At 38.0% G+C, this 63,513-nt stretch overlaps 4 protein-coding genes and 1 long non-coding RNA gene across 7 annotated transcripts; 2 read left to right on the top strand and 3 right to left on the bottom strand.

Moving 5' to 3' along the window:
• Nucleotides 1-7,781: 7,781 nt before the first annotated feature.
• Nucleotides 7,782-8,645, bottom strand: LOC106090362 (small nuclear ribonucleoprotein-associated protein B). Its single transcript, XM_013256525.2, has 2 exons — nt 8,547-8,645; nt 7,782-8,485 (listed from the first exon to the last, which is right to left on the bottom strand). The coding sequence occupies exons 1-2, from the start codon at nt 8,547-8,549 to the stop codon at nt 7,883-7,885; spliced, it is 606 nt and encodes a 201-aa protein (XP_013111979.1). The 5' UTR covers nt 8,550-8,645; the 3' UTR covers nt 7,782-7,882.
• A 1,880-nt stretch (nt 8,646-10,525) lies between these two features.
• On the top strand, nt 10,526-22,352 carry LOC106082320 (NF-kappa-B essential modulator). 2 transcript variants are annotated; one of them, XM_059370076.1, is made up of 8 exons: nt 10,526-10,913; nt 11,341-12,074; nt 12,145-12,244; nt 12,319-12,449; nt 16,384-16,560; nt 16,634-16,789; nt 21,584-22,057; nt 22,124-22,352. In XM_059370076.1, the coding sequence occupies exons 2-8, from the start codon at nt 11,421-11,423 to the stop codon at nt 22,247-22,249; spliced, it is 1,818 nt and encodes a 605-aa protein (XP_059226059.1). In that variant the 5' UTR covers nt 10,526-10,913; nt 11,341-11,420; the 3' UTR covers nt 22,250-22,352. The 2 variants fall into 2 exon arrangements, with proteins under 2 accessions (XP_059226059.1, XP_059226060.1); XM_059370077.1 differs by lacking the exon at nt 10,526-10,913 and adding an exon at nt 10,988-11,205.
• Nucleotides 22,353-26,364: 4,012 nt separating this feature from the next.
• LOC106082329 (peroxisomal leader peptide-processing protease) lies at nt 26,365-45,471 on the bottom strand. Of its 2 annotated transcripts, none has more exons than XM_013244774.2 (6): nt 45,203-45,471; nt 44,361-45,151; nt 31,047-31,210; nt 30,846-30,955; nt 26,671-27,130; nt 26,365-26,608 (listed from the first exon to the last, which is right to left on the bottom strand). In XM_013244774.2, the coding sequence occupies exons 2-6, from the start codon at nt 45,116-45,118 to the stop codon at nt 26,520-26,522; spliced, it is 1,581 nt and encodes a 526-aa protein (XP_013100228.2). In that variant the 5' UTR covers nt 45,119-45,151; nt 45,203-45,471; the 3' UTR covers nt 26,365-26,519. The 2 variants fall into 2 exon arrangements, with proteins under 2 accessions (XP_013100228.2, XP_059225346.1); XM_059369363.1 differs by having other exon boundaries at nt 44,361-45,142.
• LOC106082332 (TM2 domain-containing protein CG10795) lies at nt 30,897-48,668 on the top strand. Its single transcript, XM_013244777.2, has 4 exons — nt 30,897-30,981; nt 45,601-45,781; nt 45,848-45,929; nt 48,155-48,668. Exons 2-4 carry the CDS (start codon nt 45,607-45,609, stop codon nt 48,429-48,431), a joined length of 534 nt encoding a protein of 177 aa, XP_013100231.1. The 5' UTR covers nt 30,897-30,981; nt 45,601-45,606; the 3' UTR covers nt 48,432-48,668.
• On the bottom strand, nt 34,178-38,248 carry LOC106082330 (uncharacterized). Its single transcript, XR_009398411.1, has 3 exons — nt 38,161-38,248; nt 34,927-35,077; nt 34,178-34,859 (listed from the first exon to the last, which is right to left on the bottom strand). It is a non-coding gene; the product is annotated as an uncharacterized LOC106082330 (long non-coding RNA).
• Nucleotides 48,669-63,513: the final 14,845 nt, after the last annotated feature.

The raw sequence follows: 63,513 nt of genomic DNA, 5'->3' as shown, positions 1-63,513 counted from the left end.
ATTATAAATTATACTACACACCTAACCCTACTTATATTTGCTCTTATTTAAAAAAAAAATTATATATTTTTAATTTCAAAATATCATAAAAAAAAAACAAAATTTTCAAAGTCTTCCCCCTATGTTCATGTTGGTCTTGACTTTATCCTTTCTTTATCGCTCAAAATGGAATTTTTTTAAAACATACCATCGGATTTTTAAAACATGAAAACACTTAACCAAAATTTATATAATTTGTTTTTAATTTGTTTAATGTATTTTACTAGATATATGTTTATATACATAAATACATGTAGATACCTATATGAAAAACCATGTTTATAACAGTACCAAATATGATTTATGAAAAAAAAAACAAAGTTTAAAAATACAATAAAAACAACAAATTATAAAAGAAAATTGAAAATTTGTCTTGGGAGTTCTTTTAGCACATTAATGATGGTATACGATACCGCTTTCTCGGAATAGTCGCCGAAATTTTTTTATTGTTCCGCGAGCGAAATTTTACAGCAGCATATAAACCGATCTTGGGTCTTGACTTCTTAAGCCTCTTGAGGGCGCAATTCTTATCCGATTGGAATGAAATTTTGCACGACGTGTTTTGCTATGACTCCCAACAACTGTTCTGAATTAGGTTCAAATCGGTCAATAACCTGATATAGCTGCCATATACACCGATCTTGGGTCTTGACTTCTTGAGCCTCTAGAGGGCGCAATTCTTATCCGATTGGAATGAAATTTTGCAAGACGTGTTTTGCTATGACTTCCAACAACTGTTCTCAATTAGGTTCAAATCGGTCAATAACCTGATAAAGCTGCCATTTAAACCGATCTTGGGTCTTGACTTCTTAAGCCTCTAGAGGGCGCAATTCTTATCCGATTGGAATGAAATTTTGCACGACGTGTTTTGCTATGACTCCCAACAACTGTTCTGAATTAGGTTCAAATCGGTCAATAACCTGATATAGCTGCCATATACACCGATCTTGGGTCTTGACTTCTTGAGCCTCTAGAGGGCGCAATTCTTATCCGATTGGAATGAAATTTTGCAAGACGTGTTTTGCTATGACTTCCAACAACTGTTCTCAATTAGGTTCAAATCGGTCAATAACCTGATAAAGCTGCCATTTAAACCGATCTTGGGTCTTGACTTCTTAAGCCTCTAGAGGGCGCAATTCTTATCCGATTGGAATGAAATTTTGCAAGACGTGTTTTGCTATGACTTCCAACAAATGTTCTCAATTAGATTCAAATCGGTCAATAACCTGATATAGCTGCCATATAAACCGATCTTGGGTCTTGACTTCTTCACCTCTAGAGGACGCAATTCTTATCCGATTGGAATGAAATTTTGCATGACGTGTTTTGCTATGACTTCCAACAACTGTGCCAAATTAGGTTCAAATCGGTCCATAACCTGATATAGCTGTCATATAAACCGATCTTGGGTCTTGAATTCTTGAGCCTCTAGAGGGCGCAATTCTTATCCGATTGGAATGAAATTTTGCAAGACGAGTTTTGTTATGATGTCAAATAACTGTCCCAAGTCTGGTTCAAATCGGTCCATAATCTGATATAGCTGCCATACAAACCGATCTTGGGTCTTGACTTCTTAAGCCTCTAGAGGGCGCAATTCTTGGAATGAAATTTTGCACAACGTGTTTTTTAAGATATCTAACAACTGTGCCAAGTATGGTTCCAATTGGTCAATAACCTGATATAGCTGTCATATAAACCGATCTGGGATCTTGACTTCTTGAGCTTCTAGAGTTCGCAATTCTTATCCGATTGGAACGAAATTTTGCACGACGTGTTTTGCTATGATATCCAATAACTGTGCTAAGTGTGGTTCAAATCGGTCCATAATCTGATATAGCTGCCATATAAACCGATCTTGGGTCTTGACTTCTTGAGCCTCTAGGGGGCGCAATTCTTATCCGATTGGAATGAAATTTTGCAAGACGTGTTTTGCTATGACTTCCAACAATTGTTCTCAATTAGGTTCAAATCGGTCAATAACCTGATATAGCTGCCATATAAACCGATCTTGGGTCTTGACTTCTTGAGCCTCTAGGGGGCGCAATTCTTATCCGATTGGAATGAAATTTTGCACAACGTGTTTGGTTATGATGTCCAATAACTGTGCTAAGTATGGTTTAAATCTGTCCATAACCTGATATAGCTGTCATATAAACCGATTTGGGGACTTGACTTCCTGAGCCTCTAGAGGACGCAATTCTTATCCGATTGGAATGAAATTTTGCATGACGTGTTTTGCTATGACTTCCAACAACTGTGCCAAATTAGGTTCAAATCGGTCCATAACCTGATATAGCTGTCATATAAACCGATCTTGGGTCTTGACTTCTTGAGCCTCTAGAGGGCGCAATTCTTATCCGATTGGAATGAAATTTTGCAAGACGTGTTTTGTTATGATGTCAAATAACTGTCCCAAGTCTGGTTCAAATCGGTCCATAATCTGATATAGCTGCCATACAAACCGATCTTGGGTCTTGACTTCTTAAGCCTCTAGAGGGCGCAATTCTTGGAATGAAATTTTGCACAACGTGTTTTTTAAGATATCTAACAACTGTGCCAAGTATGGTTCCAATTGGTCAATAACCTGATATAGCTGTCATATAAACCGATCTGGGATCTTGACTTCTTGAGCTTCTAGAGGTCGCAATTCTTATCCGATTGGAATGAAATTTTGCACGACGTGTTTTGCTATGACTTCCAATAACTGTTCTCAATAAGGTTCAAATCGGTCAATAACCTTATATATCTGCCATATAAACCGATCTTGGGTCTTGACTTCTTGAGCCTCTAGAGGGCGCAATTCTTATCCGATTGGAATGAAATTTTGCAAGACGTGTTTTGCTATGACTTCCAATAACTGTTCTCAATTAGGTTCAAATCGGTCAATAACCTGATATAGCTGCCATATAAACCGATCTGGGGACTTGACTTCTTGAGCCTATAGGGGCGCAATTCTTATTCGATTGGAATGAAATTTTGTACAAAGTGTTTTGCTATGACTTCCAACAACTGTGCCTAATCGGTCCTTAATCTGATATAGCTGCCATATAAACCGATCTTGAGTCTTGACTTCTTGAGCCTCTAGAGGGCGCAATCCTTATCCGATTGGAATGAAATTCTGCACGACGTGTTTTGCTATGACTTCCAACAACTGTTCTCAATTAGGTTCAAATCGGTCAATAACCTGATATAGCTGCCATATAAACCGATCTTGGGTCTTGACTTCTTGAGCCTCTATAGGGCGCAATTATTATCCGATTGGAATGAAATTTTGTACGACGGATCCTCTCATGACCATCAACATACGTGTTTATTACAGTCTGAATCGGTCTATAGCCCGATACAGTTCCCATATAAATCGATCTCTCTATTTTACTTCTTGAGCCCCCAAAGGGCGCAATTTTTATTCGAATTGGCTGAAATTTTACACAGGTCCCCAACATATAATTTAATTGTGGTCTCAACCGGACTATATCTTGATATCGCTCTAATAGCAAAACAAATCTTTTCTTGTATCCTCTTTTTGCCTAAGAAGAGATGCCGGGAAAATAACTCGACAAATGCGATCCATGTTGGAGGGTATATAAGATTCGGCCCGGCCGAATTTAGCACTTTTACTTGTTACAACTTAAACCATGACATTAGTTACCATGTAGGGTACCGTTAACAGCTGAGTACAATTTTTTCTCGCAAAGTGCACTATCTGTTTTGGTTGTGTGTGTGTGTATTGTAGTTAAGAATCATACACACAAACAACGAAAAATGGCGCGACTTAGTAACATACACAAAATCAGAGTTGCACTAGTCACCGCTTTTGACAGATAGTGCACTCAATGTAACTAATTGATCTCGAACTGGGTCACAAACAACTCTGTTTCAATGTAGTTTTTGTTGTGTGCCGTTGTTTATCTCTCGTTTGTCTGTGCCGTCCAATAGATGGCGGCATATTTCGCCATCAATTAATAGACTATTTTCGTGCAAATAAATTCAGTACTAGGCTTAAACTGCTGTCAAAATCGTAACCTGTGACAAATTCTAAGAAGTTTTGCTCAAGAAACCATGGGTCTGAAATCAAATTCAGCCCCACATACCCCACCGTATAAAGTTGATTAACATTTTATTTATATTTTAAAAAGTTTAAAAATTCACGAATTGCCCTTGCTTTACATTTAAATTAAATTGCACACACACACACACACATGCAGCGATATCTCATTAACCTCCTCTGCGTAAATATGATGAGCGAATACTAAATACGGGCCGGAATACATGCACCTCAGCCAATTCCATGTCATAATCCTTGTCTACCGGTTCATTGGCCTCCGCATCAATTTCCACAGTCAAATCACGTCTAATCCTCATTGGCATAACATTGGAGCTGCTTAAATCATTGAATTTTATCAAAACAAAGTCATTTTCCTTCGTTGATTCCAATGGAGCTGCCAACACCAGAGGCAACATCATTGAGAAACACAAAATGCAGATGACAAGGCCTTGGGGAGACATTCTCTGGAATGGCAAGTAAATAGGTTGTAAGAAAGTTCCATAGTTCTCTATGTGCGTTCAAGATCATCTGTTTTTGGTTGGAATTTACCCCAGGGCATGATAGTTATCCCTGTGGAAAATTTTAAATTTCAAAAAAGTAGTTTTGGCTCATACTCTCACCTTGCGCGTTACATTTGGACCTTTTTGTTCTATAACGCTTTGCTGCTACTACTCAATTGATTGGAAAAGCTCAATTTCGCTTTTATATAAAGTAGTGATGACTTGTCGGTGGTGAGTAACACCTTTTTGTTCAATTTCTCACAACCTCTTTACAAATTCAAACGCAGATTGGGATTGACTTCCCACGACTGCTCTAAATGTTCTAATTAATGGTGCAACGAAATAAACAAAACTAAACGGACGAGAAAATAAAAAACAAATAAAAGCGTGCTAAGTTCGGCCGGGCCGAATCCTATATGCTCCTCCACCATGGATCGCATTTGTCGAGTTATTTTCCCGGCATCTCTTCTTAGGCAAAAAAAGGATAAAAGAAAAGATTTGCACTGCGATTAGAGCGATATCAAGATATGGTCCGGTTCGGACCACAATTGAATTATATGTGGGAGACCTGTGTAAAATTTCAGCCAATTCGAATAAAAATTGCGCCCTTTGGGGGCTCAAGAAGTAAAATAGATCGAGATCGATTTATATGGGAGCTATATCAGACTATAGACCGATTCAGACCATAATAAACACGTATGTTAATGGTCAAGAGAGGATCCGTCGTACGTATTTCAGGCAAATGGGATAATAATTGCGACCTCTAGAGGCTCAAGAAGTCTAGATCCCAGATCGGTTTATATGGCAGCTATATCAGGTTCACCGATTTGAACCTTATTTGGCACAGTTGTTGAAAGTCATGATAAAATATGTCATGCAAAATTTCAGCCAAATCGGAAAGGAATTGCGCCCTCTAGAGACTCAAGAAGTCAAGACCCAAGATCGGTTTATATGGCAGCTATATCAGGTTATTGACCGATTTGAACCTTATTTGGCACAGTTGTTGAAAGTCATAATAAAATATGTCATGCAAAATTTCATTCCAATCGAATAAGATTTGCGCACGCTAGAGGCTCAAGAAGTCAAGACCCAAGATCGGTTTATATGACAGCCATATCAGATTATGAACCGATTTGAACCATACTTTGCACAGTTGGTGGATATCGTAACAAAACACGTCATGCAAAATTTCATTACAATCAGAGAAGTATTGCGCACTCTAGAGGCTCAAGAAGTCAAGACCCAAGATCGGTTTATATGGCAGCTATATCAAAACATGGACCGATATGGCCTATTTACAATGCCAACCGAATATACACTAATAAAAAGTATTTGTGCAAAATTTCAAGCAGCTAGCTTTACTCCTTCGGAAGTTAGCGTGCTTTCGACAGACAGACGGACGGACACGGCTAGATCGACATAAAATGTCGCGACAATCAAGAATATATATACTTTATGGGGTCTCAGACGAATATTTCGAGTAGTTACAAACAGAATGACGAAATTAGTTTACCCCCCATCCTATGGTGGAGGGTATAAAAAAACCTTTTATGGGCTTCAGACCCCTTATCGACAGATCAGTCTCTATGACAGTTATATCTTGATATAGTCCGATTTGAAATCTAATAAGGTCGGATATAGGGAGACTCAAAACAACTCACTGTTCCAAATTACAGCAAAATCGGGTAATAAATAAAGATTGTATGGACTTCGGACCCTTTATCGGCAGATTGGTCTATATGGCAGCTATATCTTAATATATTCCAATCTGAATCATATTTAGGTCCGGTGTCGGGAGGCCTAAAAGAACTCACTGTTTTAAATTTCAGCGAAATCGAATAAAAAATAAAGCATTTATGGGCATTAGACCCTTTATCGGGAGATCGGTCTATATGACAGCTATATCTAAATATAGTCCGATCTGAACCATATTTAAGTCAGATGTCAGGAGGCTTGAAATAACCCTCTGTTTCAAATTTTAGCAAAATTGGGTAATAAATAAAGCTTTTATGGACATCAGACCCTTTATCGGGAGATCGGTCTATATGGCAGCCATATCTAAATATAGTCCGATCTGAACCATATTTGGGTCACATGTCGGGAGGGTTAAAATAACCCACTATTTCAAATTTTACCGAAATCCGAGAGAAAAATAAAGCTTTTATGGACATCAGAACGTTTATCGGCAGATTGGTCTATATGAGAGTTATATCCAAATATAGTCCGATCTGAACCATATTTGGGTCACATGAATGCATCCTTTAAAATACATTGAATGAATGCATCCTTTAAGATATACATTGAATGAATGCACCCTTTAAGATACATTGCGCCTATAGAGGGCGCATATTTTTTTTTTTTTTTAATTCATCCGATTAGCCTCACATTTTGTACAATGATTTCTCTCATGACTTCCAACTGACTTTTTAAATCTTGGTTTTATTTGGTCTGTGCATTGATAATGTTTCTATCAATGAATCAATCAATCTCCTGATTTTTACTTCTCAATGTTGTTTGAAATATAGGTGATGGGAAATTAATGATAGTATCGATACTATCGACATTTATTATTAAAACTATCGAAAATATCGAATGTTGCGATTATCAATAGTTTGTCAGCTCTACCAATAACCCGCCTTGTCATATCCAGCATCATAGGCACTCAGTATTTGTATAAAAGCTGATGCCACCCGGCCTCTCACTTGGACTCTCCGCTCGATACCGCTGATTGTCCATGACTGTCGTTGCAGCTACTCGGTATGGAGCATTGCACTATCCGCAGCCTGTGGACGCACCCGGTAGCTCGCAGCTAAGCTCCTCGTGACAGCAATGAACACCACACAGATCAGACCTCAATGTTCCAGCCTGTGTGGTGCTCACAGCTATGCCATGCCGGGGCTAATTATAATATTAGGCCATGGTTAACAGTTTTAGCAACAATACTCATTTGACAGATAAACCTTTTGGTACAAAAAATTTTAGTTGTAAAATGTTTTACTTCAGTGTGCTTATAAACTTTTCTGTGCCACTGTACGTGCCTTATGAGATCGCAACTCATTATTTAGAGTTGCTACATGTTACCGTCCTTAGATTTAATAAAAAAAAAAATTTTAATTTTGTCTGCATGCATTTTTGTCGTCTGCAGCTCAGCCTTCTTATCCAAAAAATTCTATGGGAAAAATCTCACACATTCTACATCAGTTTACAAAGGTTTATTCATTTATTACATATATGCAGTGTTACAACTTATAAAGAGACTCCATAGCCCAGAACCTAGGCTCTTAAAAAAAAATTTCGTTCACATTTGATAACCCCCACGGCCTGGTGGTGGAGCTCCCCTCAGTACACCAGGTGGGGGACCTCTCATTGGTGGTGGTGCTCCTCGGGGCATTGAACCAGCCATGGATGGCATACCTCCGGGAATAATGCTTGGTGGTGGCCCACCTATGATAGGCGCACGAGGTACACCGCGTCCGATCGGTGTCATGTGTTGTTGACCAGGACCGCCAATGCCACGTACCGGACCCTGCAGACCTGCAGGCACTGAAGACATATTCACGGGAACACCTCGGCCAGTAGCACGACCCATGCCGGGCCCAGAAAGAGCGCCGGGAATTGGCACACGCGGCAAACCCTCTTCTGGTGGTGGAGGTCCTTCAACAGTCAATGAGACAATATTTTCGCCGCGCAGCAATACAAATCCTAGTATTCTCTTTTCTTCGCGCTCTGGAACTTTGGTATTTTTGGAGCGTATTTTGCGGAATTCTTCACAATCTCCCAGAATCAAATTCATATGTTTATCAAAGGCCTTAAACGTGCCTATAAATGTGCGTGAATCTTGCAATACGACTCGCACCCTATAGTTAAGGTGCTGAATCATTTTGTTGTTCTTACCAATTGTCTGAATGAAGAAAATAGTTTTATTTCATTACTCATTTTGTTTATATATTCATTAAACTTACCATTTTGGAGTAGTTTTATGCAAAATTGTCTAAATAAATATCAGTACCGCAAAACACCACAGAAACGTAAACGTAAAGGCATATGATGCCGCTAGGAGTACAAAGTCGTTCACAAAATAAGCCGATTGGACGGCGTCCAGATGGAAAACAACTTAAGGGGTCTTTACATCAAACAAAAACTATTTGAACAACTAGGATGCACTTATGAGGCACTGCCAGGATTCACTGAATAAGGTTAAGCCAAGCGATCAGCCGATATACTTTTTTTTTAATATTTGGCAGTACTTGGCATTGAGGATGTCAACTTGTTCTCTTTTTACATTCATTCTTTGTTTACGTTTTCTCCTATATGATGACATTTTCAATCGTCAGATTTGACATCCTTAATGATGTTTATGGGGCCTATCCACTTTGTGTTTTGCATGTGACCTAACCTTCTATTAGTGAATCCTGAGGCACTGCCAACAGCTGAGTAAAATTTTTTTTATTTTTGTTTTCATTTTGCAATAAAGCCTAGTACAGACTTCATTTACAGCGAAAATGCCTATTAAATTATAGCGAAATCCTAAAGACTCTTTTCTTTGTCGGAACACAAACAATAATACACAAGCAAGACAAAAGTATTGAAGCAGAGTTGCTTCGGCCCATTTCGTGAGCATTTAATTACATTTTCAATTAAAATTGTGCGAACATGCAACGACATGTCGCTCTTATTTTGCCCGCGTTCGTATTATGTTCGTCACCACCTTTTTTATAGTGTGTTGTGACAGTTGGTCGTGTGAAAAGTCGAAGTCAAGACTAGGCTTTAATTTCAAATACTTGTTAGAGCCTAGTCAGGATTCACTAATAGAAGGTTAGGTCACATGCAAAACACAAAGTGGATAGGCCCCATAAACATCATTAAGGATGTCAAATCTGACGATTGAAAATGTCATCATATAGGAGAAAACGTAAACAAAGAATGAATGTAAAAAGAGAACAAGTTGACATCCTCAATGCCAAGTACTGCCAAATATTAAAAAAAAAGTATATCGGCTGATCGCTTGGCTTAACCTTATTCAGTGAATCCTGGAGCCTAGTACTGACTTTGAATTTGCACACGAACAACTTTCAAAGTGCACTATAAAAAAATGGTGCCAAAGGAAATGCGAACACTTTCCGCAGCAGTGGTACTGACTTTGAGCAAAATACCAGCAAAATGTCGCCGCGCCAATACACATTTCGCTTCAATTAATTGCCAATGTGATTAAATGCTGCTTCACATTGGGATTTCGTTGGTAACGGACCGGTGTGAAGTCCTCATTGTTATTGCATTAGATAAGAAATGCAACATTTTTACAGTTACCATAACTATATTTTAATTTTACTGGCCGTGAGGCGTTATTTTTCGTTGATTGTGTGTTATAGTTCCTAACTACAATATAATACACACACAACAAAAATTCGTTGACAGATAGTGCACTTAGCGAGAAAAAATTTTACTCAGCTGTTTACGTTACCCCACCTGGTAATTATGTCGTGGTTTGACGGTATTAGGATGTCAGTTTTGTTTTCATTACCCTTGTTGTTATTTTCCATCGAAAAACAATTAAAGGTGGTCTCATTTGTACAACAACCTCAAATCATATGGTGCATTCCGCCATTTTGCCATCTAGCTGATAGACAGTTTGCCAACACACACAAAGAAATTCGTGTGCATGCGCGCATTCGCGTGCGTATATGAGCAGAGAGTATGCGAGAAATAAGATGACAACAAAGAGAATGCAAACAAAAATCTGATAATACTGTCAAACCTGACCTACTGTTAACTGCCGTTCACGTGAGACCACCTTGTTAAATCCGCCTTGAGTTATACCGTGTCAAATAAAACCACGTTTTTAGATCATAGAAAAACATTACATCTGTGTTAAGCCTAGTACTGAATTTATTCGCAACCGGAACTAGCGGCCAATGTATATGTACTTTTAGTTCACTTATGAAAACATAAAGTGGAAAGGCCCCATGAACATTATTAAGGATGTCAAATTTGCCGATTGAAAATTTCTTTAAATAGAAGAAAACGTAAACAAAGAGAAAAAATTTATATTCTTGTTGTTGTTGTAGCATTGTGTTGTACACTTAGAAGGCAGCCCTTGCCGATGAAAGACTCCATCGGGCCAATTCAGTATCTGGATTAATATGTCTTGGTAATGACTTTACCTTATATACATTTGCCTTGCATACTGCCTATAAAACGAACACCAATTCAACTGATGACAGAACAGTTTGCAAATAGTTGGGTAACTCTAATCGCTGAGCAAAGCAAAAATATTTTGGTTGTATCAAATTGCCATTCGGAATATAGTTGCAGTATATCTTAACGGCGGAGTATGTATCTTAGACATATATTATATATAACAATTTAATAAATTAGTGATAATTTACTTGTTTGACTATATCAAAAAGAGATAAGTATAGCAAAGATAAGTTTTGGGCACTTGCACTCGTCTAAAGGGAAAGGGTTCAGATTGGATTGCGTTAGGAGTGTGTCATGTAACTTACCATTTACCGAATACTTGAGAGAAATGTTAACGTAGAAATTGTCATATTCTGCTAGTTTTGATGAGTTTTTGAAACATCGACATTAAATCGATTTGTCAAACTTATTTCGATAGATAAGGTAAGCAAATTGTGTGAGTCACAAAACATGACAAATGCGTGCGAATAGAGGGCAGAGAATTATAACACAGGGGAGTCCCCTGCTTATGTTGGGGCAAGAACAATTTAATGAATTTTTTTCTCCTTATACTTTCAGTTCCTTAGCAAAGAGCGGACATTACCCAACTTCTGACGTTCTACATCGCACCGTATTTTTTAACTTTCCTGCTTGAGATAATGTCGGACGAAGAATCTTTTGTAATTTTGGGTACTTCACCGCTCTCCTCCTTGGAACATGATGGTGATCGAGTTGATTCTGCATTGGATGCCAGCTTGCATTCAGACACACCAGGAAGTTGTTTCTCCTCATTGAAGAACAGTCAAATAAAGGAATTGAAAAATGCCAGTAATAATGGCGATAAAACACCAACAACTTCGTTGACAGCCTTAAAAGAGACGGCCTCATCGGACACAACATCATCATCTATGACAGCTTCCAAAGAATCGAGTAAAAGCATTGTCAATACAAAGGTCACATCATCTATGTCCACTGCTGCTGCAATGCAACGATCAGCTGATAGCATTTTGTGGTCGAAACCTCAAGTTGAAGTTCAGGATGATTTGCTACCACTTAATTTGGAGGATTGTGCCATACCCTCTCCTGTGGAGCAAAGTCCCAAGACATCTATGCACTCTAGACCACCACCATCCCCTCTAAATATGTCTCTAAGTTACAGTTCTAACAAAGAGAATCGTCAACCTCTGCTAAGCAATAGCAACAATGCCAATAGTGGCAAAGCTGGTCAGGCAACGCTATCAGCTTCTTCATCGAACAATAATAGTTTAGCCAGCAGTTTCATAATGGGAGAAGTCAATGCTGACATTTTAAAGGTTTGTTTGCCAACTGAACATCATTTATATTCCCATATCCTCTCATTGAGTTTTTTTTTTTTATTTTTAGTCTAGTGTCTATTCACAATTTCCCAGTATTTCCATGCAGGCCAGTGCCGAAGACGTTGTCAAACTGCAGACCATGTTCACCGAGTATGTGCAATTGAAAAGTAAGTGATTCCCCTTTCATGATTTTAGGATTACTCAACAAATATTTCATTAAATTTCTTTGTCTTTTACTCAGCTACCTTGGAGAAAGTTAATAATACCATGAAATTATTCTATACCAATTCTTTGGAATGGAAGGAAAAAATGAATACTATGGAATCGCATTATAAACAACAATTAAACGTTTGCCAAAATCAAATTGAAGCAGTAAGTTGATCTTATAAAGGAATTTTATTTTTTATTTAATGGAAATTTAAGTTGGCAAGCTAATTTTTCGGAAATTTTTTTACAAGCAATCATTTATGGCTCAATTTTTTGTTTGTTTCTCTTTCGAGACGTGCTGAATGATCGGAGATGCAAATGGAAAAGGAAAGCCAAAGATAGAAACACTCACCGTTTCGTTTTTGGTTAGAATCTTTTCACCCATATTAGGTGTGATGGCTTCAAGGGCCGTGCGTTAGTATGTTGTATTTGCATCGTATTAATAGCGAAAACGCATCTATGATACAGTTACCACATTAACCATGCTCGACAACCCTGTCTATTAGCTGTACTTTTCCCAATTCATGTGTTTTTGTGTAATGACAGACTTTTTTCTGTGACAATTACACTACTTCCGTAGTACACATGATTCTATGCATCTGTTGGAAGTTGTTTTGCTCGAACGCTAGACGACGGTAACGGCTGTCGCTGTTGCTCCGTGTGCCCAGGTTCGCATCCCGGCCGGGCTCTGCCGGAGCAACATTTTTATTTTTTTGTTTTGTTCTTTTTAGTTTTTTTTTTATCCTTTTACATTTTTTTATACTTTTATGCTTTTATTGTTTTTTATCCTTTTATGCTTATATTGTTTTTTTTTATTTTTTTATCCTTTTATGCTTATATTGTTTTTTTTATTTTTTTATCCTTTTATGCTTATATTGTTTTTTTTTTATTTTTTTATCCTTTTATGCTTTTATCGATTTTTTTATTTATTTATCCTTTTATGCTTATATTGTTTTTTTATTTTTTTATCCTTTTATGCTTGTATTGCTTTATTTTATTTTTTATCCCTTTATTGTTTTTATTTTTTTTTGTATTTTATTTTTTATCCTTTTATTGTTTTTATTTTTTTTGTATTTTATTTTTTATCCTTTTATTGTTTTTATTTTTTTTGTATTTTATTTTTTATCCTTTTATTGTTTTTATTTTTTTTGTATTTTATTTTATTTTTTTTTTTTTTTGTTTTTTATTTTTTTTTTTGTTTTTTATTTTTATTTTTTTTTTTTGTTTTTTATTTTTTTTTTGTTTTTTATTTTTTTTTTGTTTTTTTTTTGTTATTGTATTTTTTTATTTTATTTTTTTTTAATTTATTTTTATTTTTATTTTAATTTTTTTTATTCTTTTATATATTTTTTATTTATATTTTTTTAAACATTTATAAATATATATTTATAAATTTATAAATTTTATTATTTATATATTTATAAATTTTTAATTTGTATATTTTGTTTTTGTTTTCAATTTGTACAATAATTTTTTTATTTTTTTATATATTTTTTTATTTTTTCAATTTGTACAAAAATTTTTTTATTTTTTTATATATTTTTTATTTTTTCAATTTTTACAATTATTTTTTTTATATATTTTTTTATTTTTTTTATATATTTTTTTATTTTTTCAATTTTTATAATTTTTTTTTTTTATATTTTTATGTTTTTATTTTAATTTGTTTTTTATTTTTTAATTTTTTTTTTTATTCTTATTATTTTTAATTTTTTTTTATTTTTTTTACACTTTAATTTTTTTTATATTTTAATTTATTTTATTTTATATTTTAACTTTTGTTAAATTTTTTTACATTTAAATTTCTTTATTTTTATTTTATTTTATATATATATATTTTTATTTTTTATATATATTTTTTAATTTTTTATATAATTTTTTATTGTTATATTTTGTTTTATTTTTAGGATGGGGTTATACTAATTTCGTCATTCTGTTTGTAACTCCTCGAAATATTCGTCTAAGACCCCATAAAGTATATATATTATTGAACGCCATGACATTTTAAGTCGATCTAGCCATGTCTGAAATTTTGCATGAGATGTTTTGTTATAGTTTGTAACACCTGTGCTAAGTATGGTTCAAATCGGTCCATAAACTAACATAGCAGTCATATTAACCGATCTGTTGTCTTGACTTCTTAAGCCTCTAGAGGGCGCAATTCCTTTCCGATTTGGCTGAAATTTTGCGTGCAGTGTTTTGTTATGACTTTTAGCAACTGTGCCAAGTACAGTGTAAATCGGTCCATAGCCTGATATAGCTACCATATAAACTGATCTGGGATCTTGACATCTTGAGCCTCAAGGGGGCCTAATTTTTATCCGATTTGGCTGAAATTGTGTACAACGGCTTCTCCCATAACCCTTACTATACGTGTCAAATATGGTCTGAATCGGTCTTCAGCTACTGTGGTCTCCAACACTCAATTCAATTAGCATAGCAATTCTTTTCTTTTATCCTTTGTTTGTCTAGAAAGATATAACGGGAAAGAACTCGACAAATACGATCAATGGTGGAGGGTATATAAATAAGATTCGGCCCGGCCGAACTTAGCACACTTTTTTTGGTTTCATATATTTTATTTTCAAATTTTTTTTTTGTTTTTTATTTTTTATATATATTTTATTATTTTTATATTGTTTTTATTTTATTTTCTTATTTTGTTTTTATTTTGTTTTTATAATTTTTTTATTTATTCAAATTTTTTTTATAATTTTTGTATTTATTCAAATTTTTTTTATAATTTTTTTATTTATTCAAATTTTTTTATAATTTTTTTTATTTATTCAAATTTTTATAATTTTTTTTTATTTGTTCATATTTTTTTATATATATTTTTATTTTTTTTATAATTTTTTAATTTATTTATATTTTTTTATATATTTTTTTTACTTTTGTTATATTTTTAGATATCATTTTCTTTTTATATATTTTTTTTAATTTTGTTATACTTTTAGTTATCATTTTATTTTTTTATTTGTCTATATTGTGTTCATTTTTATTTCGTAAATTTTTTTTGTTATTTTTATTTTTTTAATATTTTTTTTTGTTATTTTTATTCTTTTTAATATTTTTTTTGTTATTTTTATTTTTTTAATATTTTTTTTGTTATTTTTATTTTTTTAATATTTTTTTTGTTATTTTTATTTTTTTAATATTTTTTTTGTTATTTTTATTTTTTTTTTAATATTTTTTTTGTATTTTTTTATATTTTTTTTTATATTTTTTTTTTATATTTTTTTTTTATATTTTTTTTTTATATTTTTTTTTTATATTTTTTTATATTTTTTTTATATTTTTTTATATTTTTTTTATATATTTTTTTTATATTTTTTTATATTTTTTTATATTTTTTTATATTTTTTTTTTATTTTTTTATATTTTTTTTATTTTTTTTTTATTTTTTTTTATATTTTTTTTTTTATATATTTTTTATATATTTTTATATTTTTTTATATTCTTTTTTATATTTTTTTTATATTTTTTGTTATATTTTTTTTTATATTTTTTTTTATATTTTTTTTTATTTTTTTTTATATTTTTTTATATATTTTTTTATATTTTTTTATATTTTTTTTTATTTTTTTTTTATATTTTTCTTAATATTTTTTTTTATATATTTTTTGATATTTTTTTTATATCTTTTTTATATATTTTTTAATTTTTTTATATTTTTTATGTTTTTTGATATATTTATTTTATTTTATTTGTATTTATTTTATTTTTTTTATTTGTATTTATTTAATTTTTTTTATTTTATTTTTTTTTATTTGTATTTATTTTATTTTTTTTTTATTTGTTTTATTTTTTTCAGTATGTACATGTATTATTATTATTATTTTATTAATATTTTTTATATTTAATTTTTTTTTGTTTTATTTTGTTTTTTTTTTTTTATTATATTTATTATATTACAAAAAATTATTTTACTTTTTTTTAATTTAAAATCATTTAGTTATTTTTTTTCGAAAAACAATTACCAATGTTGTTTTTTTCCCATTTGTTAGGCTACCTTATGCCTTAAAAAAATACATTCTGTCACTCTTTCTACTTTACTAGTCCTCAAAATAAATTTAATTCATTTTTATTCTATTTATAGCTACGCACCGAAAATCTTCAGCTTAGGAAAAGCATTGAAGAGCAAGTGGAACAAACCAAAGCTGTTGATTTGGCAAGACAAAAGGATCGCGATGATATGATAAGAACCATATCAGAGAAGACATCTTTAATTGAGAACATGAGGGCCCAAATTGTTAAATTGGAAAAGCAAACTACGGTAAGACCCATTAGCACATCTTCTGAAGGATTGATTATTTCTAATACATTTATCTCGTCTTCACAACACTTAGACTACATTTGAATTTTTGCCAAAGCAAAAAACCGATGAAACCGAGAACAATTTTGACGAAATCTACATTTCACGAGGTGAACACGATATAGTTGTGAAAGACCTAAACCGACAACTTTCAGAACTATTAGCTACCAATTTGGATGTAAAGGATATGGTAAGTTTATGGGAACTTTTCACAGTTATAGTTGCAAATGCAAATTTGCCAACGATCAACACATCAATGAGTGCTTACCGATTCAAGATTAAGCTTAAGATAAGGGGCCTCCTTTTAAAGCCGAGTCCGAACGACGTACCTCAGTGCGACACCTCTTTGTAGAGAAGTTTTTACATGGCTGCCATACCAAATGTTGCCAGCATTAGGAGGGGATAACCACCGCTGAAAATGTCAACTTTCTCGCCAGGTGTTCAACGTCGTAGGCGGAAATGCTAACCTCTTCGCTATGGTGGTGGCCTTCGATAGTTATATCGAATAATAGCAGACATTAGTTTCATATTCAGACATTAGCTTCATCGGTCTATATGGGGGCTATATCAAGATATAGCCTGCTTATGGACAAAAAAATAATTTGTGCAAAGTTTCAGCTCAATATCTCTATTTTTCAAGACTGTAGCGCGATTTTAACAGACGGACGGACATGACTAGATCGTCTTCGATGTTTACGCTGATCAAGAATATATACTTTATAGAGTCGAAAATGGATATTTCGATGTGTTGCAAATGGAATGACAAAATGAATATACCCCCAACCTTCGGTGGTGGGTATAAAAAACTTTCTAAAAAAATAAAATTTGAAAAAACTTCCATTAAAGTGGCCTTTGCTTTCATTTTATTCCTTTTTCAACGTGGCAAGCTCCACCTGCCGACATCAACAAAACCACCACACATGTGGTGTATTTTGTTTTGGAGACGAGCTCTTTGTCATCCATTTAGAAGCAATAACATTGAAAGCTGTTTTTCTCCGTTCCCCGTACTCAGGGTGTACTATCATCTTTCCCATCTGTTTTAAGAGCCGGTCATGCCAATCAATTTCTGTTTCATTGTTTCACTTGGGTATGTCCGTCTGTCTGTTGTAATCACTCTAGAGCCTTCAAAAATTGAGATATTGAGCTGAAATTCGGCACAGATACGTCTTTTTGATGCACGCTGGTTAAGTTCTTGAACGGACCAAATCAGACCATATTTGGATATAGCTGCTATATAGACCGATTTTCCGAAAAAGGGTCTAATGCCCATAAAAACTTTATTTTCCATCCGATTTGATTGAAATTTGAAACAGTGGGTTATTTTAAACCTCCCCACATCTGATCTTAATATGGATTAGATCGATCCATATTTAGATATAGGTGTCATATAGACCGATCTCCCGATAAAGGGTCTGAAGGCCATAAAAGCTTTATTTATTACCCAATTTCGCTAAAATTTAAAACGTTGAGTTATTTTAAGCCTTCCGACATCTGACGTAAATATGGTTCAGATCGGTCCATATTTAGATATAGCTGCCATATAGACCGATCTGCCGATAAAGGGTCTGAAGCCCATAAAAGCTTTATTTATTGCCCAATTTCGCTGAAATTTAAAACAGTGAGTAGTTTTAGGCTTCCCGACATCTAACCCAAATATGGTTAAGTTCGGACTATATTTAGATATAGCTGCCATATAGACCGATCTGCCGATAAAGGGTCTGAAGGCCATAAAAGCTTTATTTATTACCCGATTTCGCTGAAATTTAAAACAGTGGGTTATATATAGCCTCCAGACATCTGACTTAAATATGGTTCAGATTGGACTTTATATAGATGTAGCTGTCATATAGACCGATCTGCCGATAAAGGGTCTGAAGTCCATAAAAACCTTATTTGTTACACGATTTCGCTGAAATTTAAAACAATGGGTTATTTGTAGCCTCCCGACATCTGACGTAAATATGGTTCAGATCGGTCCATATTTAGATATAGCTGTCGTATAGACCGATTCCCCGATAAAGGGTCTGAAGGCCATAAAAACTTTATTTTTTAACCGATTTCGCTAAAATTTAAAACAGTGGGTTATTTATAGCCTCCAGACATCTGACTTAAATATGTTTCAGATTGGACTTTATATAGATATAGCTGTCATATACACCGATCTGCCGATAAAGGGTCTGAAGGCCATAAAAACTTTATTTATTAGCCGATTTCGCTGAAATTTAAAACAGTGGGTTTTTTGAAGCCTCCTGGCATCTGATCTAAATATGGATTAGATCGGTCTATGTTGTTGTTGTTGTTGTTGTAGGAGTATATTGTGTTCCATCTTTCGTCTGCTTGATTCTGTCGAGTGTCAAGACCCAGGAACTCTGCGACTAATATGGGGTGCGTCCATAGCGATCTGGGTCTGAGTCGAGTGGGTCTGGCCGGGCTATTAAACAGGTGACGTATATCGTGCGGTCCCTGGTTACAATCGGGACATACATCTTGCACGTCGGCATCAATTCTTGCTCTGTAGGAGTTGAGGCGGCTGCATCTGCCGGAACGTAATTGAGCCGGAACTACTCTGCTTTGCCGGGGGAGGTCAATTTCTTTCGGGTGCAATGGGAGGCGGTCGTTCTCCAAGGACTTCATTCACCCCCGGTAGTCATTTACCGCATTTGCTAACGTGTCTGTATGAATGTTGTCTAGACCTGCTTGATATGACGCTTGATCTAGAGGTTCTCTATTGTAGCGAGCACCCCAAGTGCTGCCAGCAAGTGACTTGAGGACCTTGTTTCTACTTTTGACTTAATCGCAGATTGCTGTGCCATGTGGGGAGAATGTGTAAGAGCTGTCAAATGTGACGCCAAGTATTTTGGGACACTTGAGGGTCGGAGTCATTTCTCCATCGACCATCACAGTCAGCTTAGTATTCACCTGACACGTATTTGTAGTGAACAATGTGAATTTTCTTGCAGCGAAATATGAGGCAAGTTCGTTGAGGTAGACGTTCAGCCTATCGCAAATGTCGTTCAACCTATCGCTGATGCCATGTTCGTAAAATCGTCCGCATATGATACAATCTCTATGCCGTCTGGAGGGGGTGGAATGGAGGATAGGTTGAGGTTAAACAGTGCCGTAGATATCACACCACCTTGGGGAACTCCCTGTTTCAATCTACGGTGCTTTGACTTCTTATCCCCAAATTCCATAAATAACTGACGACCACACAGATAATTCGCGACCCATCGTTTCAGGTCTGGCTGGAGAGACGTGTTGGCGATGTCCTCAAATAATTTGGCATGGCTGACCGTGTCGAATGCCTTCGATAGGTCCAGTGCCACGAGGATCGTCCTATCACATGACCTAGGCTGATTGAAGCCACGGCAAATGTGTGCGGTGATGGCATGCAAAGCTGTTGTTGTGCCATGCAGTCTTCGAAATCCATGTTGATGCTCGGCGAATGGAAATTCTCCTACGAGGCTCGGGAGGAGTAATGCCTCAAGCGTCTTTGCCACTGGTGTAAGAAGGGAGATTGGTTTGTACCATTCCCCAAAACTCGGGTCCTTTCCAGGCTTCAGTGAGGGATCACTCTGCCCATTTTCCAGACATCGGGAACTATAAGAGTATTCAAAGACAGTTTGAGGACAGTGGTAAGGTACTCAACTCCAGGTGAATACAGATTCTTTAACATCAATGTAGAGATTCCGTGGGGGCCTAACGCCTTAGATGATTTGGCGCCACGGATGACATTCGTAACTTGGCCCACGGCTATAACTATAAGAGTGTTCAAAGACAGGTTGAGGACAGTGGTTAGGTACTCAACTCCAGGTGAATACAGATTCTTCAACATCAATGTAGAGATTCCGTGGGGAACTAACGCCTTAGATGATTTGGCGCCACGGATGACATTCGTAACTTGGCCCACGGTAAATTGTAATGGCTGTTCATCGGCTCGGAGGCCACGAATACGGCGAATGGCTCTTCTCCTTGCCCTGTCTCTCTCGGGATGCACAATAAATTGACGGTTGAACAACCTGGCGCATCTCTTCGAATCAGTCACGGTTATCTCGCCAAAAGTGACTGAGGTCCTGTCATCCCGTCTACCGGGGTTCGAGGTTGACTTAACGGTAGACCACAGTTTGTCTACACCGGTGCCTAAGTAACATTGCTCCAAGTGTTCCAGCCACAAATTCCGCTTATGTTCGTTGACTACCCTGTTTATTTCCAGATACAGCTCGCTGATTCTGGGGTTAGCGGGGTCCATACCGGTTCGAGAGTGACGTAACAGCTTGCCTACACCGGTGCCTAAGTTAGTTACATTGCTCCAAGTGTTTTAGCCACAAATTCCGCTTATGTTCGTTGACTACCCTGTTTATTTCCAGATTCAGCTCGCTGATTCCGGGGTTAGCGGGGTTCATACCACGAATCCCATCACGCTCGTCTGCGAGCACCATTGCTTGCGCCGGGAAATTGGGCCACACTTGGGGTATAAGCGATAACAAAAATATTTGGCAATTTTTGCAAAAAAAAAAGTTGCACCAAAAGGCTTCCTATGCAAATCCATTGACGGGCAGTCCTCTGGCCTTCACGGCATAATCGTCTGCCCTTGCATTCGCCTTTACTCCGCTATGGCGGGGCGACCAAACTTATCTACTTTTAACATTCTTTAACTTTAATCTATGGGGTTGCCCAAAAAGTAATTGCGGATTTTTTAAAAGAAAGTAAATGCATTTTTAATAAAACTTAGAATGAACTTTAATCAAATATACTTTTTTTACACTTTTTTTCTAAAGCAAGCTAAAAGTCACAGCTGATAACTGACAGAAGAAAGAATGCAATTGCAGAGTCACAAGCTGTGAAAAAATTTGTCAACGCCGACTATATGAAAAATCCGCAGTTACTTTTTGGGCAACCCAATACATATAAGTTTAGCTTTAAAATTGCTTTTTTTTATTCTAATTTATGTTTGTTTCTTTTCTTCTTCTTCTTCGAAATATAGGAAAAACAATATATTGACGAATTGAATTGCCTTAAGGTCAATTTAACTGCTGCCGAGGAATTAATACAACAAAGCAAGGCAGAAATAGCCACACTTAAGGCTTTGGATATAAGCCATCAGAACAGAATTCAAGAGCTGGAGAGATGTAATAAACTGCTCGCTACCGAAAGCACCATACAAAACGAACGCATTATACTATTGGAGCAACAAAACGAAGTCCATCGCAGAGATTTCGAAATGGAAAGACAAGGTCGTGAAACGATTGTGGGAGAGAAACAACAAATTCTCACGGATCTAAGGGCATTGCAGAAACGCAATCAGGAGCTGCTGGAAGAACGTCAAAAGCTGGTGGACAACTATGAACGCAGGGTAACACAAGTTTCGGCGTTAAACGGAGGTGGCTCAACACAAGCCTTGGTGGCCGCCGCCGCTGCAGCCCAAACTTATCTAAACAATCCCCAAAGACCAATAAGAGTAGGTTGAAAATGAAATCAAAACTTTGAAAAGAAAACTCACAAAACAAAAACCTTCTATTTTTAGGAACTAACACCCAATTCTGGCAATGTTCAGTCGAAAGAAGCCTATAATTGTCCCATATGCAACAAAACTTTCCAATCATTATCGGTTTTGCAAAGTCATGTTAATGATTGTATAGACAGAAATTAGAAATTTAAGTGAAACTTATATAAACTACTATTAACATTAGAATTAGTCCATGAAAATATATATATACATTTCAACAATAGAATGATAGATTTATGTAAGAAAACTTGAAGGATTTTTATCAAGAGACAAATGGTTATATTATCATGAATTCAACTATGATTTAAAGTAATGCTTTTCCTGCGAAGGATACATCAACAAGCTTACAATTTTTAATAATAGGGGTTATGAATTTCTGCATATGAGTAGGACAAGTAAATATTCCTGGGGCGAACATAGGATGTGCCCCTTAGGGCAATACCATGAGAAAAAAACAATAGTTTTTCAAAACTCCCCTCCCCCTTCTCCCTTTCTGTGTTTGTTTGATGATATGATGAGAACTAAGGCCAAAAATCTCCTTTATGATTTCTCAAACGCAACGAATTCCCAGATGATTTTTGATGATGTAAACGGAAAAAATTTAGAATTTTCAAAGCTCAAGATTTTCATAACACCTTCCAATGTGCTTTAATTGAATTTTTTCTATTATTTTAATAACATCCACTATAGCTTATTTTTCTCATTTTTATTACATTATTATTGTTAATTTTTTCTTCTTTCTCTAAATCATGGTATAAGTATATACAAAAAAAGGAGAAAAATAAAAACTGAATGTACACAATTTTTTTTTTTTTTTTAATTTTTAATCTAATCATAATCTTTGAGGAGCCATATTGGCTAAGCCACTCTTGCCCATAGGCAACACATTTTGTCCAGGCATAGAAGATTAATTTTTTAATTGAAACTGATTCAATCACAAAAATGATAATGTCTATCAAAATTTTTGAAAACTAAAAAAAATGCATATACAAATAAAACAAGTAAAAGGCATTAAGTTCGGCCGGGCCGAACTTTGTATACCCACCACCTCGGGTATATAGGTAAACCACATTTCGTCAAAACCCGATGAAAAATGCATACCTTATATCCCATAGCAGATATCTCGAAATATGATCCGATTTGGACCCAATATTGGGTTGCCCAACAAGTAATTGCGGATTTTTGAAAAGAAAGTAAATGCATTTTTAATAAAACTTAGAATGAACTTTAATCAAATATACTTTTTTTACACTTTTTTTCTAAAGCAAGCTAAAAGTAACAGCTGATAACTGACAGAAGAAAGAATGCAATTACAGAGTCACAAGCCGTTGAAAAAATTTGTCAAACGCCGACTATATGAAAAATCCGCAATTACTTTTTGGGCAACCCAATACATTGGTGTAATTATGTGTATGGATTTAGTGTAAATTTTGTCGCGAGCGTATATTCGCTTACCGACACCTAGAGTGCAGAAGCATCTTCAAAAGCTAACGGGTTGTTGTGTTTTTTGTTTTATTAAGAAATGAATCTCGTTGATTCACTTCCAATATTTGCAGGAAATTTCCCAGCTTGGTGGGGGATTGCTGTTTACTTGCCGTAATAGTAAAGACTTCTAGCGCTTTAAGCGCCAGGTATATCCTCTTCAACGTTTTGGGGCTTTAACTACGGGGACCATTGGTTCCTCGGTTTTCTTTGTTTTTCCTATCCCTTTCCAACACTCTTCTATGGTTAAAGATTTTGGTCCTAGTTCCATTCCTTCAGTGTCCACGATCCTCAGCTCGGATTGGGCAGCCCGGACAGTATGGCAGTATCTTCTTTCAACTGGCCCCATTTTGCGAACTCAACGCAAGGGCCTCAAGAGCTCAATCTGTGGTCTGGTTTTGGGGTTTAGAACGCAAAGGCTGGCAGTATCGCCATGTGGAAATAAAAAGGGCAGAAGTTAAGAAGGTACTGGATTGGACAGATATATGCCCAATGACATTGTTTTATTGAATTGTTTGTTTGGGGGAAAAGTCATCGGAGCCTCTGCCGGCGTCGATCGATGGTCCCCCAGAATTAATGTTTTCCAATACACTAACATCTAAACATACAAATATTTCTTACTTGGTGGGAGATTGCTGTTAACTTGCCGTAATAATATGGCCTTCTCGCGCTTCAAGCGCCGGGTATATCCCCCTCGACGTTTTGGGGCTTTAACCACGGGGACCACTGGTTCCTCGGTTTTTCTTTGCTTTTCCTATCCCTTTCCAGAACTCTTCTATGGTTATAGGTTTTGGTCCTGGTTCCATTCCTTCAGTGTCCACGATCCTCAGCTCGGATTGGACTGCCCGGACAGTATGGCAGTGTCTTCTTTCAACTGGCTCCTTTTTGCGAACTCAACTCAAGGACCTCAAGAGCTCAATCTATGGTCTGGTTTTGCGGTTTAGAACGCAAAGGCTGGCAGTATCGCCATGTGGAAATAAAAAGGGAAGATGTTAGGAAAGTACTGGATTGGGCAGATATATGCCCAATGATATTGCTTTACTGAATTGTTTGTTTTGGTGAAAAGTCATCGGAGCCTCTGCCGGCGTCGATCGATGGTTCCCCAGAGTTAATGTTTTCCAATACACTTACATCTAAACATACAAATATTTCTCACTTGGTGTGGGATTGCTGTTTACTTGCCGTAACAGTAAAGACTTCTCGCGCTTTAAGCGCCAGGTATATCCTCTTCAACGTTTTGGGGCTTTAACCACGGGGACCATTGGTTCCTCGATTTTCTTTGCTTTTCCTATCCCTTTCCAGCACTCTTTTAACGGTTTTGGTCCTGGTTTCACTCCTTCAGTACCCACGATCCTTAGCGCGGATCGGACTGCCCGGACAGTATGGCAGTGTCTTCTTTTAACTGGCCCCATTTTGCGAACTCAACGCAAGGGGCTCAAGAGCTCAATCTGTGGTCTGGCTTTGCGGTTTAGAATGCAAAGGCTGGCAGAATCGCCATGTGGAAATAAAAAGGGAAGATGTTAAGAAAGTACTGGATTGGGCAGATATATGCCCAATGACATTGCTTCATTGAATTGTTTGTTTTGGTTAAAAGTCATCGGAGCCTCTGCCGGCGTCGATCGGTGGTTCCCCAGAGTTAATGTTTTCCAATACACTTACATCTAAACATACAAATATTTCTTACTTCTAGATTCTACGTACAAAATAAGCATGGATATGGATGGCATGCCCTTTGAGGGAATTATGTAGGTCAATCCATTCTCCCGAAAAGTGTAAGTGAAATGCAGCAACACAGAGAGTTTCATAGCTGCAACAGGGTAATGGGTTTGTTGGCCACGGAAATATATTTCAACTGCTGTGTAAGCAGTAGTGACCGTGGTCTGTGATTGCTGACTTGTTTATGCAATTTGGTACTCGCTTGTTTATGCCACTTTCTTGTTGACGTGCATGAGTAATATTTTTTTCTTTTTGCTATAAATATGTTATCAGTAAGCAGTCTACACAAAGCTATGCCTCGCTGGTCGTTACCTAGGAAAGATCGCCCTGAAAGGTGATGAGCATTTAAGTCTCCTAGAACCATGCAATTGTGGCTAGACAATAGACCAATAACTTCGGGACTTTTAACTTGGCCACTAATTGGATCACAATAAAATGCAAATTTACACATGGACATCCCATTAAGGAACAAGGGCCAACTTCACACACCTCAAATGAGTGCTCCTCTTCCGAGGAGGAGGCCCCTTATTATTGAGCCGCTGTGCGATAACTCTTTGTGGAGACGTTTTTACATGGCTGCCATACCAAATGCTAAAGTACCTCACAAATGTCGCCAGGCATTAGGAGGGGATAACCGCCGTTGAAAAGTTTTTCTGATGTTCTCGTCCCGATTCGAATCCAGGCGTTAATCGTCGCCTGAATTCGCGCTACGTTAGTCTCCCATATCGATATGGGAGTTGTTTATGTAGCATATTCCCATTTCCCATTGGAATGAGGTTAAAAAACTACACAAAAAACTGTTTAGTGAGTAAATGTGTAAAAAATATATATATTTTACTTAAACGTATTTATATATAAAAAAAATTAAAAATAACAAGCAGATAGTTGTGATAATATTGCGTTGCCCAAAAAGTAATTGCGGATTTTTCATATACATAGTCGGCGTTGACAATTTTTTCAACGGCTTGTGACTCTGTAATAGCATTCTTTCTTCTGTCAGTTATCAGCTGTCACTTATCAGCTGTTACTTTTAGCTTGCTTTAGAAAAGAAGTATATTTGATTAAAGTTCATTCTAAGTTTTATTAAAAATGCATTTACTTTCTTTTAAAAAATCCGCAATTACTTTTTGGGCAACCCAATAGTTTGCATTAAATACAGGGGTTATAAATTTTTGTGTGTATAAATTATAAGAATTGTGCAAAATTCTTCAGCTACTTATAGTTTGCTGATTACAGGTGGTGGGGCCAATGACCATATCCTTTGTATATCTGAATTGGCCACCAGATTGTTTAAGACCAGGACATCTGAAAAAAAAACAGCAAACATGTTATAAACTATTTGCGAAAAGCTGTAGCTCCATGAATACCATTGGTTTTAGCATAATTTTCCAGTATGGATCGTATTGTTACAATGGGTATAGCATTATTGATGTTCGGATATACCACCTTATCCATTTTAATATTGGACACACAAACGCCCATAATGTTGCCATGCTCATCGAACATGGGTCCTCCACTTTGACCAGCTTGCACACAGCCATCGGACATTATGGCTGCCGGCGTATATTTGATAATACGTCCTTGGAATATTGAAGGATTGAAATCATATTTTAAATTGAAATTGACAAAATAAGGGAAACCGGCATTGTAAACCGTTTGTCCCAGGCAAGGTTTCGTTTGTGCCATACGCACACAATAGCGAGTGGGAATGTTTGAGGGTGCCGACAGTAGGGCCACATCGAAGGCGGTATCATAATTGGGATTACACCATAAAACATCGGCTTCGAATTCGCCATCAACACCACGGCAATAGACTTTCGAATTGACCTGTGTGGTAGGAAGAGAATAGAAGTATAGGAATTGGGATTAATAATTGAAGTTTTGCACAGAAAAAAAAAAAAAACAATAAAATGGGCCCAAAAATTCACCAACAACCTTTAGCCTGAATTGCTGGGTGCTTTATGTGGAGACCTTTGGTTCATATGCTCTCCCTACCCCTGAAGAGAAAACGATATGGGGAGATACATCGCAGTTAGGTACAAGCCTGTGCTTGATGTCAATGATGCATACCTGGCAAGCAAGGCGGAAGCAGTCATGTCTGCAACAGGAGAGATAGAGCTAGACACGTGTAAACACTGCCATTGTAACTCAGATTGTAGCCGTTGAGTGGAGCGGACGTGTTTTTATTTCGTTCCTCAAAGAAAAAAAAAATATATATCCGTATCTCGGAATAGGTACTACCTATTACGAAAAAAAATTGTAAAGCCTTTTGGCATAGACTAGAAATGAACTCAAGACTGCGGTGGTTGCGTCAGACCGTAGCGTGTTGTCCTCCCCTCCTATAGGTGTGGCTGCCTTGGCACCTGTAGTCGAGAGTAATGCTTCAAGCGCATAACTAGTCGTCAGACTAATTAATGAGGAAGAGACGGATGAACCAGAATGATGCACAGTTCGTTCCCAGTCTTTAAGTAAAGGTGGTGTTACTGACTCGGATTCAGACAGCGACTATGTCAATGAAACAGTCATCGCAGCCGACTCGAGAGATGAGGGCATCGGGATGACGGCAGAAGTGAGCGATGGCTTTGCTAAGCTCACAAGCAGACCGAGAAAGCGATCCGGTGCACGACGAAGGAGACAAGGGAGTATGTACCGGCAGCGTAATCGGGCCAAAGTGCAGGATGGTGTAAGGGATAGAATTGACATTCGAAGCACTTCTACGGAAGCTGGAAAAATAATTTTCCGAAGAGCATAACACTGTTAAAATACTGAAGAAGAAAAAGAACTCCCCGCTTTCAAGTACTCTGGGAAAACCACGCCAGCCATCTCACAATGGAGACTCCAGACAGGAACGAAGGAAGCGCGCACGGCCCCTGAGTCATCATGGAGGACTGTGACTTCCAAAAGGAGGCCACAGCCATCACGGAAGGGGAAGAGGATCGCTGATAATGGTAAGGAGCCGCCCTCTTAGGTTAGGTTGAAAAGAGGGTGCAGATATTAATCCGATTGGGAAGACTAGGATAGGCAGAAATTTTCATTCTGTGACATCAAGCCGTGCAGTGGCAGGTGACTCAACACAGCCTAACAAACAGGGGGCCGACAACGAGACAATCACGGCATCTCTCAATATTGGAAAGACTAGGAGAGGCAAAGATCCTAATACTAAAAAATGAAGCAGTACAGTGGCGAGACTCAACACAGCCTAACAAACAGGAAACCGACGACGGACCCATCACCGAATTTAAGATTCGGAATACTGGGATAAATAAAGATCCTAATATTGAAACATTAGGCAGAGCAGCGACAGGAGACTCAATGCAACCCAACGAACAGGGAGCCGATGATGGTAAAATTACCTACTCCCAAGAAGCACATTTACTTAAGATTTGGAAGGCTAAGATACGCAAAGATCCTAGTATTGGAACATCAGGCAGTGCAAGGAATGGACACCCAATACAGCTTAACGAACAGGGACCCAACGAAGGCGCAGTGCAGTGACAGGAAAGTCAATGCTTTTGATGAAAACCCATTTTCCACAGGATACGACGGGATTTACGGAGACACCGGAATCTTGAAATAATGATGTTGATCGAATATTTATAGTTACGAAACTTATGGTGATGGAATCCTGGAGGAGCTTCAAACCATTTAAGTCACCCGGAACTAATGGAATATTTCCATTTCTATCTGACGCAACGGGACTCACGGAGACACCGGAATCTTGGAATAATGATACCAAAACCTACACCCTGGCGATATGCATTGACATCGATGGGGCTTTTAACAATGTGCGGGCCGACACATTGATCCAATCCTTAGATCAGTCCTTAGAGACTGGATAAACCATATGCTAACGAACAGGTGGATAAATTGTGTGTCCCATGACATAAATATGAGGGAGAAAATGGCACAAGGCACGCCACAGAGGGGATTTTATCGCCACTCCTATGGGGGACCGCCATAAATGACCTATTATGGATACTGACTGAGGAGGGATTTGAGCCCGTCTGCTCCGCGGACGATGTTATAATACTTCTAAGGGGTAAGGATCCGAACCAATTATGCAGAAGGGCCGAAAGGGTCTTGCATATGTCATATGACTGGCCGTAGGCTCGCAATGGGGCCTGAATCCGAGGATAGTCCACTGGCTCTAAAGGAGCGTGATTAGACCAAAACTTACTTACCCCTCAATAGTTTGGTGGAATGCTATGGAGAAAAAGTGCAACATAAGGACCATACAACAGGTTCAGAGGTCTTGGCATAGTCGGAGGGATGGGAACCACGCCGACTAGGGCACTGGAGACTATTCTAGACATTCGATCCATTGACATACAGATTAAGTGTGTAGCATCCACTGCGGCTATGAGACAGCTCAAACCATCGCGGTATAATCGAGTCAACGATAGGGAACCTGGAATAAAGGGAATAGGTTTCCAATCGGATACCTGAGATGAACCTTGAGGTCGAGTGCGAGGCACTGCTGCCAGCGGCACAGTCTTGGATCGATGGAACCCTAGTATTGCCATCTGGAAGATTATGCTATACGGATGAATCAAAGCTAGAGGACAGGGTGGGCCTGGGTGTCTACATTGCGAATCCAGGGACTGCGATCTGTTTTAGACTATTAGTCCCGTAGGCGGATGCGTAACATCTTTACGAACAGTAAAATTGCCATAAGGGCAATAACAACCAGGACGGTAAGGTCACGAACAGTCTTGCAGTGTATAAAGGAGATTAACGCCTTCTCTGAGGATGGCAAAATCCGCATAGTTTGGGTGCCAGAGGACTGCCGTCAATAAACTTGGTTAACCCGAAGCCTTTGGGGTCGACGCAGACCGAGTTAATGGCGTAGGCGACGAATGCGCATGCAACACTGTGGAACAGCGAAACGGTCGGCAGGACGGCGAAAATCCTATTGTGGGGTCCAGATCGTGAGAAGACGAGAGGCTATTACTGAAAGGAAGTAAGAAGGAGGTCAGTATAGCTATGGTATCATAACGGGACACATAGGACTACGAGCTCACTTATGTAAAATCGGTGCGGCACGTGATAGTACATGTAAACGCTTGGAAGGCATAACAAAGTATTTAGGTTTTCTTATTTTTTGTTTATTTTTGCAAAACACCAATCTTTCAGTCCAAAAAATGATTTTTTACATATTGAGAAAATTAAAAATGCTTGAAGGACACACATACAGTCACATTTTCATTTTGGGCATCGCTGATGTAGAACACGAACTTGCCATCAACCCTACCTTAAAAGGCTGAGCATCGCTGATGTAGATACTCCCACCAGAATTCAAGCATAAGAGAATATACACCAATCACTGTTTCAGTGAACTACCCCCCTATTTTTTAAATGAAGCACGAAACAATGTGTGTTTAATCATTCCCGTTATTATCCCGTTAAAATTACAATAATATTTTTCAGTATACAACGCACTGCTACAACAATAACAATCAAACGGCATGGGCTGCCGCCTCAGTGTAAAACACACTGCTACAACAACAACAATAACAATATTTCTTTTCTCGCTGTAACATACCTGAAATACTACATGCGAACAGGTGATGATGAATTTTTTATTCTGCACTTTTACAAATGTTCCAGTACCCTGGTTGCCATTCGCCTCGATTACCACCATAGTGCGTTCCCCTGCATGGGTGTTGGTGTGATAGAAGGTAAACAAAATTAATATTTAATTGTTATGGTGGTGTGTTAGATGATAAGTTTAGTATTTACATACATGCAAAATTCGATGGCTCTCGGGGTATGGTGATGGATGTAATTTTAATGCCCAATTGATTCATAAAATCCCGCAATAGATATGCAAAATTAGCCGCCATAGTCATTTGAAGATTCTCATTGTTACGCTGAAAGGTGGTGCTGATGATGAGTCCTATTAAACGTCTGCAAAATTTAAATAAACATACATAAGGAGTATGAATAATGCGAATGAGAAAATTTTCATTCAATGCTTTCTAATTTGGTAATTTGCGGTATTAATCTTTTGAGCTGTATACAGGGTTACCATTGTGTCACTTTTTTTATCAAATTTTAAACTTTTTTCGACAAAGATATTAGTGGCCCACTTTTTAGGTTTTTCGGCACAAATGTTCCAATCTTGGCATAAGCAACTAAAATATTATCCAAAGGTGGTACACAGAAAGAAAAATGTTCATGATATTAATGGTTTTGTCATGGGAGGCCACCGTAGCGCAGAGGTTCGCATGTCCGCCTATGACGCCGAAAGCCTGGGTTCGAATCCTGGCGAGACCATCAGAAAACATTTTCAGCGGTGGTTTTCCCCTCCTAATGCTGGCATCATTTGTGAGCTACTATGCCATGTAAAACTTCTCTTCAAAGAGGCGTCGCACTGCGGCACGCCGCTCGGACTCGGCTATAAAAAGGAGGTCCCTTATAATTGAGCTTAAACTTGAATCGGACTGCACTCATTGGTATGTGAGAAATTTGCCCCTGTTTCTTAGTGGAATGTTCATGGGAAAAATTTGCATTTGTCATGGGTTAGGTTTAAGTGGCAGTCTGCCATCAAACTCTGCCATCAAACTCACTTTCGTTCATTGTGATACCACAGGAACAGAAGAAGGAAGATGTCTTCTAGTTCCTACCGTTAAAACCAACCAGATCGCTTTAAAAAGCCCAATTGACATCCGCTAAATCAAACAGTTTCTCAAAGAAATGAGAATCTAAAGTGGAACTCCTTCTAACTGCTAGTGCGGGACACACACACAGAAGGTGTTCTATAGAGTCTTCTTCCTTGATGTCCTCACAGCTTTGGCAAAAGTCGTTGCTGGCAACCTTCAGTCTGTCAGCATGTTTTCCGATTAGACAGTGACCTGTCATGACGGACACAATGACTGAAACGTCTGTTCTAGCCAATGACAATAAAGCAGTAGATCTCTTCAAGTCTAGATTAGGCCACATAGTTTTGGAATGCTCACAGCCCCCACTTTGTGACCATCTATTAATCGTTGGCCTTCGGGCCTGATCCTAAAAACTTAGCTAGAGGCATACCCACAGATTCCAGTGTCCTTGGAGTGTGTAAGTTAGTTCCTAGTCTCGCAAGCTCGTCCGGTTTACAATTCCTTGGGATATTTCTGTGGGCCGGCACCCAGAACAGGTGAATTTCGAACATCTCGTTGAGAGATCTGCGACAGTCGAGGGCGGTTTTTGTGTTCCGAAATACGTTCTCCAGGGAATTAATGGCTCTCTGGCTATCTGAGAAGATATTTATACCAATCGTCGCAATGACACCACTTCCTTAATTACAAGGATCTCCGCTTTATACACACTGCAGTGGTCGGGTAACCTCTTCGATATGACCAGTTCTAGATCTTTAGAGTACACCTCAAAGCCCACCTGGTCGTCTGGTGTGGAACCATTCGTATAGAAGTCTATGTAACTTCTGTTACCAGGGATATCGTAGTTCCAATCGGTTCTATCAGGAATAGTGGTATCGTAACTTTTATCAAAAAGCGTCTCAGGTAGGGTGTAATCCACACTGCCTGGAACATCGGATATTATATCAAGGATAACACAGTGTCCGTAGCCGCCACATGACCAATGAGAAAGCTCCCTTAACCAGGTCGCTGCCATGTGGGTAGCCACAATATCCAGAGGCATAAGATGTAGCATTAAATTCAGTGGATGCATCAGATGGTGTCTGTAATGCACAAACAAGCCATCTTTTGGATCCGGTTAAGTATTAAGCTGTAGGTGGACTTTTGAAGAGCCGTCCACCAGACCACAACACCATATAGCATCATGAGTCTGACAACTGCAGTATATACCCAATGCATGATAGGCGGTCTAAACCCCCAACTATTGCCAATGGCTCTATTGCAGGTGTATAGGCCAAGAGTATGAAAATGACCTTTGTGAAAATGACCTTGAAAAGAAACCCGGACCCTGGTTGTGTTCGGTTTGCCAGAACATACTACATCATGTTTCGGTGTCTGTGGGGTTTAACCCGCGCATGGATTGGGTACACTTCTGATCTTGCCTTATATAACTACGGGAATATAGTCACACACTGAACATGTTGCAATGTGCTGTGCGAACATAGACAGTAGTGTAGTCACAAGCGTCATCGTCGTCGGATTATGTGACCCCCCAACCTCTGGCGTGCGGCAATATACGCGACAGCAGCATCTCAGCCCCAATATTGCGAGGCCAGTGCAAGTTTTTTTGCAATTGAATTGCAATGGCCTGAGAGTCAAGATCGACGAGGTAGTAGATTTTATGAGTCGGAAGAACATATTGGCTGCAGCGATCCAGGAGACAAAGCTAACCAACACCAGCAGCTTGCACAGTTGTCGCGGATACTATACGTAAGGATCGCTTAAGGAATGGAGGTGGGTGTTTGCCCTTCGTGATACAATATTCTGTGCAGTATAGACCCATCTCGCGAGCGTTTAGCGCTAGTAACCCCAATGTGGAGGGCATGGGGATAGCAGTCAGGTCCGGTACGGTCGAGATAGAGCTATACAACGTGAACATACCACCGGTTGGTAGTTGTGACCCAGTTAATGGCCAAACTTACAAGCCTGACATAAGTGGGCCCGACAGTAGCCACAATTGTCTGGTTCTAGGAGACTTTAATGCGCATCACGTTTCATGGCACGCTCCCCAAGGTAGCGAGCGGGGTAAAGTTTGGCTTCACGTTTTGCACCGTGAATGGGTATGCCCCCCTGCAAGGATTACGAGGAGATACAGCAGCCCGCCATTGCATCCCCTGATCTCCTGAGTAACGTATCCTGGCAAGACCACCTCCCCATAATTCTCACAATCGACCGACCACCCCACTTCATAACCTCTGAGCGCCAGACGTATTAGATTTGAACAAATAGCAACACGTTTAAAAGAACAAAGTTGTTTATTGAGAAAGGGGAAATTAGTTACAATATAAATTACAAAAATATTTTAAAAAATTAAACTTTTTCAACTATGAGATATAAATACACCCATAATGACCTGGTTGAGCTCTAATAGACGCAGTTTAAATGTGGTGTTTTGTTTTGGCTTATCCAAACACATCCACATGATCCATTCAATAAAAGCAGTAAAAAAGTCAAAAGTTGAACTGCTTGTCCTTGATTTTTACCACATTCATGGCACGTTTGCGAGAGCATAGCCAGGTTGCCCCAAAAGTAATTGCGGATTTTTCATATAGTCGGCGTTGACAAATTTTTTCAACGGCTTGTGACTCTGTAATAGCATTCTTTCTTCTGTCAGTTATCAGCTGTTACTTTTAGCTTGCTTTAGAAAAAAAGTGTAAAAAATGTATATTTGATTAAAGTTCATTCTAAGTTTTATTAAAAATGCATTTACTTTCTTTTAAAAAATCCGCAATTACTTTTTGGGCAACCCAATAAATACTCTAATTTTGAATTGAAAAAAAAAAAAAATTATCGTTCTTCATCATCTTCTTCGTTTTGTCCTTTATTGCGGCTATTCTGCTTAAAATATTTTTTCTTTTGGCGTTGAAAAGCATCTCTTAAAGTTTTATCTGGAGTTTCACTAAATGTTGAAATCACATCTAATTGTAGGAAGAAATATTTGTTTCTTTAAAAAATCTTTTAAAAAGGGAGTTTTCAATATTGTACCTAAAATTACTGCCAGCACGTTGCCATAGTCCCGTAATCCCTTTTTCCCAAAAGTACCATCAACATTGAAATTCATTATTATTTCTCTATCGAAAATTTTGTGCAGATTTCGTCCTGGATTACTTTCGATAAGGTTTTTCATTTGACGCATCTGAAATAAAAATAAACAAGTAAACGCGTGTCGAATCTTTTATATCCTCCAACATTGGTTAGCATTTGTCAAGTTCTTTAAATGACTTTTTCGAATGGAAAAACACCTGTCATAGAAAAACACCACCTCCAACATTTCAGGCAAATCGAGTAATAATTGCGCCCTCTAGAGGCTCAAAAAGTCAAACTGGTTATATAACGATTTAGACCATACTTACAACAGCTGTTGGAAGCATTACCGACATTTGAAATTTGTCAACCATATTGGTTAAGAATTTCGCCCTCTAGAAGTCCAATGAGGTCAAATCGGTGGATCGGTTTATGTGGCGGCTATATAAGGTTATTGACTGATTTAGACCATACTTAGCACAGTTGTTGGAAGTCAAAATAAAACAATTCATGCAAAATTTCAGCCATATCGGCTAGGAATTGCGTCCCCTAGAGGCTCAAAATGTCTAATCGGGAGATCGGGTTTTATTTATGGCCATATCAGGTTATGGACTGAATTAGACCATAATTGGCACAGTTGTTGGGAGTCATACCAGAACACTTTATGCAAAAAATAAAATACTGGGTCATGGGAGAAGCCTTTGTACAAAATTTCATCCAAATTGGATAATAACTGCGCCCTCTAGAGGCCCATGAAGACAAGATCCCAGATCTGTTTATATGGCAGCTATATCAGGTTATGTACCGATTTGCGCCATACCAAGCACAGTTGTTGGAAGTCATAACAAAACACTTCATGCAATATTTCAGCCAAATCGGATGAGAATAGCGCCCTCTAGTGGCTCACGAAGTCATGACCCAGGATCGGTTTATATGGCAGCTGTATCAGGTTATGAACCGATCTGAACCATACTTAGCACAGTGGTTGGAAGTGACACCAAAACACCACTTGCAAAATTACAGCCAAATCGGATAAGAATTGCGCCCTCCAAAAGCTGAAGAAGTCAAGACCCAAGATCGGTTTATATGACAGCTATATCAGGTTATGTACCGATTTGCGCCATACCAAGCACAGTTGTTGGAAGTCATTACAAAAACACTTATTGAAAAATTTCAGCCAAATCGGATGAGAATTGCGCCCTCTAGCGGCTTAAGAATTCACGATCCAAGATCGGTTTATATGGCAGCTGTATCAGGTTATGAACCGATCTGAACCATACTTAGCACAGTGGTTGGAAGTGACACCAAAACACCACGTACAAAATTACAACCAAATCGGATAAGAATTGCGCCCTCCAAAAGCTGAAGAAGTCAAGACCCAAGATCGGTTTATATGACAGCTATATCAGGTTATGAACCGATTTGAACCCCACTTAGCACAGTTGTTGGAAATCATAATAAAACACCTAATACGAAATTTCAGCCAAATCGGAAAGAAATTGCTCCCTCTTCAGGCTCAAGAAGTCAAGACCCCAGATCGGTTTATGTGGGGGCTATATCAGGATATAGACTGATTCCGACTATACTTAACACAGTTGTTGGAAGTCAAAATAAAACATCTCATGCAAAATTACAACCAAATCGGATAAGAATGCGCCCTCCAAAAGCTGAAGAAGTCAAGACCCAAGATCGGTTTATATGACAGCTATATCAGGTTATGAACCGATTTAAACCACACTTAGCACAGTTGTTGGAAATCATAACAAAACACCTAATGCGAAATTTCAGCCAAATCGGAAAGAAATTGCAACCTCTAGAGGCTCAAGGAGTCAAGACCCCAGATCGGTTTATATGACAGCTATATCAGGTTATAAACCGATTTCAACCATACTAAAGACAGTTGTTGGAAGTAAAAAAAAACACTTCATACAAAATTTTAGCCAAATCGGATAAGAATTGCGCCCTCTAGAGGCTCAGGAAGTCTTTTCGGATTGGTTTATATGGCGGCTATATCAGGTTATGGACTGACATAGACTATACTTGGCACAAATGTTGGAAGGCATGCCGGAACACTTCATGCAAAATTTCAGCCAATCGGATAAGAATTGCGCCCTCTAGAAGTCAAGATTCCAGATCGGTTTATATGCCAGCTATATCAGGTTAGGAACCGGTTTAGACCAAATTTTCAGCCAAATCGGATAAGAAATGCGCCCTCTAGAGGCTGAAGAAGTTTTTTTTTCGGGGGATTGGTTTATATGGCGGCTATATCAGGTTATGGACTGACATAGACTATACTTGGCACAAATGTTGGAAGGCATACCGGAAAACTTCATGCAAAATTTCAGCCAAATCGGATAAGAATTGCGCCCTCTAGAAGTCAAGATTCCAGATCGGTTTATATGGCAGCTATATCAGGTTAGGAACCGATTTAGACCATTCCTGGCACAGTTGTCGGATGTGATACCAAAACACACCACGAGCAAATCTTCAGCCAAATCGAATAAGAATTGCGCCCTCTAGAGGCCCAAAAAGTCAAGACCCAAAATGGCAGCTATATGAAAAACATGAACCGATATGGCCCATTTACAATCCCAACCGACCTACACTAATAAGAAGTATTTGTGCAAAATTTCACGCCTAGCTTAGCTCCTTCGGAAGTAAGAGTGCTTTCGTTTCAAGTCTTTGTTTCCTTCCAGGCAAACGTACACAATCTGTGAAAGTATTAAGAAAATCGGTTCAGCCGTTTTTGATTCAACGGAACAAGCAAAAACCCGAGTGCCATATTGTCATGATGGGTCATATGCCCATTTAAGGCGTTTTTGGGAGGTAAGGTGACCTCCTATACTTCGATCTGATTTTGTATGCCAGATTCGAAATCTACCCCCGAATATCTTTCATTTGAGGCCCATATTGACATGAACGACCAATATGTCTGTTTTGGGGGGAATTTTAGGGTTGGGGCGGCCCGAGCTTTTGCTCCTTCGAAAGTTAGCGTGCTTTCGACAGACGGACGGTTATGGCTACTTCGACTTAAAATGTCATGGCGATCAAGAATATATGTACTTTATGGGGTCTTAGACTCATATTTCGAGGTGTTACAAAGGGAATTACGAAATTAGTATACCCCCATATGTTGGAGGGTATAAAAATTACAAGTATCTAAAACTTCTGTTTAAGGATGAAAACTATATTTACATATGGGTCTGTTTTCGTTTCAAGACTTTTATCAAATTCTTCCAGCTTTTCTTCTGAGTTGATTGGAAATATTGATATCTCATCAACAAATATACTTTGGGAGGCGAGACGAGCTAGCAAAACCTTGTGCTCAGCCAAAATTTCGAGTACCATATCCAGTTTTTTTGCAACGTCTTGGCAATTGGAACAACTCGGATTACCTAAAATATAAAGCAGACTTTTAGAATTTTCAGATTGTTACACAAATTCAAAGTATTGATCATTACCTTGGGGATGAGAATATTTAATTTTTTTTGCAGGATTGGATTGGCCTGGTTTATTCGACATAGTTATCTATAGCAGCAAACTACTTAATTACCGGAATTAGTTTGTAATTTTTGCGTTTTTTAAAAATGCTCTGAAAGGCAGCAGTTTAAAGTTGGTATTATAACGAAATCCGAATTAAACGGTCGGCATACAAATTTGAATTGAAAGTTGCACAGTGGGATGGGAAAATATTAGTGGAAATAAGTCTACCATTTTGAAACGGATAAAGATAAAGGGTGATTTTTTTGAGGTTAGGATTTTCATGCATTAGTATTTGACAGATCACGTGGGATTTCAGACATGGTGTCAAAGAGAAAGATGCTCAGTATGCTTTGACATTTCATCATGAATAGACTTGCTAACGAGCAACGCTTGCAAATCATTGAATTTTATTACCAAAATCAGTGTTCGGTTCGAAATGTGTTCAAATTTTGACAAATTTTGTTCAGCGATGAGGCTCATTTCTGGTTGAATGGCTACGTAAATAAGCAAAATTGCCGCATTTGGAGTGAAGAGCAACCAGAAGCCGTTCAAGAACTGCCCATGCATCCCGAAAAATGCACTGTTTGGTGTGGTTTGTACGCTGGTGGAATCATTGGACCGTATTTTTTCAAAGATGCTGTTGGACGCAACGTTACGGTGAATGAACACATTTCGAACCGAACACTGATTTTGGTAATAAAATTCAATGATTTGCAAGCGTTGCTCGTTAGTAAGTCTATTCATGATGAAATGTCAAAGCATACTGAGCATCTTTCTCTTTGACACCATGTCTGAAATCCCACGTGATCTGTCAAATACTAATGCATGAAAATCCTAACCTCAAAAAAATCACCCTTTATATAGCTAAGGCGTTAACCAGATTATGTGCTAAATTTCAGAACCCCAAGCTTCTATGGAGTCCCATAGACCTTCAAAGTTGGTTACCTGTTGGCCAAGTTGTGACGATTTTCAAAATTTCAATTTCTGGAAAGTACTCAAAGGCACAATAGTGTCTTTTTTTCTCATTTTGATGTTTGCCCAGACATTTCTCAACCGATTTTCAATATTTTTATATGAATAGCAGAAAAGGGGCCCGCTCCGCTGCGCCCCCTAAACTGAACTTCATATCCGATTATTGCAATATGAAGCTCAAATCAACGTTATTTGGGAGTAAAGAACGAATTTGATATCTATTTTCAGGGCAAAGTGCCGGTGGCCGGTACACTTGGCTCCAAAATTGGATATAAAATTCGTTTCCTGCTCTCAAATACCTTTCATTTGAGCCCCATATTGTCATAATGGGTCAATCAACCTATTTGACTTATTTTTGGCAAGAAAAGCGCCATCTAGACTTGAACACAAATTTGAATGTCATATTCGTAATCTACTCCCAAATACCTTTCATTTGAGTCCCATATAGACATGGTCGTTTAATATGCCCATTTGGTGGTACTTGGGTGTGGGGCGACCTCCCGTTACTTGAACCTAATTTTTTATGCTATATTTGTAATCTACTGTCGAGTACTTTTCATTTGAGGCCCATATTGACATGAATGTCGAATATATGTGTTTAGAGGAGTTTTTGGGTCGGGGAGGCCCGCTGGGTACTTGGAACCAAATTTTAATACGATATTCGTTTTCTAATCTCCAAAATTTCATTTGATACCCATATTGTGTCTATCGGTCCACTTTTGGTTTTGGATGGCGTAGTTTGGGTAGGGGGGAGGGACCGCCCCCATCCGATATCTGAAAATTATGTAGCCTATGTTTCCTTCCAGGCAAACTTACACAATCTGTGAAAATATTAAGAAAATCGGTTCAGCCGTTTTTGATTCAACGGCACAAACAAAAAAAAACCGAGTCCCATATAGTCATGATGGGTCATATGCCCATTTAAGGCGTTTTTGGGAGGTAAGGTGACCTCCTATATTTCGATCTGATTTTATATGCCAGATTCGAAATCTACTCCCGAATACCTTTCATTTGAGGCCCATATTGACATGAACGCCCAATATGTCTGTTTAGGGGGAATTTTAGGGTTGGGGCGGCCCCATGGGTACTTACGACTTAAATTTTAATACCATATTCCTATTCTATTTTCCAATACCTTTCATTTGACACCCATATTATCACGATCGGTCCACTTTTGATTTTGGGTGTTTTTTTTGGGTATAGAGGGAGGGTCCGCCCCCTTCCGAAATCAACAAATTATAAAGCCTATTTCTCCTTCCTGACCATATTCGCAATCTACTCCCGAATGCCTTTCAATTGTCCAAGTCCAACCTAGGCAATATTAGTATCAAATGAAAGGTAATGATTAGTAGATTACGAATATCCAATCGAATGTACAAAATTGACAGGCCCCTTGGAGGATCCACGGGCCCGAGCTCCAAAAACGGACTTCATATTCGGGTTCCTGGCGTCAAAATTAGGGGGTATGCAAAAAATTAGATTTTTTGCAAACTACCCCGTAAAATACAGTTTAGCCCATGACATAATTACCGTTAACAGCTGAGTACGATTTTTTTTTCGCGCGAAGAGCACTATCTGTCAACGAGTTTTGGTTGTGTGTGTGTGTATTATAGTTAAGGACTATAACACACACAAACAACGAAAAAGGAATTAATATATCTTGGTTCAGCCCCTCAGTTATAACCGTTTAAATTTTCATTCATTCATTCAGACTTTCCTATCCCACTGGTCAACAACGTTTCTCTACTAAGTGAAACGTCTAGGCCTTCTTCCTTTAATATATAAAAAAAAACATGAGACGTTTCTCGTATGCACCACTTTTAAAACTTTCCCGCAATGTCAAGTTTGAAACAGCATGGCGACACACTTTTTGTAAATAAAATCATTTTCTACAGTGTAGTTGTTACTTTCAGACACCGATTATTGTAAGCCACAATTTGTTTATTTTTTTTATCAAACACACATAAATTTACCTGGTTAAGTACGCGTCCCTTAAACAAAACAAGAAATTGATAAAAGATATGTAAAAAATGAATTATAAACAAACAAAAAATTACCTTTGACGTCTGTTGACAATGTCGATAGAAAACACTAGTTATTTTTCAAACTGTACATACACTTCTATCAAAAACAAGAAAATGTGTATGTTGACAATTGAACTGGTACAAATGTCGATAGAAAAGAAGAGTGGTGACTAGTGTACAAAGCCGTGTCGGCCAGCCGCCGCCGTTTTATTTTGCTTCAAGCGTGCCGCCACCGTTTGAAACGGCTTATATTGAGCCGCCCATCTCAACGATTAAAATCGACTGAGCCAAAACATTAATACTATAATCAAGACATTTTCCTATTGTCTCTTCTTCTTCCTCTCAATATTTTTTAATCGACAAAATTGAACGATCACTCATCAAGTGCTTATTTTAAACAGCAAAATGTTGAAATTAAGAATCGGCGAAGCCAACGAGCCGCCGCCGCCGATCAATATTTTGCCCAATCCATCGCCGTTAAAGATTTGGCACAACCGCCGCCGAATATTCTCGTCTTCGTTAACTGATGTTGACATATGAACTGGTACAAATGTCGATAGAAAAAGACAGGAAAATATGTTGACATATGAACTGGTACAAATGTCGATAGCAAAAGAGGCAGTAGCATAAGGTCAAAACGAACTAACTACTAAATTTCACATAAACATTCCATTCAGGAACGGGGGATAAGGCCATAACAGAATTTTAAAAACTACGTTGAAATTGAAAAAAATTGCATATTTTAATGCTTTTCAAAGGGTTTTAGCCCCCCCACCCCAGACAAGTGGTGGTGGTGAGTATATAATAGTTGTGTTTTATTGTATTTGTGCAACAGGATTCGCTGAATTTGACCTCCTTAATTATGTTCATGGGGCCTATCCACTTTATGTATTCGCAAGTGACCTAACCTTCTATTAGTGAATCCTGGCAGTTCAATGAAATTTGTATGAAAATTAAATCCCTCCAGTATAACGACATTCTGAATAAAATACCAGACTAATTCAAGGCGTCTTTGAGCAATTTTTATGCTTTTAAATACTTGCATTAGGATTAAAACAAACAAAAAATACCTAGAATGCCTTGACAGAAATAAAAAAAAATCCAAATTGAGAAAAATTAAAAAGAAAACTTCATTTTCAATTCAATCCTCTAGTCAAGGAGTAATTTTATTTTAAATTGTTTGTATATTTAATTAGTTCTGCGCGAATATGGAAAATTCCCCAAATCCTTTTTTCCTTTATCTAAATGACTATCGCAAGCACTTGGATAGCAGAGGTTTCCATGAGTTTTCCATTACGGAGTCTGCACGTATGGCTGGGCAAAATTGGCATATATTGCCTCAACGAAGCAAACAGTATTATGAGGCATTGGCGTTAAGTAACCAAAAACAGAAGGATGAAATGTCTGGGGTAGCGCCAAGAAGACGCCAAACTAAGAAAACTGCCAGAAAAATTAATGCAAGAAGACCAAAGCATGGCCGCCGTGCTGCTGCCTCAAGTAGGAAACCCATGGCAAAAGGTCAAAGACGTCGGCGTTCAAGGACCAACAAGGAATGAGGATGTATTTTGTATAATTGCGAAAAATTGCCAGTGATGAAATGAATTTACAATAATAATAAAATATTTAGTTTTTATTTATTTTGTAAGATTGGGTTTTTATTTTTGAGGATTTGTGGGCCGTAATTTTACTGAAATATTTACAAAGCAATGGCATACCATGAGATTACTCCCAGGTATTCGACCCTGACGACAAGCCCATGGAAGACGGTAGTACGTACGGATTGACCCGATGGAGTCCTTCCTTTCGGATATCGAAATCATTCATACCTTCTTCGTAAATATGTAGATTTTAAGCTTCTTTGGGTTAGCATTGAGACCACAAAACGGTACGTACAACCTGCTGCCTTGGGAATGCAGACCCCTAGGCCTAGTCTGGTTGTGTGCCATCTCCAATTCTTTTTTAGCCCCTATGCATAGTTGAATAGGATTCATTCATGCATAAGAAGTCCAAGTCCTTGTTAGTGAGAACAGGAAATGCTCCAAGGTACTGTATGAGCTCTACCAATCCCCTTTTTCATCCCTCCTATGACTATCCTAGACATGTTGTGTCGTCGTGCCTCAGAGAGGTAGAAGCACTGATCCATAAATAACGTGTTCGTTCCATCATCCCACACACGCGTCCAGATCATCTAGAGTCAATATTACGCCGTGAATAAACCATGTCTCTGTGACAGCGTTCTGTCCTTGTCCCATAGATGCAGTAGCCACTGAGACATTGATCGCGTGTTCGTCTACACCCGCTTTCCGTTGACCTAGTCTCACAAATACCACGGTGAGTTAATCACGTTTCGGTTAAGTGAATAGCCGGCGTTTGCCTAGTATCCCTCAGACATATGGGCCACTGAGCCATTGTTTGAACGTATTTGTCGCTTACACACATCTTAGGTGCTCAGTTACGCCGTGAGTGAATCACGTCTCAGTAACCTATGTAGCCAATGGTTTATCCAGTTTCCATCAGACACAGACCGTGATCTCTATTGCCTGCGTCACGCCCTGAGTGAATCACGTCTCGGTAACTTAAGTATCCAGATTTTGCCTAGTGTCTCTCAGATACAGAGCCACTGAGAGCCATTGTTGGTGCTTATATTCTGTCTCTTTACACCATGTCCTAGTGCTCTAACAACTTAAACACTCCCTGTGTAAACTACGTTGCCCGGTGTCCCACGCATATGACTGTGTAATTGATTTTGTTAATTTTCAAATTATATGCCGCTTTGAGGTTACGACCTGTTTATCATTTGTTGGTTTATCTGGTCATCAGTTTGCCTCCCCTTTACCTTGGGGGTTTTTTTATAAAACAACTGTTTCACTCGCCAAAAATTAACCTACATAATAGTAAAAAGTATTCAATACTCACAGTTTATCATTAAACACCGCCGATCCTTCACAGCCCAAAGGCAAGTTATTGGATAATACAAATAATGAACCATTTTTACCAATAACATTGGACACCTTGCCAATATTTATGGTTTTATAGAAATTCTCCAGCCCAAAGGGGGTACACATAGTCAGCACATCATCTAGAGGACGTATGGTATGTATGTAACGCAAATAATGGGCTATATGTTCGAGGAATCTTTCAAATTTCTCCGGCGATTCTGTGGTCTTGTCTGGGCGCATTGTTAGCACTAGAAAACTTGTGATCAACACCTCATTGTGCTCCTTTGTCTGAGACTCATTAAATGTTAGGGAGTTCAACATTTTATGCAAATTACGTGATATCTCATTGGAGCTAAAGATATACAATAGTTTGGCTCCATAGCGTGTCAAAATGTGAGGTATATTGGGATTACGACGCCGTTCGGCTATAGACACTGGCAATTTTCTGCGATCAAAGGTCACTTGATAGCTAAGGGTATTTAAAAAATGAGCCTCATCTGTGTCCACATCTTGAGCATTAACCAGACGGCACTGTTGTAGTTTGTGTATGATTTTGGTGCTAGCACACACATTATCATTGGTGTGGTCGGCAACAAATGGCAAGATGGGACGTACATAGGGCAGTAGTATGCAACCGGAGGTGATGATAAGCTCATTGTTGATAATAATGGCTGATTGTTTGGAGTTGGGATGATTGGTCACCTCCAGTAAGGCATGACGTATTTTCAAAAGCATCTTTCTTAAGAGTTAGCTTGGTATCTGCGAAAGCTATAAAAGTATTTGAAAAAGTCAAAAATTTCATATACTTGTTGAACTTACAGCAACTTTTTTTTAACCAGCTAGTCATCAGCAGCATTGCAATTGTAAAAGTCCATAGTTCCCATTGAAAGAGGTTAGTGCAGTGCTAGTATCTTTGCTAAATAAGTTGATAAGCCAACTTGTTGGTTAATAACTTGCTTGTTAGTCAACTACGTTGTATTTAACTTCAGAGATTAGAGTAAGATCCACACCAAAATGTATTATTTTATTTTATTTATTTTAATTGTTTTTTTTTGTTCTTCTTTTTGTTGTGAATTTCACTTTCCCACTTTTCTTGTTTACAAATGTCCAGGGTTGGTAAACGTTATTACCCGTTTGTGAAATAACATAACATCTCTGCTTTAGCTCAAACAGCTGTTTGTCATCTGTTGTTTATTCTACTTTACTCTCATCTTCAGCCCAGGATGTTGCTGAAAGTGTTGTTTTTTATCTTCCTGCTTATAATTATGGTCCATGGGGCTGCCTATGATTGCTCCCTACTGCTAATGGGTCAGTACCTATGTCCGGAGCCTGGTAGAAATCAAATTGATCCCAAAACTCAACAGTTTTATGGCTGCGAAAGAAATGGTTTGGCCAAAGGTATGTTGAAGATGATTATACATTTTGCCAAAACGAAATATGATAACAATCCAATGTCCTTTTCAGTATGGTGTATAGCTGCCGAAGGTATTGAGTGTTTGGGCACCAACAATAATACATTTACCAAGGAAATGCCTTGCAAGTGGACGTAAGTAGAGATGGTCATGGCTAAAGTAGTGACAACAAATATGGGTTAAAAAAATGCTAGCGTATTAAATACCTCCATTCGTCCTATAAGTCTGGCATCCTTTATGCTGAAGACTCTTGAGAGGTTGAAAGAAACATATCTTAGGGCAAAGTTCTCTGGAGAACGCCTGTCAAGGCAGCAGCTTGCATATAGTGAAGGCAAATGGACTGAAACAGCCCTTTACGACCTAGAGGGTTCTCGCGCTTTCAAGGAGTATACGATGGTAGCATTTCTTGACATTGAAGGTGCTTTCAATAATATAAAACCGACGTCAATCATGAAGAAGTTGGAGTTTCTAGGCATCAACTACTTACTAAAAGATGCATTACGGCAGGCTTGGGATCTGTGGATCTAAAAAAAATGGGTCAGCAGAGGAACACCTCAAGGAGGTGTACCGTCTCTTATACTTTGGAATGTAGCCATTAACAATATATTATTGTCTCTGGAAGGCGTAAAAGTGGTCGCGTATGCTGATGACGTGGCAATGGAGGTTAGGGGAAAGTTTCCCACCACTCTAAGAGGTATACTTCAGGAAGCGGAGGTATACTACGTGCAACAGCAAAGTGGGCTACCGAAAGTGGTCTGGGTATAAATCCGTCCAAGACAGAAGTAGTTCTTTTCAGCAGGAGATATAAATTGCCTACAATGGAACCTGTTTCCTTGGGAGGAGAGAATGTTCCATTTACAGAAAGCACAAAATACCTGGCTGTTTCACTGTTCAGGGAATTGAACTTCAAATCCAACATTTTGGAAAGGGCAAGAAAGACCACTCTTGCCCTATACACCTGCAAGAGAGCCATTGGCAAAAGTTGGGGATTTAGACCACGTGTCATGCATTGGGTATATACTGCAGTTGTCAGACCTATTATGCTATATGGTGTTGTGGTCTGGTGGACGGCGCTTCAAAAATCCACCTAAACGAATCCAAAAGATGGCTTGTTTGTGCATCATAGCCGCTCTGAGGACGACACCATCTGATGCACTGAATGCAATGCTACATCTTATGCCTTTGGACATTGTGGCTATCCAAATTGCAGCGACCACTGCCGTGAGGTTAAGGAAGCTTTCCCATTAGTCATGTGGCGGCCACGGACACTGTATTATACATGATACAATATCCGATGTCCCAGGCAGTGTGGATTACACCCTACCTGAGTCGCTTTTTGTTACAATTACTGTACCACTAATCCTGATAGAACCTATTGGAACTACGATATCCCTGGTAACAGAAGTTACATAGACTTCTATAGGGATAGGTTCAAACTAAACGGCCAGGTGGGCTTTGGGATATACTCTAAAGATCTAGAACTGATCATATCGAAGAGGTTACCCCACCACTGCAGTGTGTATCAAGCAGAAATGTGAAGTGATGGAATGGCTAAGATATAATGTCATTACGACAATTGGCATAAATATCTTCTCAGACAGCCAGGCAGCCATTAAATCTTTAGAGAACGTATTTCTGAACACAAAACCCGCCCTCGACTGTCGCAGATCTCTCAACGAGATGACTAAACAGTTCAAAATTCACCTGTTCTGGGTGCCGGGCTACAGAGATATCCCAGGGAATTCTAAAGCAGACGAGCTTGCGAGACTAGGAACTACCTTACACACTCCAGCGAATCTGGAATCTGTGGGTATGCCTCTAGCGACATGTAAGCTAAGTTTTTAGGACCAGGCCCGAAGGTTAACGAAAGAGAGGGCTGTGAGCATTCCAAAACTATGTGGCCTCATCTAGACTTGAAGAGGTCTACTGCTTTGCTGTCATTGGCTAGAACAGAAAACAAGCTGACAGACTGGAGGTTGTCAGCAACGACTTTTGCAGAAGCTGTAGGGACATCGAGGAAGAAGAGACTATAGAACACCTTCTGTGTGTGTGTGTCCCGCACTAGCAGTTAGAAGGAGTTCCACTTTAGGTTCTCATTTCTTTAAGAACCTGTCTGATTCAGCCGATGTGAACATTCGCAAGTTACTGAGCTTTTTAAAGCGACCTGCATGGTTCAACGGACGGTCAACGTCTAAATGAGTCAGCCACTGAAACTAACCTAACCTAACCATATTAAGTACTATTTATTGTACTTCTATGACATGTTAATGAAACATTTTGCATATTTTTTTCTTCTCCCATACATAAAATATAATTTTTTATTAATTAGTTTTAATCGATTCTCTTTTTCTCTCTCTAGCAATGGCTATCACCTAGACACTGTGCTATTACTGTCCGTCTTTACCGGCATGTTTGGTCTGGATCGTTTCTATCTGGGCTATTATGGCATGGGCTTGTTGAAAGCATGTACCTTGGGTGGTTTCTTCATAGGCCAGTTGGTTGACATAATACTGATAGCCTTGCAAATCGTACGACCTGCAGATGGTTCACATTATATTATACCATATTATGGAGCTGGTGTTAACATTATACGAAGTAACAATGAAACATTTCGGGTGCCCCGTGATGATTGGTGATGTAAGTTTGCGCATGCTAGGGCGCCGAAGATGCGTCACAGAGAAACCAAGGACTGTTTGTTTTGTAATATAAAAACACACGCATTACCTAGTTTTAAGTAGTTATTATAATTAGCTCAAATAATGGACTATTTAATAATACTAATTGTAATTATTTTTAAATGATTTCTCAGTATGTACATATGTTTTTGTTTCCTATAACAATAACAAATTTTATTCCATTCCTGTTAATTTAAATATGCTGTGATTTTGTTAAGCAATTAGGAGGGGATGCATATACAGAGATGTGCTTAGGAGTGTCTTTAGCGGGAAGAACCCTTCGATTCTTCGCCACCAAAGCCAGACAATCTGCTGAACGTTTTTCTAGCCATAACTTTATGGCTGGGTGAGGCGAATGCCAGTCGCCTATCAGTAGAACTCGTGTTTCAATTGACCTGAAGCATTGTCGTGGGGCTACAGCCAAACAAGCGACACCTGAATATGAGTTAAGCCTTTCAAGCTTTTCTTAATTTTATAGAGAAGGGAATACCTGAAGCCATTCTCGTTGATTTTGTTTAAGGAAAATGTTCTTAATTTTTCCCCAAAACCTGAAAAACACCCAACACCATCAAAACAACATGCATTCACAATAGCAATTTATTTGTGATAAGACAAAAAATTTATTTCACACATTCCTTATTCCTTTTTGGATCTTGAGCGGCGACGTTATTGGGCTCTTGCTTGAGTTTTCCTCCGGTTTTAACCAGTCCACGACTTTTTATGCGAAAATGAACGGTTGATTTTGGTATATTTAACTTCTCTCCTATCGCACGCTCAGTTACATGACGATTCAATTCGATTAATGCTTTGATTTGGTCATCATCAACTTTATTTGGCCGACCTGAACGCGGCTCATCTTTAAGTGAAAAATCTCCAGAACGGAATTTGCGAAACCAATGTTGACACTGTCTTCCTTTTAAGGCTTTATCACCATACACATCTCGTAACTTTTTAGCAACCTGCTCCGCGTTTTTTCCTTTATGGAAATAATAAAATAAAATATGACGAAAATGCTCCTTTGTGGGATCCATATTAAAATTGACGCCAAACAAACAAATGTAAACAAAATTTTGCGCACTTTTTTTCTAAAGCAGGCTAAAAGTAACAGCTGATAACTGGCAGAAGAAAGAATGCAACTACAGAGCCGTTGAAAAACTTTGTCAACGCCGACTATATGAAAAATATGAATAGTACTGGGTTGCCCCAAAAGTAATTGTCGGTAATACAGTATTGGGTTGCCCAAAAAGTAATTGCGGATTTTTTAAATGTAAATGCATTTTTAATAAAACTTAGAATGAACTTTAATCAAATCTACTTTTTTTACACTTTTTTTCTAAAGCAAGCTAAAAGTAACAGCTGATAACTGACAGAAGAAAGAATGCAATTACAGAGTCACAAGCTGTGAAAAATTTTGTCAATGCCGACTATATGAAAAATCCGCAATTACTTTTTGGGCAACCCAATAGTAGTAATATAGTCGGAGAGATCGGTTTTTATGGGAGCTGTATCAGGCTATAGACGGACTCATAATTGACACGTATATTGAAGGTTATGAGAGAAGTCGTTGTACAAAATTTCAGCCAAATCGTATAATAATTGCGACCTCTAGAGGTTCAAGAAATCAAGACCCCAGATCGGTTTATATGGCAGCCATATCAGGTTATTGATCTATTTAAACCATATTTAACACAATTGTTGAAAGAATTGGATAAGAATTGCGCTCTCTAGTGGCTCAAGAAAACTCAAGACCCAAGATCGGTTTATATGGCAGCTATATCAGGTTATGAACCGATTTGAACCATACATAGCATAGTTGTTAGAAGTCATAACAAAACGCCTCATGCAAAATTTCATCCAAATCGGATAAGAATTGCGCCCTGTAGAGGCTGAAGAAGTCAAGATCTAAGATCGGTTTATATGTCAGCTATATCAGGTTATGAACCGATTTGAACCACACTTAACACAGTTGTTGGACATCATAGTAGAATACTTCATGCTATATATCAGCCAAATCGGATAAGAATTGCGCCCTCTAGTGACTGAAGAAGTCAAGATCTAAGATCGGTTTATATGGCAGCTATATCAAAATATTAACCGATATGACTAATTTACAATCCCAACCGACCAACACTAATAAAAAGTATTCGTGCAAAATTTCAAGAGGCTAGCTTTACTCCGTCGAGAGTAAGCGGGCTTTCGACAGACAGAGAAATTAGTATACCCCCATCCTATGGTGGAGGGTGTAACCTATGTTTCCATCCACAGAACCTACACAATTTGTGACAATTTTTGAGAAAGTTGGTTCAGCCCTTTTTGATTCTACAGAACAAACAAACAACTCGAGTCTTATATAGTCATGGTTGGTCATATGCCCATTTTTGGGGGTCGGAATGATTTTTGGTGGTCGGGATGACTCCTTACACTTCGTAATCTATTCCCGAATACCTTTTATTTGAGCCCCTTATTGGTATGGACGTTCAATTTCTCTGCTTTTTGAAGTTCTGGGGTTAGGGCGACTTCCTGGATATTTGGACCAAATTTTTAATTCCCACATTCCCATTCTACTCTTCAATATCTTTCATTTGATATCCATATTGTCCTTATCGGTGGACTTTTGATTTTGGGTAGTGTTTTTTAGGTAACGGGCTAGGGTCCGCCCCCCTTCAGATATCAACAAATTATAAAGCCTATCCTTCTTCCTGAGCATTTTCGTAATCTACTCCAGAATACCTTTTATTTGAGTCCAATATTGTCATGCTCGTCCAATTAACATTTTAAGGGGGTTTGGAAGTTGGTGCTGTCCTCCAATTACTTTGACCCAATTTTTAATATGAATTTCGTACTCTACTTCTGACTACCTTTCATTTGAGTCCCATATTGTCTTGATTGGTACACTTTTATTTGTGGGTATTACTTTTGGGGGAGGGTCGGCCCCCCCCCCCCCCCCCCCCCCCCTTCAGATGTCAAAATAATTATATAGCCTATGTTTCCTTCCTACAAAATCTGTGAAAATTTCAAGGAAATCGGTACAGCCGTTTTTGAGTCAATACCGAACATACAAACAAACACAAGTTGGTTTTTTATATTGGGTTGCCCAAAAAGTAATTGCGGATTTTTTAAAAGAAAGTAAATGCATTTTTAATAAAACTTAGAATGAACTTTAATCAAATATATAATTGCCATTTTGTTCGATAACCTTTTGCCATCTTCCTGGCAAATTTAGTATTCCACGCTCATAGAACTTCTGGCCTTTATCTGCAAAAAACTGAACCAAGTGCGATTTTATAGCCTCATCATTGCCGAAAGTTTTACCATTTAAGGAGTTCTGCAAAGATCGAAATAAATGGTAGTCTGATGGTGCAAGGTCAGGGCTATATGGTGGATGCATCAAAAGTTCCCAGCCAAGCTCACTCAGTTTTTGGCGAGTGACCAAAGATGTGTGCGGTCTAGCTGGTGGTCCTGGTGGAATATGACACCTTTACGATTGACCAATTCTGGTCGCTTCTCATTGATGGCTGTATTCAATTTGTTCAATTGTTGACATTAAACATCCGAATTAATCGTTTGGTTCCTTGGAAGCAGCTCAAAATATACCACACCCTTCCAATCCCACCAAACAGACAGCATAACCTTCTTTTGGTGGATATCAGCCTTTGAAGTGGTTTGAGCTGGTTCACCATGCTTGGACCATGATCGTTTTCGACTAACGTTGTTGTAAACAATCCATTTTTCATCTCCAGTTATGATTCGTTTTAAAAACGTATCGAATTCATTGCGTTTAAGGTGCATATCACAAGCGTTGATTAGGTTTGTTAAATGAATTTCTTTCAATACATGTGGTATCCATATTAAAATTGACGCCAAACAAACAAATGTAAACACTTTTTTTCTAAAGCAAGCTAAAAGTAACAGCTGATAACTGACAGAAGAAAGAATGCAATTACAGAGTCACAAGCCGTTGAAAAAATTTGTCAACGCCGACTATATTACTACGATTGTTTTTCTTTATGATTTTTTTTTAATTGTTTTAAAATTGAATGTCTTTGGGAGATTTCGCTAATTTTGTTTCTTTACCAAAGGAAATTTTTTCCAAATTTTAATTTTTATGCGAATTTATGTCAGAATTTTATTTCTATGGAAAATTTTGTAAAATTTTCTGCCTATAGGATTTTTTTTTATTTTTTTTTAGAAAACTTTGTGACAATTTAATTTCTATGGGAAATTTTCCCAAAATATAATTTTTGTGGTAATTTGTTTTGCAATATTTTGCTGTAGACAAAATTCCACCCTAATGTCCATGGAGTTATTATCGATGCACCAATATCTGCAAACTTCTTTCATTTCGTACCGTTTTGTTAAGCGTTTTGTTTTTTTGCTGTTGTATTTACTTATAAATTTAATTACTTTTATGTTGGAAGTTCTGCTTGTTTTTGCCACATCTTTGCCACAGTTCATAGGAAGACAAGGGTAAAAGAAACCATGGTCTGTGCTCTGGGTTGCAGGCTAAATTGACGCTATGACCATGTTGTCGTTGTTGCTGTCGCATTTTGTTAATTTTCGTTGACCATGTTTTGCGAATGTTATCTTTTAAGCCACAACTAAACATGGTCATGACTGAATGCCTAAATGACTTATTGACTCAATGACTGACTGGACGGAACAGACTGCGATTGACTGGTCTGCCAATGAGTGAGTGATGTAAGTGTCTGTTGGTTTTTTGTTGTTTTGTTATGCCTCCCCGCAGCATTGGGGCGTAAGTGCAGATATTGGCTTTAGTTGGGTGTCGCTGCCGCTTCAGTTACAATGCGATATTGGCGGCTTTACCAATAGCCATGAATGAACGAGCCATGAAAGTTGACATTGTCCAAGGGAATGGAAAGTGGAGTGCAGTGTGTCTCGTGGTGTTGCTGATGGTGGTCCAGCCGGCTGTTTGGCATGCTTGGTGTAGCAGATAAAACCTACGATGTTATTTTTTTGTTTCAAGACTGTCGTCTCATGCCTTTTTGAGAAGACAGAGTCTATCAACAATTCACAAAGAGACTGCAGCTATACCAACAAAAATTGCCAACAAAATGACGAATATGTTGCACGTAGGCATGTGTAGTCAGTCAGTCGTATGGACAACGGATGGTTGTTGCTTGGCTGGATGGATGGATCGATGAATGTTGGAATGTTTGCTTGAACTTCATCGTTTACGATGGATGAGTGTGTGACAAACACACAGCGAGAGTACTATAGAATGTTGGCTACATGGTTCTATTGGGTTGCCCAAAAAGTAATTGCGGATTTTTTAAAAGAAAGTAAATGCATTTTTAATAAAACTTAGAATGAACTTTAATCAAATATACTTTTTTTACACTTTTTTTCTAAAGCAAGCTAAAAGTAACAGCTGATAACTGACAGAAGAAAGAATGCAATTACAGAGTCACAAGCCGTTGAAAAAATTTGTCAACGCCGACTATATGAAAAATCCGCAATTACTTTTTGGGCAACCCAATATTTGCTCAGGTGAGCCTTTTGGGTGGGTAGGGATACAAATCCTTAAGGAGGCAGAATTGTATAAAGCGGTTATGCCATTTTGATTGAACTTTGACCCAATTTTCTCAGTATTTTATGATAAAATACACGCGAGCATCATGTTCCCCTACCTTTGTATCATTACCTTGTGCTGTCGCTTAGACACCAGTTGACTGGTCTAAGTATTAAACAAGAGTGTCGGTTTCAATTGGCCCTTCTTCAATTATTTATAAACCCCTCGTAACTCAAACGTAAGTGTGTTCTTAATAGTAAACAAGTAAGAGCGTGCTAAGTTCGGCCAGGCCGAATCTTATATACCCTCCACCAGTGACGTAAGTGATTTGATGGAGTTAATGAAAACTACAATGAATGGACTGTTGGAGGAAAAGCTTGCCAATCTTCCTACAAAACAAGATATAGAAGAAGTAAAAGATGGAGTATTAGCTGCCAAAGCCGAAATTGCACAACTAAAAGCTGAAAATCAAATGTTGAAAGATGAGATAAGCACATTGAGGGTCAAAATGCAGGAAGGTGAAGATAGTTTACGTTGGCTGGAACACCAAATATCGAACTCAAGACTCATTTTCAAAGGAATATCAAACATAAAACCACCGCTAAATGCTGTTATGCAGATATGCACGGAAAGATTGAATATCTCGCCTACAATCACATCAGCCCGCACAATTTTCGAACGAAATGGTACGCAAACCGTAATTGCCGATTTTGGAAATGAGAGTAATGCAATGGAAGTGCTCCGAAATACAAGAAATTTAGCAGGTACATCCATTTCGATAGATCGAGACCTTAATCCAAGAAGGCAGAAGAACAAAGTAGCCATGTTAATGGTCAGAAAGGAAATTTTAAACGAATCTAAAAAGTTTAAAATTATTGTAAGAGAGGACAGAATGAAGATCAATACCAAATGGTTCACCTGGGACAGTCGTAGTAATCTAATGTGTGGACGTGAAAAAGCCGAATCCGTTCTCAAGTCATTGTACGGAGAAGATATACGTACAACTTGCTTTAACAACATTTTTGAGAAAATTAATTCAAAAAACTAAAAACAAGGCGCGCTAAAGATAAAATAAAAATTCCCCATGATAATAAAAACAGCTTTAAACTTAAGATAATCTCCTATAACATCAATGGATTGTCTAATAAATATTTGTATCCACTTTTTTTTACGTATTTAAATGAATTCGATATTATTATTCTATTGGAAACCCATCTTATCATGGAAAATACAAGACAGGCAGAAAAATACTTTCCCGATCATTGTATAAACTGGATAAATGCTACAAGATTAAGCCGATTTGGAAGGGCAATTGGTGGAGTTATGATAGGTGTAAAAAGGTCATTAACAAAATATAACATCAGCTACCACTTTCATAGCACCAATGAAGTACAATGCTTGCATATCAAAACTGCCTACTCCACGCTGCGAATAATACCATTATATCTGAGAAGCGCAAACTGGTCTAATGATTACTCGATTGTTAAGAACTTCGTGGAACAGTCAGATTGCGATAATTACATTCTAATCGGAGACTTAAATATACGTATAGGCAATTTACAGCAAGATATTGCTCCACTATATAGAGAGCTATTTCCTGCTGGAAAAGCAATAAGAAAATCCAAAGATGAGGAAATAAATGCAAAGGGCCGAACATATTTGGAATTCTGCAACGAAAATAATCTGATGATTCTAAATGGGCAAACCAGAGGTGATGAAAATGGGAATCTTACGTTTATTAGTACTGTTGGGGAATCTGTGAATGATATCTGTTCAGTATCTCAATCTTTGTTGAAATATGTGGAAGGCTTTCATGTTGATGAAAAAATATGGTCTGACCATCTACCAATAGTTCTAACATTGGAATTAAACTCGCCGAATAATGCTGAAAAAAAGTTGAAATTATTACCTAAATTGCACTGGAAGGATGCAGATAAATATATTTACCAGAGCAAGCTTAATAGAAATTTGCAAACTATTCTGGAAAACAATGAAAGAATATGTCTAAAAGATTTGACTGGAGTTATAACAGCATCATCAGAAGCGACAATCACGTCAAAATTCACACCAAAGATGAAATGGTTCAATGAAACATGTCATTGGGCCAGAAGAAAGGTTTTTGAAAACTTGCGCAAATTTAGAAAAAATAACAATGAAATACAGAAGCAAAAATACTTAAGCGCAAAAAAGAAGTACAAAGAAGTATGTGAGATGAGCAAACGTAGGTACTTTTGTCTCATTAATGAAAAAATTAACAATATTAAAAATGGCAAAGAATGGTGGAAGCTAGTAAAAGAAATAAATAATCAAGAGCTTAAAATAAGTCATAAAATCTCAGTCGACATGTTAAAAGACTACTTCATACGGCTTTTGAATCCTGAGCAGACTTCATTACCAATACTATATGCCCCAATGCTAGCAACAGACCACTTGTTGGATATGGAAATTACAGTGGACGAAGTTAAAGATATGCTACAAAATGTTAAACTGCACAAAGCGCCAGGGGAGGACAGAATTCCGTATGAATTTTTCATACACGCCACTGAAGGGTTTCTATCGGAATTAGCTCGTGGATACAACAAAGTGTATGAAAATGCAGATGTGGAAGATACATTTATAAAGACCATAATATTCCCGATCCACAAAAAAGGTTGTCTTAGTGATGTTTCGAATTATAGAGGAATCTCCTTTATGAACTGCGTTGCTAAAATCTTCATGGGAATCCTCAATGAAAGGCTTATTACCTGGATTGAAACACGAAAGTTACTGCTGGAATATCAGGCTGGATTTCGCAGAAATTATTCAGCCGCAGACAACATTTATAACCTTGCTGCAATAGTTAATATCAAGATGGCAGAAAAAAAGAAAGTATATGCCTTCTTCGTTGACTTCAAGGCTGCATTTGATAATGTCAGTCGAAGTCTACTAATTTATAAACTACATGAACTTGGTATTTCCTATAAATTTGTTAAAATGGTAGAAAGCATTTATAAAAACACAAAATCAGCAGTTTGGGCAGGTGAGGAAATATCTGAATATTTTGATACATTATCGGGCGTGAAACAAGGCTGTCTGTTATCCCCGCTGCTTTTCGCGTTATATCTCAATGACCTCCATGATTTTTTAAAAGGTGGCTTGTATATAGAGGGCTTGAATATAAGATTATTGCTATACGCCGACGATATCGTTATTTTGGCTGAGGATAAACAGATACTTCAACTTATGATAACGAATTTAGAAAAGTATTGCTCTAAATGGAATTTAACGGTCAACATGGCAAAGTCGAAGATAATTGTATTTCGAAAAGGAGGCAGATTAGCCGAACAAGAAAAATGGGTTTTTAAAGGAGAACAAATTGAGATAGTTTCACAATATAACTACCTTGGAGTAATTGTAACGCCACAAATGTCCTTTTTAAAACATATACAAAATCGAAATAGCCAATCGAAGAGTGCCATAAACGTCACATGGAAGAATTTTATAAATAAAGATGAGGTGCCCTTGGCCCAAAAGTGGAACATGTATCAAGCTGTGTGCAGGGCAATCCAATCATATGCTGCGCAAGTGTGGGGCCATTTACATTTTGACGAAGTAGATAAACTACAACGATTTTTTCTAAAACGTGTTCTGAGATTACCTGAATCAACACCAAACTACGCTATTTCAATTGAAACAGGTCTTGATGCTGGCCACATTTATACACTTAAACTGCACTTAAATTATATTTGGAGGACATTGTTTCAATATAACCAAGAAAGGTTACCGTGTCAATTAAGTAAAATAATAATTCGGAAACAGCTATTTTGGGTTAGATCCTTAAATGATTTATTAACCGAACTGGATATGCAGACAATAGAGGAAAATATTTCACCAAATGTCTGGAAATTTATGGAAGCGGCTCTTATAGAACGTGTAGCAACCAATAACAGAACAAAGGATTTGCGTAGAGCACGGCAAAGTAACTCACGTATCTATAAACACTTAGATCTAACACGAGGCACATGTTATTTCAATGGTAATTTCAACAGACAAGAAATCTCCTGGATTTTTAAAGCAAGGTGCGACCTAATTTGTCTTAGTGGAAATCGTTATATATCAGGCACAGATGAAAACAACAACTGTACTATTTGCAATATAAATGAAAAGGAAACACTTCAGCACTTTCTCGGTAACTGTCCAATTCTCAGAGAAATTAGAATACAAATATTTGGTAAACCCCACCTTCAACAACACGAAATCGTATCAATACTAGATGGACATGATGGGGCTGATTGGAAAAAATTAGTGTCTTATCTTATATCGGCGCTTAGATATCGAAAACTTATACTTAATGAATACAATTAAAACAAAACATAACGAAAAAGCCAAACAAACAAGAAACAAGAATATATGCTCTCTTTAACATATAAGTAAATGTACATATTTTTACCGACTGACGACATAATGTCATAGTCGTGAATCCACTTTATTTTTTTTGTTTTGCCCAATTGTAATTAAAATTACATTTATATTTAAGAAAATTTTGAATTGTACCAATTATTAAGAAGAAATAAAGTGATACTACTACTACTACTACTACTACCCTCCACCATGAATCGTCCTATTCGTACCATAAGTGAATCGAATGTTGAAGACCATAGTAGAAGCCAAATCGAATAAGAAGTGCGCCCTCTAGAGGCTTAAGAAGTCAAGATCCCAGATCGGTTTACATGGCAGCTACATAAGCTTATCTACCGATTTGATCCATACTCAGCACAGTTGTTGGAAGTCATAACAAAACACTTCATGCGAAATTTCAGCCAAATCGGTTGAGAATTGCGCCCTCTATTGGCTCAAGAAGTCAAGATCCAAGATCGGTTTATATGGCAGCTATATCAGGTTATGGACCGATTTGAACCATACTAAGCACAATTGTTGGAAGTGGTACCAAAACACTTCATGCGAATTTTCAGTGAAATCGGATGAGAATTGCGCCCTCTAGTGGCTCAAGAAGTCAAGACCCAAAATCGGTTTATAAGGCAGCTATATCAGGTTATGAACCGATTTCAACCATACTTAGCACAGTTGTTGGAAGTCATGAAAAAACACTTCGTGCTAAGTTTGAGCCAAATCGGGTAAGGATTGCGCCCTCTAGTGGCTCAAGAAGTCAAGACCCAAGATCGGTTTATATGGCAGCTATATCAGGTTATGAACCGATTTGAACCATACTTAGCACACTTATTGGAAGTCATGAAAAAACACTTCGTGCTTAGTTTGAGCCAAATCGGGTAAGGTTTGCGCCCTCTAGTGGCTCAAGAAGTCAATACCCAAGATCGGTTTATATGGCAGCAAATCAGGTTATGGACCGATTTGAACCATACTTAGCACACTTGTTGGAAGTTAAGAAAAAACTTTTCATGTAAACTTTCAGCCAAATCGGATGAGAATCGCGCCCTCTAGTGGCTCAAGAAGTCAAGATCCAAGATCGATTTATATGGCAGCTATATCAGGTTATGAACCGATTTAAACCATACTTAGCACAATTGTTGGAAGTCATAGAAAAGTACTTCGTGCGAAATTTCACCCAAATCGGATAAGAATTGCGTCCTCTAAAGGCTTAAGAAGTCAAGATCCCAGATTGGTTTATATGGCAGCTACATCAGCTTATCTACCGATTTGATCCATACTCAGCATAGTTGTTGGAAGTCATAACAAAACACTTCATGCAAAATTTCAGCCAAAAAATTTTGACCCAAATCGGATAAGAATTGCGCCCTCTATAGGCTTAAGAAGTCAAGATCCCAGATCGGTTTATATGGCAGCTATATCAGGTTATGAACCGATTTAAATCATACTACGCACAGTTGTTGGAAGTCATAACAAAACACTTCATGCGAAATTTCAGCCAAATCGGATGAGAATTGCGCCCTATATTGGCTCAAGAAGTCAAGATCCAAGATCGGTTTATATGGCAGCAAATCAGGTTATGAACCGATTTGAACCATACTTAGCACACTTGTTGGAAGTCATGAAAAAACACTTCATGCTTAGTTTGAGCTAAATCGGGTAAGGATTGTGCCCTCTAGCGGCTCAAAAAGTCAAGACCCAAGATCGGTTTATAAGGCAGGTATATCAGGTTATGAACCGATTTAAACCATACTTGGCACAACTGTTGGAAGTCATAAAAAACCACTTCGTGCGAAATTTCAGCCAAATCGGATAAGAATTACGCCCTCTTGTGGCTCAAGAAGTCAAGACCCAAAATCGGTTTATATGGCAGCTATATCAGGTTATGAACCGATTTGAACCATACTTAGCACACTTATTGTAAGTCATGAAAAAACACTTCATGCTAAATTTCAGCCAAATCGGATGAGAATCGCGCCCTCTAGTGGCTCAAGAAGTCAAGATCCAAGATCGGTTTATATGACAGCTATATCAGGTTATGAACCGATTTCAACCATACTTAGCACAATTGTTGGAAGTCATAAAAAAACAAAAAAATCGGATGAGAATTGAGGCTTCCAGGGGCTCAAGAAGTCAAGATCCAAGATCGGTTTATATGGCAGCTTTATCAGGTTATGAACCGATTTAAACCATACTTGGCACAATTGTTGGAAGCCATAAAAATACTTTTCATGCAAAATTTCAGCCAAATCAAATGAGAATTGCGCCCTCTAGTGGCTAAAGAATCAAAACCTTAAATCGGTTTATATGGCAGCTATATCAGGTTATGAACCGATTTGGACCATACTTAGCACACTTGTTGGAAGTCATGAAAAAACACTTCATGCTAAATTTCAGCCAAATCGGATGAGAATCGCGCCCTCTAGTGGCTCAAGAAGTCAATACCCAAGATCGGTTTATATGGCAGCTATGTCAGGTTATGAACCGATTTGAACCATACTACGCACAGTTGTTGGAAGTCATAAAAAAAACTTTTCATGAAAAATTTCAGCCAAATCGGATAAGTATTGCGCCCTCTAGAGGCTCAAGAAGTCAAGACCCAAAATCGGTTTAAATGGCAGCTATGTCAGGTTATGAACCGATTTGAACCATGCTTAGCACACTTGTTGGAAGTCATGAAAAAACACTTCATGCGAAATTTCAGTCAAATCGGATAAGGATTGCGCCCTCTAGTGGCTCAAGAAGTCAAGACCCAAGATCGGTTTATATGGCAGCTATGTCAGGTTATGAACCGATTTGAACCATACTACGCACAGTTGTTGGAAGTCATAAAAAAAACTTTTCATGAAAAATTTCAGCCAAATCGGATAAGTATTGCGCCCTCTAGAGGCTCAAGAAGTCAAGACCCAAAATCGGTTTATATGGCAGCTATGTCAGGTTATGAACCGATTTGAACCATGCTTAGCACACTTGTTGGAAGTCATGAAAAAACACTTCATGCGAAATTTCAGTCAAATCGGATAAGGATTGCGCCCTCTAGTGGCTCAAGAAGTCAAGACCCAAGATCGGCAGCTATATCAGGTTATGAACCGATTTGGACCATACTTAGCACATTTGTTGGAAGTCATGAAAAAACACTTCGTGCTAAGTTTGAGCCAAATCGGATGAGAATTGCGCCCTCTAGAGGCTCAAGAAGTCAAGACCCAAAATCGGTTTATATGGCAGCTATATCAGGTTATGAACCGATGTGAACCATACTTAGCACACTTATTGGAAGTCATGAAAAAACACTTCGTGCTAAGTTCGAGCCAAATCGGGTAAGGATTGCGCCCTCTAGTGGCTCAAGAAGTCAAGACCCAAGATCGGTTTATATGGCAGCTATATCAGGTTATGAACCGATTTGAACAATACTTAGCACACTTATTGGAAGTCATGAAAAAACACTTCGTGCTTAGTTTGAGCCAAATCGGGTAAGGATTGCGCCCTCTAGTGGCTCAAGAAGTCAATACCCAAGATCGGTTTATATGGCAGCTATATCAGGTTATGAACCGATTTGAACCATACTTAGCACAATTGTTGGAAGTGGTAGCAAAACACTTCATGCGAAATTTCAGCCAAATCGGATGAGAATTGCGCCCTCTGGGTGCTCAAGAAGTCAAGATCCAAGATCGGTTTATATGGCAGCTATATCTAAACATGGACCGATTTGGCCCATTTACAATCCCAACCGACATACATTAATAAGATGTCCATGTGAAAAATTTCAACCACCTAGCTTTACTACTTCGAAAGTTCGCGTGCTTTCGATAGACAGACGGATGGACATACGGACGGACGAATAGACGGACGGAAGGACATTGCTCGATCGACTTAAAATGTCATGGCGATCAAAAATGTATTTACTTTATGGGATCTAAGACTCATATTTTGAGGTGTTACAAACAGAATGACCAAATTAGTATACCGCTCTTCCTATGGTGAAGGATAAAAAAAAAGAAGCGAGACGCTAGCAGAAAGGCTACTCCAAGCCTGTATGACTATTTCACATTTTTAAACGTTTCGTCTTTGAGTTGCAATCCTTAATTTTTTTGCAAACACTTCAGAATTTCTGCTCCACCATACATTTATTCTCCTTCATTGGTTTATACATCTGCTCCTCCAGCTCCCTTTCAAAGGCAATACTCAACAGATGACCGACCGACCATCATCAACTCCATTTGGAGCCAATCCTTCATTGGCCTTAAGTGACTTGGTGTGGCGATAATGTAGCCATTGTTTGTTTATTCCTTGCATAGAGTTGGACTCACCCATTCCCCTTTATATACTCCGATGAGATTGAACAGAAGTTTTAGAATGGATGGTTGGATGGAGTGTTTAGCCTTTTGCTTTGGATTATCATTTAGTTTTTTTTTTGTTAATGTTTTTTGTTGTTGTTGGTGTTGGTTGCTGTTTTTGCTTTTGTTCCTTGACTTCATGGCAAGCGCCTCTGCACCTTTCTTCCTTGTCGAGCATGACAATGTGAGGCTATTATGGATGACTCACATGCAACTCTGTGATGTCGTTAGGCTACAGCAGCAATACGAGTGGGATACATGTGTTTGGTCAAACCCTACACACATAGATTTACATATGCAAAACCTTACAATATGTGTAATGTCTACGAGTTTGAGACAGTGTTTGTAACAGTGACAGGAGAAGAGTACTTTTTATTTTGGAACAAAATTTTGTATAATTTTTAATAGATTTTTATACCCACCACCATAGGATGGGGGTATACTAAAGTAGTCATTGCGTTTGTAACACCTCGAAATATTGATCTGCGACCCCATTAAGTATAAATATTCTGGATCGTCTTGACATTTTGAGTCGATCTAGTCATGTCCGTCCGTCTGTGTGTCGAAATCATGATAGCGGTCGAAAGCGTAAAGCTAGCAGCTTGATATTTTGCACTGATACTTACTATTGATGTAGGTCGTTGGGGGTTGCAAATGGGCCATATCGGTTCAGATTTGGATATAGCTCCCACATAAAACCGATCTCCCGATTCGACTTCATAAACCACTGGAAGCCACATTGTTTGTCCGATGTGGCTGAAATGTTGTATGCAATGTTCTCTCATAACTTCCA

Source organism: Stomoxys calcitrans, chromosome 5 (assembly GCF_963082655.1).
Source record: "Stomoxys calcitrans chromosome 5, idStoCalc2.1, whole genome shotgun sequence".
NCBI classification, from domain to species: Eukaryota; Metazoa; Arthropoda; class Insecta; order Diptera; family Muscidae; genus Stomoxys; species Stomoxys calcitrans.
This window is presented reverse-complemented; position numbering and strand designations above follow the sequence as displayed.

Excerpts from the sequence above, each read along its gene's own strand:
- LOC106082320 (XM_059370076.1), top strand. The coding sequence starts at position 11,421 with ATGTCGGACGAAGAATCTTTTGTAATTTTGGGTACTTCACCGCTCTCC. Across the intron at positions 12,450-16,383 it reads GCCAAAATCAAATTGAAGCA|CTACGCACCGAAAATCTTCA; the intron begins GTAAGTTGATCT and ends TTCTATTTATAG. Across the intron at positions 22,058-22,123 it reads ATCCCCAAAGACCAATAAGA|GAACTAACACCCAATTCTGG; the intron begins GTAGGTTGAAAA and ends TTCTATTTTTAG.
- LOC106082332 (XM_013244777.2), top strand. The coding sequence starts at position 45,607 with ATGTTGCTGAAAGTGTTGTTTTTTATCTTCCTGCTTATAATTATGGTC. Across the intron at positions 45,782-45,847 it reads AAGAAATGGTTTGGCCAAAG|TATGGTGTATAGCTGCCGAA; the intron begins GTATGTTGAAGA and ends TGTCCTTTTCAG. Across the intron at positions 45,930-48,154 it reads GAAATGCCTTGCAAGTGGAC|CAATGGCTATCACCTAGACA; the intron begins GTAAGTAGAGAT and ends TTCTCTCTCTAG.
- LOC106082329 (XM_013244774.2), bottom strand. The coding sequence starts at position 45,118 with ATGCTTTTGAAAATACGTCATGCCTTACTGGAGGTGACCAATCATCCC. Across the intron at positions 30,956-31,046 it reads AGAGCCATCGAATTTTGCAT|GGGAACGCACTATGGTGGTA; the intron begins GTATGTAAATAC and ends ACACCCATGCAG. Across the intron at positions 27,131-30,845 it reads GTTCGCATGTAGTATTTCAG|GTCAATTCGAAAGTCTATTG; the intron begins GTATGTTACAGC and ends CCTACCACACAG.